This window comes from Oryx dammah, unplaced genomic scaffold (genome assembly GCF_014754425.2).
Source record: "Oryx dammah isolate SB20612 unplaced genomic scaffold, SCBI_Odam_1.1 HiC_scaffold_11209, whole genome shotgun sequence".
NCBI lineage: Eukaryota > Metazoa > Chordata > Mammalia > Artiodactyla > Bovidae > Oryx > Oryx dammah.
The window spans coordinates 1,505,762-1,577,850 of NW_024080602.1; positions in this window are offsets into that span (position 1 = coordinate 1,505,762).

Genomic DNA, 72,089 nt, shown 5'->3' on the forward strand with positions numbered 1-72,089 from the left:
GGTACCTAGGCTAACTTTGTTGGACTTAGGAACAAATTAGACTTACAAATGCACTCTTGGAACAGAACTCGTCTGTAAGTTGGGGACTTACTGGACTGAAGTATGTTCATTAATCATAGTTGTGATAATAGAATTGCTTAAGGACTAGCTACTTTTCATTGTTACACTCCTTTAAACCTTACAGCAACCTTACTCCGTCCGTGTGGACTGGCATAGCCTCCAACTGGGCAGAGCTGCTTGCTCCCTCCTCTGGGTTCTCAGCACCTTTTCTTACCTCTGATCCAGCCCTGGCTGCAATGTGTCACTCATTAAACTTTGGCCATCTTTCTCCTTCAGAATGTAAAGCCCTCTTTCTCTATCCCTGATTTTAACTTATGCCTGGCACCTCGTGGGTGCTCAGAATAGTGTCTTTTTTTTTTTAATGGAGGAAGTAATTAATGAATGGAAATTCACAAATGCTGTCCTCAGGGGGCTTTCCTGGGGATATGAACAAAACAACAGAAGATCAATTAGATTGCTCTGACCCATGTGTCATCAATATGACAGACACCAGCAGTGCTCAGCTTTCCTGATTTACTTCCTAGCAATTTCCCTAGCACAGAAGCCAGGTCCCGTCATGAAAGGAAGCCAGTGCTCAAGAGAGAGGCATTCCTATGCTTAGTAGCCTTTGTGATTACAGGTGTCACCTACAATCAGTTTAAGTCATGAAAAATTAGAGTTGGAATTAATGGAAATACATGGTATATGAAGCTATAGCTTTTAGGCATCCAATGTACACTTTCTCTTAGCACTTAATGTAAGAATTCAAATGATCTCTTTATGGGTCTTCTTCTGCTATTAGACAGTAAGCTTTCCACAGGTTTTTCTTTTTCTAGCAGTGGTTATGAGTGTGTATCTTGGAATCAGATTTCGGAGATTCAAACCCTATCATTTAATAGCTCTCCCACTTAATAATTGTGTGACCTCAGTTTCTTTATTGGTAAATGTAAAAATTGGAATCATAACAGTATTAATATATAGGCTCATTAAGAGAATTAAATGAGTAAATGCTTAATATAAGCCACTGTTCTTATTATTTTCATCATCTTTGTGTCCTAGTATCCAGCCTTTCCAGGCTTCTCTTGTGGCTCAGTAGGTAAAAAATCTGCCTGTAATGCAGGAAAAGGAAATGGCAACCCACTCCAGTGTTCTTGCCTGGAGAATTTCAGGGACAGCGGAGCCTGGTGGGCTCCTGTTTATGGGGTCGCAGAGAGTCGGACACGACTGAAGCGACTCAGCAGCAGCAGCAACACCTCCAATGCAGGAGTTGTTGCCGTTCAGTCACCAAGTTGTGTTCAACTCTTTGCGACTCCATAGACTGCAGTGCTCCAGGAGTGCTGTGTTCAATCACTGGGTTCAATCCCAGGGTCAGGAAGATCCCCTGGAGAAGGAATCCCACTCCAGGATTCTTGCTTGGGAAATCCCATGGATAGAGGAGCCTGGTGGGCTACAGTCCATGGGGTTGTAAGAGATGGACACAACTTAATGACTAAACCACTACAACCACCACCATCGGGCCTTTCACTCAGCAGCTCTTCCAAAGGTGTTTGCTGAGCTGGAAACACAAGCAAAAATGTTCCTTGGAGTTGCACATGATAACAGTGCCATATTTTTGCAAATTCAACAATAGAACACAGAGACAATAAAAACAAAGTTTGTTGTCAAGGAATTGGGAATACACATTATTGTTCAGACTACAATACAAACAAACAAGACTCATAATTCCGGGATCTAAAATGTACCCCAAGAATGGTTATGGCTGCAGATGGCTGACTGGGGAATTCTGAGCGAGGTGCATAATTGCAGTTCTGTTGTATCTGCTTGGATGGCTGCTGCACCACTGGGCTCCAGTGCCTGCTCCTGGCTGTCAGTGGGAAGGAGATCTGGAAGGTGGGAACCCCCGGGGGTGGGGGTGGGGATGAGCAGTGATGGCTTGGCGCTTCCAGAAAGTGAAGTCGCTCAGTCGCAAGGCATAAACCCCAATTGTGGAGTGACCTTAAGGACTTCTGTGACCTTATACACTCTGGTGGCAAGAGCGACAAGGATCTTCGCTCCCAGGAATTACCATTTCCCACACCCACAGCCCAGTCATCTCAAGGGACAACTAATGTCTCTCCTCCCTCAGAAGCAGAGTGGTAAAGTTTTACTCCAAGCTCCACCATTGATGTAACTGCTCCTTTCCCTGGGTCTTCATAACTTTCTTCCAGCCTCACCTGGCATTCTCTCCATTGCGTCCCCATTCAAATTCCAGAGGGGAAAGTCCGAGTGACGCCACCCCCGCACCGTCCTAATTTTACCCCGGGTCTGTGCACTGCCTGCTCCTCAGTCAGTAGTCCTCCAGCCCCCTCCTCCGGTCCCCACCAAGGTTCAGTCAGGGACAGGCCTTTGCTTAAGCCACAGACTGGTCTCTGCTTCCCTCAGGAGGGCGACAGGTGGGGCAGAGTGCCTGAGGCGTGGGGCAGTCCGGAGTTGACATGTCTGGTGTAATTGATAAGCATTGCTGGTGGGTGGTTCTCCAAGGAGAGGGGATGAAGGATGGGAGGGCCATGAGTGGAGGAGGAAGGTTCTGGTGTGAGCATGGTGTTGGTCTTTCTCCAGCTCCCTGCTGTCTGTTGGCCCTCCCAGGCAAAAGCTCTTCATTGCTCTCTAGAGAGGAGTCGGTTGGTGACTCTGCTTCTGGAACCCTGCCTGCGTGTCTCCATCTGAAATTTTGACTGGTGTTTCTAGGGGTGGAGCTGGGGGCTGGGTAGTGCCCTGAGGACTAGGGCACCTCAGCTCTTTCCAATGACATGGGGTGTAAGTGGGCTTCGGTGGGGGAGTTTCCAGCCTCACACAGGAAGGCATGTGTATGTCAGCTGGGCCCTGATAGCAGCCACTCGGAGTGACAGGGGGCCATCACCATCCGTGAAAGGCTCTGGGAAAGAGCCTGCTTAGGGCTCAGCCTGTTTCTTCACTCCCTCCTTCTCCACAAAACATACTCACATTGTATAATCACACCTTCCCTTTCACCTTAAGAAAAAGACGAAAATATCCAGAAATATTTCCACTTTAATTGTCACAGGGATAGCATGGCCTGCTGGTTTTCCTGTCTGCTTGATAACGAGGCTGCAGTCTTCTTCCAGCTCTTCACCAGCACCTGGGGCGTGTGGAGCTGGGCAGGTGGGGGAGGGGGAAGCAATTACAATGACGCTGTCTCACCTGCCGCCTCACCAGGGGCGTGTGGTTACCTGTGCCCCAATTTTGAGAAGGAAGTCTGTAACTGAGGTCGACCTAGGTTTGATCTGTCTCCTGGGAAGGGGATGTTCCTTTGATCTCGGGGTTGGGGAGACCCCTGTGTGATACAGCAGATAGAGGTCCAGGGTACCTGCACCCCACCATCACGGATAAGGCTGTTGGCTGAGAAGCGGCCAGGAAGCAGCTGGAGGCAGAGGAGGAGGTGCCTTCCTTTGGCCCCTCTGTACACAGATCTGTGACTGAGGTCATTCCCAGCTGCCTGAGAAGGGCTGTCGCTGTCTGCTCTCCATACACAGTTTCAGACTGCGATTCCAGCTTCCTTTCCCTTCCAAGCCATTGATCCTCTTCCTGGAAACAAGAAGTCAATGTCATTCATCTCTAAACGTGAGCGTAGGTGTGGGGAACAGATGGACAGGCACTATACTGTCTTCCCAAGTTCACTGTCTCATGGAAAAGGGGGCCGTGCCAACTAGCAAATGCCACATGTGTGGTGGGCCCAGGAAGGAGTTGGGGGTGCTTCAGAAACTGGGACAGGGCATCATTTCAGCCTCGGTGGGGGTCATGGAAGGTTCCATTCAGTACATCTTGTGTGTGGTGAAAGCTGAGGTGTAGACCAGGGCCTTTGAAACCACTGGGCACTGGAGACCCAATGCCACCTTTGCCTGCTTGTCAGAAGCCTGCAGAAGCACTGAGACCCAGGGAGCCAATCACCATGGGCTCCAGAGGAAAAGAAAAATGCAAAGTCAGAAGGAGTAAATGGCCCATTAAATGTCTACAAAATGCGCTATGATGTCACTCAGTCGACTGCATCTCCACTCACCTCTTCCAGGCTTAAATATAACCTATAGTTAATGTGGCATGTGGGTAAATTAAATGGGCTTGATATGATTAGGGGTGAGTGCTGCAAGAGAGCCTGAGGCGGAGGGAAATTCTAAGCCAGTTCTATTGGGAGTAGCACGGAGGGGGTTGAGGACGGCAGATAAAGGCACAACGTGGACACCACGACCGGGTAGGGAGTAGCTCGCCCTGTCGGGTCAGTAGGCCCTAGGGGAACGCTCTGTGTGTTTATCCGGTGTGTGAGAGGAGTTAGGGGGCCTTGGTTGCGCAGACAGGGGCACAAGAAGTAGGGACGATCCGGAAGGGTCCTGCCTATAGCTTCCCAGCTTCCCCAGCACCGGTGCTTCTGACTGCCCCTAATCTTCGCATCCTCCGCATTCAGGGGCCTCGTGCGCGCTCCTCTGCAGCCACAGCCGGCGCCACAGAAGATAAACACGCATCCCACAATTCACCGTGGTTTGTCTTCCCCTCCAACTCCAGATGGCCTATCTGGGGACAGCCGAGGCCCCTGGGTGCGGGCCGTTGCCGTTTTTGATGAGCTGTGCACATATGGATACCCAAACATCTGGAGCGGCCATGTGCTGCTCTGGGCAGGCCAGCCCTGGTGAGCCAATCAGGGGCCCCCGGGCTCCGGGGGGTGCGCGTGGCCCCGCCAAGTGAGCACGGATAAATTATTCATGAGCGAGTTATTTGTGGTGCAAGGGGTCCATCAGCTACTTTGATTAAAAATCCAGTGAGTAATGAATATGCAAACGCCAGCGACTGCTCCGAGCAACAGATTTGTCAAATTGTCTATACTTCACCGAGATAAAGGAAAATCTCCTGGGGTCCCGAAATTGAAAAACCGAACCGTCAAATCACAGCATTATCTTAATTATCAAATCTCCTTGGCCGTGCAAATACCCCGCGTGAAGCTGAGCAGGGTGTTGGAGGAAAAAAAAAAAAAATCAAGAGAAAGAGATATATTTGTCTCCGAAACCCGGGCCTGGCTAGTGAGAAACAGGCTGGTGGAGGAGAAGCGATTTCAATTCACATGGTGACTCCACAGCCATTTAATTATTTTAATTAGGCTTAATTAGTGGTAAATTTACAATGATATGCTTGATACCTGGCATTAAATCTTTCATGCATAAATGTTTTGTTAAAATGAGAAAAAGGCAAGTGGCATTTCGCCAGCAATTACTGCTGAATCTTCTAATGAAGGATTAGGCTCAGCGGTGATTCATGAAGACAGGCGGGCACCAGACTTGTTTACGAGGCATCAGCTCCATAACTCACTCGCTCCTACCCGAATGGTTGTTGTCCTTGTTAGTTTCAGGGAGCACCTGCTTGGGGTGAGGGCCTGGGTGGTGGGGGCAGGGGCTGGATACTCAGCTCAGAGCCCAGGCCCCTCTGTGTATGTGTTTATGAGACCCTCCAACTCTCCCCAAGAGGGGCTTCATCTGTGGTGCATCAAAAGCCACAGTGAGGAGTTGGGGGAAATGGGATCATGTATTACAGAACAGGGTGATTGTCTGTGGCCCTGGCTAAGTTTGCGAGAGCCTGGAATTGCCCGGCATACTCTCTGGGGCTGGAGCTGAGCCGCCCTGCAGGACAAGTTGGCTGGAAGGGAGCCCTTCCTAAGTTGTGGCAGAGCTGTGCTATAGCCCAGCGCGGGAGTAACTAGTTGTGGAAACTACTACTTGTTCACTAAAGAGGCAGGCCATACTAAAGTGTGACATACTCTGGGCTGCAACAGGTGGCAGTTCCTGCGGGGCAAGTCTGGGGATCCTGACAAGATGCCCCCCACCCTTGTCCTGTCCCTGGGTGCAGGGTACTCCTGCGACTCAGTTACCAGGGAACGGGGACTTGTTCCCTGCACTCAGAGACCAGCTGCAGCTGTCCCCTCCCCGCAAGGAGGAAACACAGCAGCTCACACCTGGACCAACAGGAATGGAGAAGAAAATGAAGCAAACTACCCGCCTGCTGGTGGGTAGAACCCTAGTGTCTGGCTGGCTCTGTCCCTGGCCACTGGCTGCTTGGGTCCTGGCCAGAGCTCAGAAGTCCCCAGAGTGACCCCAGGGGCCGTTCGCAGGTCCTCACTTCACTTCCCCACTCGAGGCTCCCCTGGCAGCTGCTCCTGCTCCTCCCACTAGAGAAGGAGGCCGTGCTTAGCATGCCAATGATGGTGGCTGAGGGGACCTGGCCTCCTGCCTCCCTCCTTTCAGTCCGGCATTTGATCCCTAGTCACCTTCCCTCCCCAGGCTCCTCCACTTCCTGCTCCCTTCTCATTAGCTCAAGCTCCTCTTAATTCAGTGCTAATGCCTTTGGCTCCAACTTACCCATTTCCCTGGAGAGTCCTGATGTTGTGTTTCTTAAGCCCATCCTGAGTCTCTAGTCGATGAGGCTGTGTTTCTTGGTTTCAGTCCCTTAATGGGCCTTCAGAATTTTCTGCCTCAGCTTTTCTTTCCCTTTACAGGAAAAAGATATGACTATTAATGAGGAGAGTTTTTTTTTAAATTTCTTGGTTGTTTAATCAGTTTTTCTTTTTACTCGTTCAAAGGAGTGTTTTTGTAGCTGGGTGGGTGTTTCTCTCTTCAGAGTAGCCACTGCTTCTGTCCAGTAGAATGGAAGTCCCACGAGGGCAGGGACCTCATCAGTCTTGTTTCCTGTTTATCTCTAGCTTGTCATAGTGCTTGGTACACACACAGGGCAGGGGATCACTGTTGGTTGGACCCTGACCAGTGTATCTAGCCACTTTAAGGGAAGAGCTATTCAGAGCTTCATCTGTGAAAGTTAGAATCTATCTCCCATTGCATTGTTGGAATACAATACCTATTTGTTGAGTGGGAAAAACTTACCTACATACATTCTCCTTACCCAACAAGGCAGACTCCAAATAATGCCCTATATTTATCCCATGGCCTTGTTCCCGCCTGAAACAATGGCATGTACCCCAAGATGTACTGTGCTTCCCTTTGAGAAATAATGATTTGACGGTCTGACCAGGCCACATCATGCTTTGGTGCCAGGAGGTGGGAGCCCCAGACTAGAGGCCATAGGGAGAGACGGGGACCTTTCAGATGAGGAAGAGGAGCTATGAGAGGGTGGGAGGAGGGGATCAGACCCTACCCACAGTGTGGAAATTTGGAGCTCCCGCGGAGTCATTTCATGGAAGAGCTTCACACACTCCACCCTTCTGGATAGGTCAGGTACTGTGGGCCTGAGAACAGCTCCTCTCCAGGTGGAGGTGACAGGCCAGGTCTAACTACAGGAGAAGGCTCTGCCACAGATGATGTCAGGGCAAGATTTGCAGACCACAGGATGGGAGCTCCTGGAAGTCCAAGGAGGAAGGGTGATGGGAAGAAGGCAGGACTCAGACCACTTGCTGGTTAATAAAACTGCAGTGATGGACATTGCAATGATGGCAGAGTGAACACATGTTTCCTTTCACTCTCTCTCCAATCCCTACTAAAATCACAATGAAGGAATGAGAAAGAGGCAAAAGTCACGCTGGGGAAAGAGTCAGACCAGACGACACCAGGCAAGAGAGTCCGGTGAGACTGCTGAAGCTGGGTAGTAAAAGAACCAGCAGTAGGTGACTCATCAGATGAGAGAAGCCAGGGCCCGTATAAAGGCAGGCGAGTGTGGGGAGCTGTGGAGATGACATGGAGCAAATTGTTTCCCAGTGTAGCCCCCAGAAAGACTCGGGAGCTGATGGCACTTGGCACCTGTGAGGCTGAGGAGTGGGTGAGACCAACAAGAGCAAAGTGGTAGGGAACATGCAGCTCGTGCTGTGCTGCGTCGCCCAGAGCCTCCCTCAGGACTCATGTCCCCTGCTCCAGGACCGCTGTTGCTTGACAGCTCTGGCAGAAGCTCCTCACCAAGTCACCCTCCACTAGGGAAACGCCTTGTGTGCGTGCTCAGTCACGTCCAACTCTTGGTGACCCCATGAACTGTAGCCTTCCAGGCCCCTTTGTTTGTGGGATTTTCCAGAAAGAACACTGCAGTGGGCCGTCATTTCCTCTTCCAGAGGATCTTCCCAACTCAGGGTTGAACCTGTGTCTCCTGCATCGGCAGGCAGATTCTTTACCACTGGGCCACCTGGGAAGCCCAAGATAGTAGACTCTAAACTGGGATTGTGGAGCTGAGTTACCTTTCACAGGTTGGCTAGTGATGACACTTCCATCACTGGTGGAGTATAGGTAACTCCTGGTATGCTGTCGTGGTGCAATTGTTACCACTTTCACAAATAGTGCACTGAAAGGGGATACCAGTGGAAGGCAGGACCCTGGTGGGGGCAGTATTCAAGACAGTTGGGAAATTCTGGGGAGGCAATGGCACCCCACTCCAGGACTCTTGCCTGGAAAATCCCATGGATGGAGGAGCTTGGTAGGCTGCAGTCCATGGGATCTCTAGGAGTCGGACACGACTGAGTGACTTCACTTTCACTTTTCATTTTCATGCATTGGAGAAGGAAATGGCAACCCACTCCAGTGTTCTTGCCTGGAGGATCCCAGGGATGGGGGAGCCTGGTGGGCTGCCGTCTATGGGGTCGCACAGAGTCGGACATGACTGAGGCGACTTAGCAGCAGCAGCAGCAGCAGTGATTATGAAGACTATCAAATTAAATGTCTGTTGCTAAGGACAATCAATGCTTTGGAGAAAGAAGTCAAAGCCCAAGGGTGATTATTCCCCAACTAAAGACCAAGTCTGAAAGCCAATGAGCCCAGTTGGCAGCTTATAAAAGGAACTTTAACTCTTGCAACTGGAGGGCAGGAAAAGCTGAGGATCAGATGCTGGACTTAATTATAGGGGTAGCAGAACTCAAGAAGACATTGGCTTCCCCACCTCAGGAAGTTGGTCATGCCAAGATCAGGGCCGTGACTGGGAAGGAGTGGGAGGCTGAGGACTGGGTGGGGCTGTTTAGGTTGATGCACTCAAACACCTTGAATCTCCAGATCCTTCTAAACCTTGTAGTACCCTCTTCTTTTTCTTGTTAAAATATAGTAACTCTCTCTTTCTTGAAAGTGCTACAGAGGTCTCTCCCCTGTGAGGCAATGCATGCCTTTCTCAGGATTGAATTCCATCTCCCTTCCTGATCACCTGATCAATCATGACACATCTGTTACAGTGAGGGCATATTGGGTAGCTAATGAAATGGAGTCTCGACCCAGGTCAACTTGACCCAGGTCATAATGGATCAGCTAGGTCCACAGACCTACCCATTGTTCATTACCTAGACTTCAAATGAATACTTGTAATGGACATACTTAGTAGTTGGCAGAACTACTCCTAGACACGTAGGGTGAGACTTATTGTAGAGAGGGCCCAGTGAAAGCCTCTGAAACTGTCTCCCCACCCAGAGCCAAAGCAGGAAATAAAAAGCAGTATCATATCTCAGTTTTGCCAAGAGAATGCACTGGTCATAGAAAACACCCTCTTCCAACAATATAAGAGAAGGCTCTACATATGGACATCACCAGATGGTCAATACCGAAATCAGGTTGATTATATTCTTTGCAGCCAAAGATGGAGAAGCTCTGTACAGTCAGCAAAAACAAGACCAGGAGCTGACTGTGGCTCAGATAATGAACTCTTTATTGCCAAATTCAGACTTAAATTGAAGAAAGTAGGGAAAACCACTAGACCATTCAGGTCCTAAATCAACTCCCTTATGATTATACACTGAAAGTGACAAATAGATTTTAGGGATTAGATCTGATAGACCGAGTGCCTGAAGAACTATGGACAGAGGTTCCTGACTTCGTACAGGAGGCAATGATCAAGACCATCCCCAAGAAAAAGAAATACAAAAAGGCAAAATGGTTATCTGAAGAGGCCTTACAAATAGCTGAGAAAAGAGAAGCAAAAGGCAAAGGAGGAAAGGGACGATATACCCATTTGAATGCAGAGTTCCAAACAGAGATAAGTTCCAAGATAGACTTCCTCAGTGATCAATGCAAAGAAATAGAGGAAAACAATAGAATTCGAAACACTAGAGAGCTCTTCAAGAAACTCAGACATACCAAGGGAACAATTCATGCAAAGATGGGCACAATAAAGGACAGAAATGCTATGGGCCTAACAGAAGCAGAAGATATTAAGAAGAGGTGGCAAGGATACACAGAAGAACTATTCAAAACAGATTTTCATAACTCAGATAAATCACAGTGGTGTGATCACTCACCTAGAGCCAGACATACTGGAATGTGAAGTCAAGTGGGCCTTAGGAAGCATCACTATGAACAAAGCTAGTGGAGGTGATGGAATTCCAGTAGAACTATATCAAATCCTGAAAGGTGATACTGTGAAAGTGCTGCACTCGATATGCCAGAAATTTCGGAAAACTCAGCAATGGCCACAGGACTGGAAAAGGTCAATTTTCATTCCAATCCCAAAGAATGCTCAAACTACCACACAATTGCACTCATTTCACAAGCTAGCAAAGTAATGCTCAAAATTCTCCAAGCCAGGTTTCAATAGTACATGAATGGTGAACTTCCAGATGTTCAAGCTACATTTAGAAAAGGCAGAGGAACCAGAGGTCAAATTGCCAATATTCACTGGATCACAGAAAAAGCAAGAGAATTCCAGAAAAACATCTATTTCTTTATTGATTGTGCCAAAGCCTTTGACTGTGTAGATCACAGCAAACTGTGGAAAATTCTTCAAGAGATGGGAACACCAGACCACCTTACGTGCCTCCTGAGAAATGTGTATGCAGGTCAAGAAGCAACAGTTAGAACCGGACATGGAACAACAGACTGGTTCCAAATTGGGAAAGGAGTACGTCAAGGCTGTATGTTGTCACCCTGCTTATTTAACTTGTATGCAGAGTACATGATGAGAAATGCTGGGCTGGATGAAGCACAAGCTGGAATCAAGATTGCCAGGAGAAATATCAATAACCTCAGATACACAGATGACACCACCTTTATGGCAGAAAGTAGAGGAACTAAAGGGCCTCTTGATGAAGGTGAAAGAAGAGAATGAAAAGGCTGGCTTAAAACTCAACATTCAAGAAACTAAGATCATGGCATCTGGTAAATAGATGGGGAAACAATGGAAACAGAGAGAAACTTTATTTTGGGGGGCTCCAAAATCACAGCAAATGGTGATTGCAGCCATGAAATTAAAAGACGCTTGCTCCTTAGAAGAAAAGCATGACCAACCTAGACAGCATATTAAAACGCAGAGACATTACTTTGCCAATGAAGGTCCATCTAGTCAAAGCTACAGTTTTTCCAGTAGTCATGTACAGATGTGAGAGTTAGACTATAAAGTTGAGCGCTGAAGAATTGATGCTTTTGAACTGTGGTGTAGGAGAAGACTCTTCGAGTCCCTTGGACTGCAAGGAGAGCCAACCAGTCAATCCTGAAGGAAATCAGTCCTGAATATTCATCGGAAGGACTGATACTGAAGCTGAACTCCAATGCTTTGGACACCTGATGAGAACTGACTCACTGGAAAGGACCCTGATGCTGGGAAAGATTGAAGGCAGGAGGAGAAGGGAACGACAGAGGATGAGATGGTTGGATGGCATCACTGACTCAGTGTAATGAGTTTGAGCCAGCTCTGGGAGTTGATGATGGGCAGGGAAGCCTAAGAGTCGGACATGACTGAGCGACTGAACTGATCCATCCCAGGAGGAATGGAAGAGATTCATCTAGGTCTTTAGACCTGGAGGATCTGGGGGTAGGGAAGGTGGGCAGTGGTCTGCATCATTCCCCTTTATATTCAATAGTCTGACCCTCCTGTGTAAACCACCCGGGAGAATGACAATGGGCTCCAAGCGGACTCCAACAGATAGTGACCCTAATTGCAGCTGCAGTGCCGGATGTGGCTTTTGTTAGAGGAGGTTCACACAGCCTCAGTTACAGAGTATACAGCCATTGATTTGGTGAATGCCTTCTTTTCCAGCTGTATCAGGAATGAGGATCAGAAACGGTTTGCATTCACTTCGAATGGGTAACAGTGTGGTGCTGGTGGTTTAGCCACTGAGTTGTGTCCGACTCTTGGGACCTCACAGACTGTAGCCCTCCAGGTTCCTCTGTCCTCTGTATTTCCCAGGCAAGAATCCTGGAGTGGGTTTCCATTTCCTTCTGCAGGGAATCTTCCTGACCCAAGGATCAAACCTGGGTCTCTTGCATTGCAGGTGGTCTTATGCATTGTAGACAGATTGTTTACTGAGTCACCAGGGAAGCCTGGATAACAGTGTACATTTATGGTTTTATCCCAGAGCTGTGATAACTTTCCACCCTCCGTCATAATTTAGTCCAAAGGGACCCGAACCATCTGGACATTCTTCTGAATATCACCTTGGCTCATCCTACAGATAATATGGTGCCAATGAGACTGACTGAGCAAGAATTTTGGAGGCTTGGGTTGCATATATGCTTCCGAGGTTGGGAGATAAAACTTACAAAGCTTCAGGGCCTTGCCATGGCAATGTCTAGTGTTCAGTGGTCTGGAACATCCTGGGAGGTGTTCTCCAGATGTTAGTCATCCTGTGTCTCTCATCACTAGGAAAGACGTATGACACCTGTGAGGTCTGTTTGGGTTCTGGAGTCAGCATATTATACACTTGAGAATACTGCTCAAACCCATCTGCCATATGACGTGAGAGGCTGGTATTGTTGAGTAGAGTCCAGGAGAGGATTCTGCAGCAGGGACAGGCTACGGTGTCAGTGGCCCTGTGATTTGGGCCACACCATCCAGAAGTCCCTATGATACTAGAGGTATGGGTGCTGGGGCAAGATGTCACGTGGAATTTATGGAAAGCACCAACAAGGGAATCACATAGTACACATCTAGGGTTCTGACTGCAGTGGAGAAAACCTCAGCTCCTGGTGTGCTCCCAGGCCCTGGAAGAGAGAAAGCACCTAACCCATAAGACAGTGAGCATCCATGTAACCAGCATTGACCTTTGAGAGCTGAGTTTTTCCGGATACGTGCCTCATAATGTCAGGTGGGTCCAGCAACAATCTCCCATAGGAGGGAAATGGTACTTCTGGGATCAGGTAGGGACAGGTCCAAGGAAGCAAGAAGATGTCTGAGCACGTGGTTCGAACCCTGCGTCCTGCCTCACTGTAGCACGGGCCCCTTTTACTGTGCTGGCACTTGTGACCAGCACTAGGATTAGCTGATGGAGAAGGACTAAGCCCCAGTTTGGTTCATGGATGGATGGACTTGGAATAGGGATGCAGGCTGGAAATGGACAGTGGAATTGCAGCCCCACTGCCATTTGGCTGTGAGTATCAGTCCTCCCCTGAGCAGAGTTTCAGGCTGTGCAGCTGGCCATCCACTTTGTGTGGAGAGAGAAGGGACCTGAAGCAAAAACAGGTAAGGACTCATCCACGAGCAGTGGCTTTTTACCTTTCTATACTGTAACAGCCAACTCATTGGAAAAGATCTTGATGCTGAGAAGGACTGAAGGCAAAAGGAGAAGAGGGCAGCAGAGGATGAGATGGTTGGATAGCATCACCAATGCAGTGGAAATGAACATGGGCAAACTCTGGGAGATAGTGAGGGACAGGGAGGGCTGGTGTGCTGCAGTCCACAGGGTCGCAAAGAGTTGGACATGACCTGAACAACAGCAAAGGAGCAGGGGCGATGTGCCTGGCAGGTGGAATTGATGCTTCTGAGGACCCAGAAATGGTGGGAACAGGGGACCTGCAGGGAGTGATGCCTCGTGACCCCCATGGGAGTTTGTGCTTTTTTACCTACAACTTTAGGCTTAGTGGGTCTCAAAGTCCTGGCTTCCTGAGGGAGCCTATTTCTTCTAGAGACATAGTGAGAATTCCATTAAACTTTCATCAATTACTGATGACTGCTTACTTTGAGTTCTTTGTGCCAATAGACCAGCAGAGAAAGGGGACCCCATCCTGGCAGGAGGAGCTGACTCTGATCATCAAGACAAGGTGGGGCTCCTCTTATAAAACAGGGCTGGGGTGGGGCCTGTGGGTGGCACTTGGGCAATACTCTGGGGAGTCTCTTGGCCCTCTGTTGCTCAATGTCTGCAGATAACAGACAAGAGCAATGTCCAGAGCTTGAGAAGGGCTTGAGGATGAGGACTCTGGCCCTTCAGGGATAATGATCTGGGTCACTTCCCTAAGTTACCCATTTGGTCCAGCAATAAACACTCAGTATGGTAAGATATATCTGGAATGGGGAGTGGAAAAAAAAAAAAAGATGAAGGGTATCATTATAACCTGATACCAGCTCCAGTGGTTGTTGGTGTTGGGGTGGGAGCATCCCTTTCTCCTCTGTATCTCCCCAGGGAAAAGGATCAACCGGAATTCTAGATGTTATTCCCTGGTGGCCCAGATCGTAAAGAATCTGCCTGCAATGCAGGAGACCTGGGTTCCATCCCTGGGTTGGGAAAATCCCCTGGAGAAGGAAATGGCAACCCATGCCAGTATTCCAGCCTGGAAAACTCCATGGACAGAGGAACCTGGCAGGCTACAGTCTGTGGGGTTGCAGAGTCGGACACGACTGAGTGACGAACACACTGAGGAGGCAGGTCGCTGCTGTGGCTGTGGTGATGTGCTGCCCCGTGTCCCCTGGGCTCCAGGCACTCATTTCTCCAGTGGCTGGGGGTATTAGTGACTCTCAGTTCCTGTCTCTCTCCAGCAAATTGCTCCTAGTTAAAAAAATATCCTCTTGCCCCCCTCTCTGGAGGAGCCCACTTCCAACGACTGGTCAGTGAAGGAGTAGAAAGGCCCTGCCCTCTTGCCTCAGGGCAAGCCAGCTCTGCTGAACCACTTCAGCTGTGGGGCTCCCTGGCATTGGCTGAGTTTTTCTGCTCCCTCTGTCTAACCTCTCACACCTCCCATCATCACTCATCCTGCAGGCATGCCCCAGTACACTTCCTGCAGGCAAAACTCGGAATCTGTTTTCCAGGAACAGGAAAATTTGACCATGATTTCCTCCCCTCTCAGTGCTACTAGGCTACTATTTCTCTTCCTGCCAGCAGAAAAGAGCTTCACTCTTGGAGAGCCCCAGCCTAGGGAAGCAGGAGCCACTGAAAATGAGGTTGGGTGTCTGTCTGGAGAGTGAAGCGGAGAGACTTTCTACTACTTGGCTTCCAGAGTGCTGGAGGCCAAGCTTAGAGTCTCCTTCTCCCTTTTCCTTCCCAGTGACAGCAGATTGGATGATTTTTCTGGGGAAACCAGCAGGCCCAAGAGATAATTCTGACAGATACTGGCAGATGGGAGGACCACGAGGAAGTGGCTGGTCGCTACCTCATCAGCCTACAGTGAAACCACCCACCCAGGCACGGAGAGCATCTGATGCCTTTTAGCATCTTATGCATAAACGTGTATGTAAAAACAAGGATTATTAGATGTTTGAAGATAATCTCTAACTTGAAAGACAGATGTCAACATGGAACCAACAAAAAAGGAACTCCAGAGAAATAGAAACAGGGTGGGGAGAAAATGAAAGCTTCAGATGAAAAAGTAGAATCTTAGGGACCTAAGAAAAGACATATTGTCTATGCAACAAAACCAAGATGCTATTCAAAAGGAGCAGTCAGAAAGACTTTGGAAATTAAATCTATCATAGCAGAAATAAAAACTGTGATGTAAAGATATGGTGCTGTGCAGAGGAAGTCAAGTGTGTGTAGGGGTATGTGTGAGTACGATTGTGTGGATTTGCATGTGTGTGTGGTGTGTACATGAATGGGGCATAAAAAAAATAAATCCTCATCTTTCATAGAAGGAAGATTTTAGATTACAGTTGACTCTCAATATCCATGGAAGATTGGTTTCAGGACAGTGCCCCTCCCCTCAACCCCCATGGATAGCAAAATCCACGGATGTGTAAATCCCTTATACATAACAGCATGGTATTTGCATATGATCTATGTACATCCTCCCATATACTTTAAATCATCTCAAGATTACTGTGATACCTAATACAATGTAAATGCTATGTAAATAGTTGTAAATACAATGTAAATGCTATGTAAATAGTTGCCACTGCGGCAAATTTAGATTTTACTTTTTGGAACTTTCTGGAGTATTTTTTTTCTGGAATATTTTTTATCACAGTTGGTTGAATCCACAGATGCAGTACCCATAGATACAGAGGGCTCACTCTCTATCTAAATGTTTTAAAATCAAAAACTGGAAGTTTAAACATTTTACTTAGAAATATGACGATAAATATAAGAAATAGCCAAAAAATAGCAAGTGCTTGCTACTAAGTTTTGGGAAATCAGGGTTGGTAGAGTTTTGGGCAGAAGACTGCTGCTTTTCAATAAAAGCCTCATGGAATCATTTGATAACTTAAATTAATACTTATATATTACCTTGTTAAAAATGCAAATCGACTTTAAAAAATTAATCCTGATGAGATTTGAAATCTGAAAAACTTGGGCTGAAGTCTCAGCTCTGCCATCTACTCCCTGGGGAACCACGGGTAAGTGCCTTGGTTTCCCCATTTATAAAATAAAAACCAGACCACTTGCTTTCTCAGACTGTGTTGAGAATTCCTCCAGACAATAAATGTGGAAGCAAGTTTTCACCTGGAAAACTCTGTACAAGTGAAGCTAACATGCTGCTGGTGCTGTCTCTTCAGTCGTGTCCGACTCTGTGTGACCCCGGAGACGGCAGCCCACCAGGCTCCCCCGTCCCTGGGATTCTCCAGGCAAGAACACTGGAGTGGGTTGTCATTTCCTTCTCCAATGCACGAAAGTGAAAAGTGAAAGTGAAGTCGCTCAGTCGTGTCTGACTTTTAGCGACCCACTGGACTCCAGCCTACCAGGCTCCTCCATCCATGGGATTTTCCAGACAAGAGCACTTGAGTGGGGTGCCATTGCCTTCTCCAAACATGCTGCTAAACATTTTAACCACCACTGGATCAGGCCAGCGAAATAGCCTGAGGTGGTTGTGCTTTTTGGATGACAGTGTTCCAAAAGGCAAATCCCTTTCGGTTATAAAGGCTTTAAATGTCTTACTCTGAGACAGATTGTCTCAACAGAAATACTAACATATCTGGATGATTTGCAAACCAATCACCAGCTAAATTTGCTGCCTCCTAAAATAGTTTTGGGATATCTCTAGGGCAGGCCCAGCCCCAAACGCATTTATGCAGGCAGTCAAGCCTGCCTTTGACGCTCAGACCCCCTCCTGTCCTGTGGCGTCTCTAGCCTCCAGCCCAGACACCCAGGACCCTTGTCCCCTCCTCCCATTCCTCAACCCTCCCTCTCCAAACAATACCTACTCTCTGCTAAGGAGATGAGAACCTAACCACACCACAAGGATAAAATCGGCCCACAGTAGCTTATATCAAGGTAGCCCTTTCCCAGGGCAATGTGTGTGTAGACATAGAATAAAGCATTAAACTAAAGAAATAAATCTCTAAAGTGACTCACATAGAAACTAGACATTAAAGAAGTGTCTTTGGGTAAGTGATGACATTCTGTGTGTGCATGTGTGTGTGAGCACATGTGAGTGTGCTCGCAGTCATGTCCGACTCTTGGGGACCCTGTGGATTGTAGCCTGCCAGGCTCCTCTGTCTATGGAATTTTCCTAGGCAAGGATACTGGAGTGGGCTGCCATTTTCTCCTCCAGGGGATCTTCCACACCCAAGGATTGAGCCCATGTTTCTATCGTCTCCTGCACTGGCAGATGGATTCTTTACCAACTGCACCATCTAGGAAGCCCGATGACATTCTAGTCCTTGTAAAATTGTATCACACATCCAAATAAGAGTTGGATTCTCTCTTTGCATGCCCCTCACCACCCTGCAAGCTCCCCAGTCTGATGGGCCTTACTCTGAGGCCCCGGTTGTGGGGGTGGGGGGGTCTATGCACTTCAAACTAATAGAATCCTGGGACTTCACAAGATAGTCCTTGGAAAGAATCTTCTCTAACTGCCTTCCTGGTGCAGGAAGCCACTTTCTACTCTCTAGGTCAAGGGTGACATTCTCCCTTCAAACTCTAGCCTCATGCTACTGGTGGGTTATCTTCATTATTAGAAAAGATCTCTTCTTACTAATTTGAATTCTGTCTCCGCTGATTTTTACTCTTTGGTCCAATTTCCACTCCCTGAAACCAAATAACAAGTTGACCCTCCTCTTCAACGACGGCCCTTTGTTTGTGTGAAGACTCTGTTTGGTTTGGCATTGTCCAAACAGTGTCCCATCAAACGCTCATTCCAAGAGATGCTGCTAAGAGGTGTGTGATGAAAGGGTTGGGTGGTCAAACAGGTTTGGAGAATGCTGAGATAATTGAACTTGCCCAGGTTTCTTTACTATGGGACTTTGGGGGACTTTAATAAATTAATGCACCAAATAGTGCTCCGAGAATAGGATTTAGCTAATGCTGTGTTTTTCGAAATTGTGTAACCTTAGCATGCTCCTTTAGTGGGTGTCTTAGGGATTAGTGTTGGAGAATTACTGGACCTGCAGAACGAGCTCTGTGTTGGGAGTTGCTGGTGTGTGGGACCTGGCTTCTACCAACTCACACCAGCTGAATGTGCACATCTCTCCCAGCTCTGCACTCGATGTTGGCATACAGGGAGCTTGAAATGGGCCACAGTGGGAGTGTTTACGCCACAGAAACCAGCAAACACTATAGATCAGGGCTCTGTATTCCCAGAGAGCTGATTGTTAAACATTTACTGGCATGCCACTCAATCAGAGGCCTTGGGTTAAAGCCACCAGATAGTTGAACTGGGGCAAGTCATGTTACCTTTAGGGTGTCTGCCCTCAACCATCTGAATTTGTGAACTCAGCATCCTATCCTGCTCAAAGGCCCTGCAGCTCCTCTCAGAATGTCCTTCTAGGTTCAGCATCCCCAGCTCATTCTCAGTACATCCTGATTTCCCAATCTCTCACCACCCTGACTGGCTGTTCCAGACCAAATGAACTCTAGGTGGTCAGTTTCCAAATGGAAGCTTCTGGAAGGAGACACCATCCACCACATGTGGCCTGGACGGTGCCTAGAGGCATCTGAAGGGAGAAGACCCTGCACAAGTCAGTCTAACATCTTCAAAGTAGAACATTCCTGCCTCTCACACTAACACCAGGAATCATTAAAGAGTGATATGTTCAGGTTCTGGGGTGCAGTGTGAACCCCGTCTACCATATGACCTTAAGGAATCAGATTTTCTGTTCCTTCCTCAGCTTCCTTAATTACAATCTTGGAAAATAATAATACTTAGCTATCTGTTCGGGCTTCCCTGATGGCTCAATGGGTAAAGAATCCTCCTGCCAATGCAGGTGACATAGAAGATGGGGTTTGATCCTCGGGTTGGGAAAATCCCATGGAGTAGGAAAGTGGCAACACACTCCAGTATTCTTGCCTGAAAAATCCCATAGACAGAGGAGCCTGACAGATGATAGTCCAGAGGGTCACAAAGAGTTGGGCACGACTGAGCATAAACACGCAGCTTATCTGCTCATTGTCAAGATTAAATGAGAGGACAGATGTGAAGCACTTCGGATACAGCTTTCATAACTCATTGTTGTCATTAATCAATGACGACAATCTTTCCTACTGCTGTAGATGCCCTTGGTGCCCTGCCCAGATCCTCATGCTCCCAACCGTGGCTGTTGTGAGAGTTCAGTGATGGAAGCTCACAGCTGCATGCTTCTCTGGAGCATCTTGCTCAGCAGACAGGAGACCCCTCACCAGGAGATACCTGGGAGGTTACAGTCTCCTCCCACCTGCGCTCAGGGCCAGCCCATAGCCAGTGACTGATCGACACAAGGGTGTGAAAGCTTTGGCTCGCTGAGGGACAGCTCTGTGGCCCCGTTCATTTCCTGTAGATCAGACTTCAATTGAAACTACCTCTTCATGTAGTTGCTTCTCCTGCATCCCTCGCTTTTTTTATAGGGATTTCTGGAGACCACTCCCTTCACAAATAAAGTACATGGGAATACCTGTCTCAGGCTCTATTTCTAGGAATCAGACCTAAGATACCCACAGAGCCTGGATACGGGCTTATCACAGAACCTCGTGCAGCCCATGATCAGAGTTGACCTGAGGAGGAAAACCTAAGGGCCACTCCTGCTCCAGGTCCTGCCCTCTTCCTAGCTTGGTTGGAAGACTAAGTGGGGCCATCTCAGGTCTATACCTGTTATGATGGCCTGGATGAAATGCAAAGGTCAGACTGGTGAGCAAGCAGAGAACCAGAGAGAAGTGAAGCCAGACAGATAAAACAGGACTGAGGAATACGAGGCCTTATCTGCTAGGCCAGGGTGTTCAGCCTTCATCATAAATGTCTGATATTGGAGGTGGGTGAACCACAATCCAGTGCCAGTTCTCCCCCTTGGTATCCTTGTGAACTGAAGAGATGATTATAGATCTCACTTTAAAGGGTAAGGATTACATGGGATAACACTTTGTGTGTTTTAAATTGGCTGTGGTTGACCCTTGTTGTTTTTGCTTGTTGAGCACCTGTTTTCCTCTTTTTGATCTTGGTGTTCCTGTGGTTCTAGTGGGCCTTATACCAGTCTCTCCTTGGAAGGGCGACAGAGTAATTATGACTGGCTCACAGATAGGCATGTGACCAAGTCAGGTCAATGATAGTTATTCCTATTTCAGGAATGATCCACTCTGTCCTCTGGTCTCTCTGTCTTTAAGGCCCAGGTAAGCCTGGAATTGCTAGGGACCATTAACATCGTCACATAGAGCAGGCAACTCAGGCAATCAAGCTAGCATAGAGAAGAGCAGAGTTCTCTGTTCCTGGTAACATTTGCCTAAATAACCCAGAAACTCCCTCAGAAAATTTCTCAAAAAATTTAAATTATAACAAATGTGCTATAAAGATTATGTATAAGATATCTATAAAACATCTGACTGAACTCACAAAATATATGGGGAATCACACGGAGTCCCAAATGAAGATAAAACAAAAATCAGAGCAAAAATTGAAGTTGTAGCTGCCCTTGGACTTATGGTTGGATTCTTGAATGGAGCAGGAAATAAGGCTTTGAGCCTGTGCTGAGTTTGAAATGAGAAGCCTGCATAAAGGTGGGATCTTTTAAGTATTGTGCTCAGAGCAAGAGGGTAAACTGGAAAAACATTTTATACAGGAGACAACAGGAAAGCTGTGTGTGTATTAAAAAATTATTTTAAATTATTTATTTATATCAAATGTGTGTCTTGGCCTGAGCTCTGGAGAGGGAACATCTCCCCTGATAATTTACAATGCAAGTCTACGTTTTATGAGGGTTTGAGGTATATCATGGTACTACCTGCATGGTCTTGGAATCCCCAAATCTATAAATTAACATAAAAATTATGCTAGGATAGATAGAGAAGACCCTGGGGGAATCTCAGAAGCAAACTCAGATTTCTTGGCAATGTGCTATCAACCCAAAGTATTCTCCATAGATAAATCTCCATTGGAATATCCTTAAAAAAAAATGAAGAAAGTACCCTTATAGTCCTATATAAAAAAGCACACAAAGAATCTATCCACGTTGAATGAGACTCAGATGACTAAACAAAGAGTAGTAATAGATCTTAATATCCTCCACCCACAGAAGTTCCAGGTAGCAGAACTACTCATCTATAAAAAAAAAAAATGAGTGTGCTTAAAGTGAATGAATATGTAAAAAGAGGAGTTAATAACATAGACAAGAACATGAGAATATGAGAAAATAACTTTTACACTGCAAAAAGAACCTGATAGAATTATTCGAAATGAAAAAATATATAGCCATTGAGATTTTAAAAAGCAGGTTAGTTAAAAAGCAGACTAAACACAATTGGAGAGAGGATTAATGAATTTGAAAGTGTATTTGAGGAAAATACTTAGCATGTGGAGTGTTAAAAAGAAGTATGAGAGAGTGGCTAAGAGATAAGGGGGATGGGATAAGAAGGCCCCACGTACATGAAATGGGAGTTACAGAGAAGGAGGGAGAGGCAGTATTAGACAGTCTAATGGGGATCTTGGAAATCACAGACAATCCCAATCAAGACAAATAAAAATAAGTCCATTGCTTGAATACTACACATTGTACTGAAGCTATAGAGCACCAAAGACCCCCCCCCCCCAAAAAAAGTGTCTTAAGAGAGATAGCAGAGAAAAGAGATTATTGTAAAGGCATGACAATTAGCAACTTTCAATACAAGTAGAGATAAGGAGGAAATGCTATGTCTTTAAAGAGTTGAGGAAAAAACCCAGCCAAATTAGAATTCTAATTAAGAGCCAGGATAAAAAGTAAAGACAGTTCAGACAAAGACTAACAGGGTTTCCTATTAAGAGGTGAAGTGAAATGAAAGTCGCTCAGTTGTGTCTGACTCTTTGTGACCCCATGGACTATACAGTCCGTGGAATTGTCTAGGCCAGAATACTGGATTGGGTAGCCTTTCTCTTCGCCACGGGATCTTCCCAACCCAGGGATCAAACCCAGGTCTCCCGCATTGCAGGCGATTCTTTACCAGCTGAGCCACTAGGGAAGCCCTCCTGTAAACAGATCCTCCTCAAAAGATCTACAGCACGATTATTTAAAGAATAAGAAAATTCTCTCTGGAAGCAAAGACTGAGATGCAAGAAGAACTAGTAGGGAAAGAAAATGGTTAAAATGTGAATGAATAAAATAATCTATTTCCTTTCTAAAATATAGAGATACTATAAAATAATTATGAGATATAAAACACTGTGAATCTAAAGTACTAGGTAAGAATAACATGTAAGATGGGAAGGGACTGAGAGTTATTATTCTATGGTCTTATATTGTTGGGTGACTTGGATTTTTATTAACTTCAGACTTCATTAAGTCAATTATACACATTAAAAAATTGAGGAAACCACTAAAATGATGTTATTAGCCACAAACCAGTACAAGGAAAAGAAGAAAATAGAGAAAAAAAGATCACTCAATCAAAGAGGAGGAGGTAAAAGAAGCATAGAAAAGGCAGAGTAAAAGGAATGCAAAATGGAAATGCTATAAATGAATCCAAACAGGTTGGTAATCACAATATTTTTCAATAAATTTCTGGTTGAAATACAGAGAGTTTCAGATTGGATTAAAAAAATTCATCTCTATATTATTTAAACAACATGCAAAAATCTTAAGGACACTGAAAAGTTGAAAGCAAAAAAGCTTGTAGAAAAAGCTGCTACAAAAGAAAACAGAGAGATAGAGAAAAGAAACATTCCTGATGGCATCAAATAAAACTTAAAATCCAGGCTTTATGCCTTAAATATCCAGTTACGTGGACCTGTAAGTATTCCATCCCGCAAGTTTATAAAGTTGTTTGAGTTGGATATTTTCACTTGCAGCCAGAAGATGTCTGACCAGTGCAGAAGTGGATGGAGGTTATTCTAAGAAGGACAAGTAAGAGGCATATTTCACAAAAATTAACCCAGTGAGAGGAAGAGAGGTTTGAGGAGGGGAGAGCTTGGAAATAGGCAGTGGACAAGAAGCTGTCCAGGAGGGCTGGATTAAGGAAGTGCCAATTGACTGAAACGACTTAACATACACACACAATGAAACTAGAGAAGAAATGGGAGGGTTCCCAGAAACCTGAGTTGGAAGTCTCACTTGTCTAAGCTTTAAAGTCTCTAATCACATAGCCCCTGAGTGCACACTAGAGTTTGTAAGACATTAATTGTGGGACTTCTCTGTTCTGAAGAGAACCTTTTGAAAACACTTTCAGCTGCTCAGCCAAACTAATAAAAGGTAATTAAAAAATAAAACAAAAAATCATCAGCAACACTATTTCAATCACATCTCTGATCAAAATGATAATGTCTGAAAATCATTAACTCAGGAGCAAGGGCTCAATTATCATACATAAAGATATGCTTTGGGCCTTCCCTGGTGGTCCAGTGTATAAGAATCTGTCAGTTTAGGGGACACAGATTCAGTCCCTCGTCCAGGAAGATACCACATGCTGTGGACCAGCTAAGCTCAGGCACTGCAACAACACAGCCTGAGCGCTGGAGCCTGAGAGCCACAACTACTGAACCCAAGTGCTATTCCGACTAAAGCCCAGGAGCCTAGAGACGGTTCCGCACAAGAGAAGCCACTGCGGTGAAGTCCACACATCACAAGGAAGGCCCAGCATAGCCAAAAATAAATTTTTAAAAAGATATGCTTTGCATCTCAGATGAGTCTATATATTTCTAGGCTGAGTTGGCAACTGGACGGAGAAGGCAATGGCACCCTACTCCAGTACTCTTGCCGAGAAGGTCCCATGGATGGAGGAGCCTGGTGGACTGCAGTCCATGGGGTCACTAGAAGTCGGACACGACTGAGCGACTTCACTTTCACTTTTCACTTTCATGCACCCACTCCAGTGTTCTTGCCTGGAGAATCCCAGGGACGGGAGAGCCAGGTGGGCTGCCGTCTATGGCGTTGCACATGTTGGGCACGACTGAAGTGACGCAGCAGCAGCAGCAGCAGCAGCAGCAGGCAAAACCCCAGGAACATGGGTGTCTGTAAATGGGACGTGTAGGGGTATTGGTTATCTTTCTGAGTTTTATTTTTCTTACAGGTTAAATAAGGCAGTTGTACCAGCTCACCAACATCCCTTCTCATTTTGAAATACTGTGAGTTTATTTATTTTTCTTTTCTTTTCCTCAAAGGTGAGATACCTGAGTAGAGAAGTGTGTGTGGTTCTTTCTGTGCCTCCAAGGGGTGTTTGTGTGATCGACCACCTCGTACAGGTCTGTGTTTCCCTCAAGGCTCTGGACGCCTGCCCATCTGCATGTGGGCACACAACCATTTGTTTGTTCCTCCTTCCTTCTTCTCCTCCTCCAATCACTGCCCCCTTTCCCTCTCCCCACAACTCTGGGAGACGCATCAACATTTCTCAGTTATGTGATGTTCTCAGCAGGAGGATGGAGCCAAATAATGGTGTTTCTAGTTATTACTCTGATGAATCACAGGGGAACAGCCTTCACCAAGGTAGAACGGCTTGCATAAAATATGTTCATTCAATTAAAAAAAAAAGAAATTGAAAAATAAGATACTGCCAACATGGGGCTCTGAGTTATGTAGGGTTTATGCAGTGATTCCATTTGCAATTCAAGCAAGAAACACAGCAGAGAGGCACCTGGGAGCAAGCTCCTTGGAATGGGGGAAGGGTTCCACTGCCAACAAAAAATCCTTTGCCTCAGACGAAGTTTCTGGAACAGGGAAGGGGGAGGTGTAGATAGACCTTGGCCTCTGTCAACCTAGTTTGAACAAGAAATTCTATGCTAGAAATACTGCCGGCCCTGACAGGGAGGACTGGCTGACCTGTGACCTCTGCTGCCCAGATGGCCATGTTTTATACCATGAGACTAGCTGCCCCATTGCCCCAGCTGATTAGCTCAGGCATGGACACCCGACTCAGAGACATCAGACTGACCTAGGAGATGGCCTGGCACAAAAAGCTGGGTTGAGCCACTAGCATTCTGTTTTTCTTTGGTCCTAGAATTGCACTTGGACTGGGTACCAAGGAACATGGAGAGAAAGAAGCAGTTAACAGTAAAGGCTGTGAAGGAGAGTTGGGCCACGGAGACTACATACAAACTGAAGTTAGGAGGGAGCAGACAATCAAAAAGACAGGGGATGGAAGTCAGGAGACAGCAAATGTAGTGTGTGAGAGGCAAGACCATGCAGCCCACAAAAGAGGTATTAAGAGGAGCTAGGTGCCAGGCATTGCTCTGGAAGCTGGAGAAGAGACCAAAGTCCTCTTCGTGCAGCTCGTATTTCAGTGGGCTGTCCCTGACGGGCTGCACTGTCACAGTTAGTTCCGTTCCCTATCGAGTTCATCCTTCCCAAGCCCCAGACAGTTGTACTATGGGAATCTCAGCTCCCACTACTGGACAGGAATTTGCTTGCAAGCAACAGAAATGAACTTCTATTAATTGAAGCAGATGAGGTGTTTTAAGGCTCACGGAGCTAGGAAAGCTATGAGCGTAACTCAAAAGAATTGAAGAAGGAGATTTGGGCATCAGACCTCTCACTCTGTCCATCTCTCATTTCTGCTTGTTGTGCTAACTACTTTCTGCAGACAGACCACGTGGGGCAGGAAAAGTGGCCACCATCAACACACATTCCCACTCTCTCTGCCCAGGCTTCTCTGTAAAAGGACAGCAATCCCAGGGAAGATTCTGATTGGCTCAGCCTGGGTCAGGTGTTCCCCCAGATCCACTGCAGTTTCCAGGGAGCAAGGTGAGGTGGGCTTCCCTGGTGGCTCAGACGATGAAGCGTCTGTCTGCAATGCAGGAGACCCAGGTTTGATCCCTGGGTTGGGAAGATCCCCTGGAGAAGAGAATGGCAACCCACCCCCGTATTCTTGCCCTGAGAATCCCACGGACAGAGGAGCCTGGCAGGCTACAGTCCTTGGGGTCACAAAGAGTGGGACACAGCTGAGCTACCAACACACACAAGCTAAGGTGATTAGTTAGGCCTACATACATAGCCACCTGTGATCAGAGGTGTGAGCATCGTTACAAGACCACGGGAGACAGAGGAAGACAGGTGAAGGAAATAACAACAATGATTACCATAATCTAACCGAGGATCAAAAACTTAAACCCCAAATGGCTGTAGCTAGATTGGCCCCAGGCCCCCTGGCCTTTCCAGGTCTGGAGCAGCCCTTGGAGAAAGCATTTTGTAGCTGGAACTTTGAGTCTGTTTACCAGTCGCCTTTGAGAAGGTGGCTGCTGGAATACATTAGGATAACTCGATTGTAAGATTTTAATGACATAACACTGAGACCTCAGGAGGCCTGAGCCCTGCAGTCGATCAATTCACATACCTTTCACTCAGACCTAAGTGACTGAAAATCATTTTGCTCCCCAAGCTCTTAAAGGTCAGGAGTTGAATGCTTCAAGAAAATCTCTTTCTCTATCACAGGAAACCTCTTGCATTTAGCATCCTGTCGATCAGGGGTACCCCAGGAGGCCAAAGAAGAGGAGTGCAGAGAAAATGTGGCCTGTGCTCTTTTCTTCCCTCTTTTTTTTTTTTTCTTTTCCCACTAGTCTGGTGTGTGTTTATGTGGCATGGGGATGCTGGCTGGGAAAAACCCAGATAAGCCGGGGTTGTTAGAATTTACTTGTCTTCTCCCAAGTTGTTTGTTGCCAAGTTTGGACGCTTAGAGCAATAAAGCTCTGTCCCTTCCAAAAAGGTCTGTCCCAGCTGTCACAGTTTTTGGAAGGAGACTGGGACAAGTTGGGTCACCATCGAGGTGGGTGCTCCAACCCAGACCCCTAATCTCTTTGAAGAAAACTCTTTCAAATCCACTCCTGTGGCTCAGGGCAGGTGTCCAGCATGAAAATGGAGACCAGCGCCTCTGTGCCTCCGCTTGGCAGGGAATCTGAAGCTATGTGTCCCCCTCTGCTCACTGGCCTGCTGTTTAATGACATGCAAATGGGAAGGACACTGTCTGTCAAATGAGGCCTAATCCCTTTGTTCCTACCTGCCAGCCGGGCAGCCTTTTCTTCACCAGTTTTGGCCGCGAGGACAGCTGTGAGGTGCTGATGGGAGCGCTGAGCAACGGTGCTGGTTGCCTGGTAACCGCGGAAGCTCTCAGGGGCCTCAGGTGGTGGATGGGACCCTTCGGGCCAAGCCACGAAAGTGGAGATTCTTCTCCCACCCAGGGAGCTAAGAGCCTTCCAAAGACTTGGGGTTCTGTGACCTTGATCAAGGGCCTTCTCTGGGTTTCAGTTCCCTCACCTTTAAAATGAGGCAGGTGTTCTTCAAACAATGTTTCACCAGGAAGGAGGAAGCCTAAAAGCCAGCCGTGCTCTTCAACACAGCCTAAGCAGCTCTGTCTTATAAACTGGGGTTCTGAATTAAAAAAAAAAAACTAACTAAAAGATTCATCTGCTAAAATAAATATTTGAAGGCATTAGACTCAATGATCTGCCACACCTTTCCCATCTCCCGTGGGCTGTGGTTTGCCTCACAGAGACTGTGTCAGATAGACAAACATGGGTAGTGCCATCTCTCCCTTTCATAGGTGGTTAAATGGAAGCCCAGAGAGGTGCAGTAAGTTTCTCAGACTCACATAGCTAGTTCATGTGATGCTAAGATCAAACAGCATTCTAGGTGGGGGTTCTGTCTGCTGAAGCTCTCTGCAAAAGAGGCAGGATAGGGTTGGGAGAAAGACCTGGTCCCTCAGTGGATTCCTACCTGACACTTCATAGATGTAAGAGGGTCAGAAAATATTTGGTGCTCAGATTTGGTGGGCCATGGGACGAAGACTACGAGGCCAATAATGACCTTGGCTCTTGGCCATTTGTGTGTGTGTGTGCATGCTATTCCATACCCAGTTGTTCTTTTAACAGCATCTTGTGGACCCAAAGGCTGTCTTTGCCACGTTAACCACACTGCCTCATGCATGTGCTTTCAGCCAAGGTTTACTGGGGACATGCTTGTAGCTCAGCACCCTTGGGGGGAACCCCAGGAAGTTTATAGTCCCATCCATGCCACCAGCAACCGTCCCCCTCCCCCTGCCCCGCAGTCGAATGAGGGAATCAGCATATGTCTGACACCCTGCCCAGGGCATGGTCCTTGCCGGATGTCAATTTCAGCTGACCTGTAAGTCAGTCATTCCTGACTCAGTCTCAGCAGACCAGGTGTCAGTTGACTAGTCCTGAACCTCATTCACACTCAGGGAGGTTCTCACTGATTTTGTGCAGGCTCAGGGTGAGGACTTCTACTCACCCATTCATTTAACTCTCATGATAATCATGTAGGCAGGGACAATTACCATCCCCATTATGCAGCTGAGAAAACTGAGGCTCAGCAGGGAAAGTGCCACGACCAAGGTCAACTGGCTGTTAAGAGGCAGAGGAAGGGGAAGAAGGGAAATAGCTTCTATCATTGCAAATCTGTTATTTCCTCTACTACATCCAAGCCTTCTTTTAAGAAGATCTCTGGGGACAGGTTAACCAAATGACCCCAACTCCCTTGTTCTATTAATAAGCTAATGGAGGAAGCTTGGAGGAGTAGAAAGAGCCCAGGAGGCTGGATTGGAGTTCTTACCCCTTGGTGGCCGCTGTGGACCTCTCTTGTCCTGGATCCTTCCACCTGGACAAGGAGAGATTGGGTCAGCAACTCTGAGTTCCCTCTCAGTCCTGGCCCTCTGGATCACCACGAATTTCTCAGACCCCAATCTGGTCCTTGGCTGAATTATAGTTCATCGGGTCCTGCAGAAAGCTGAAATTTGCAGAAAGCCATGAATTTGACTGTTTTCTAACTAAAGCTGAGGATGCCAGAGGGGATATTAACTATCTCTGGGATTTATTGATCTCTCAGTCCCAGGCCACTTGGGAAACAATTAGAGGTCAGCGCGTAACACAAAATGAAATTTGCAGCTGTCAGATCAACCATTTGGAACTATTCCCTTGCCCCTTTAGCTCCATTTTCTGTCAAGAGAAAGCCTTCTTGGGAACAGAATCGACATGGGGCCAGGGAGTCAGGCATTGTGTGTGTGGGGAGGGCAGCCACGGACACCGGTTAGCTTGGCCCTTCCCAGAGAACACTGACCTGGGATCCTGGGGGCCTGTCCTCCCTGCTGGTTACTCTCCGTGAGATCTGGGGCAGGTCTCACCATTATCTGGACTTCGCGGGGATTTTTCCTCATCTGAAACGTCTTACCTGGGGGTAAAAGTCTCAGCTTCTTCCAAAAGAGAGTTTGGCTGCAGCACAATGCGAAATCTCCCTCCCTGGAAACACTCTGAGTTGCTAAATGACAAATATAGGTTTTTGCTGTTTCCTCTACCCTTTTGAACCCATCTCCTATCCCTTGGCACCCTATCCTGCCCTTCACCCCAGGCTTAGCTTGTGTTCTGCCTACTCTTAGTTCAGTCCCAGCCAAAATGTCAAATTCATAATGGCTTAATGTTACTCTATCTAAAAGTACTCGTGTTTTAGAAGCAGACTCACAGACTTAAGAGAACGAATCTATGGTTATCAGTGGGGAAGGATGGGAAAAAGAGATAGGCAGTTTGGCATGGACAAGTACACACTGCAATATTAATATGCTGAAAGGCCCTACTGTATGGCACAGGGAACTCTGCTCAGCATTATGTGGCAGCCTGGATGGGAGAGGATTTGCGGGGAGAATGGATACCTGTATATGTATGGCCGAGTCCCTTTGTTGTCCTTATTTTAATGGGAAACTGGGAGACCAAATGACATAATGAACCCATGAAGGTAGGGTTCACCTGGAAGAAGGAAGTTCTTTTAAGTGGAGTTAGAAAGTAATATTTTAAGTTGCCTACTCTGGCCCTATCCATCAGATACTTGGGGAAATTCCAAACTGAGAAAAGGTCAACAGTTTTCCTGACTGTATAACTCAGGGCCTTTCTATCTCTAGGAGGCTAACAGAGTATTCGGCATGCCCCTAACTTTTCCCTCTGGGACACCCAGAGGACCTTGTGTTCAGAGAAAGCTTTTCGGGGCAATTCTGAATTAGTCTCACCCATTCACTTTAGGGCTGAATAATCTAAGGTCCAGGCAGCTCATAAGAGCCAGAGATGGGTCCTGGGCTGGGTCTCTGCTCTCTTGCCCAGGTGTTTACACCACTTTCCTGCTTTGTACTGAAAAATGCTGCTTAGTCAGTCCTTGCCGGGGACCACATTGCTGACAGCTTCCAGAAAACCACTCTCTTGGAATCCTTGCCTGCCTTGCTAGATGGGGCTGGATATCTGCTCCCGCAACCCCAACCCCAGGCACAGATACAGGAACTTCTAGAGCTCTTGAGGAGACCCGCACCCCTGGGGTGAAACATAAATTCATTTTTGCTTTCTCTTGACTGGATCAGCTCCATCCTTGAAATATTGCTTATGAGAGGCTGAGCTCAGGAGCTTGTGGCAAGAAGGGTGGCACCCGGCGTGCTGTTTTCCCAGTGTTGTGGGCAGGTCGTGCCGGCCCTGCATCTCTGTGTGGCCTGCACCTGGGGACCCATGTTCCCAGCATTACTGATCCAGGCAGGAAAAATGGATAGACACTACCGCTCTGGGCTGCAGCCTGCCTGCAACTGTGCAGCCTGGCTCGAGCTATAGACAGCCGATGGCTTGGAAACGAGGGGCATCTTTGTCCTGCAGTGATTCTGTCTACCAGTGGACCCTAAACTTATATTTTCAAGCTTTGAAATCTGACATGAGCCCTCTCTTCTATCTTGCTATTATCACCCCAAAACCAAGGTTTCCACCCCTTCCACTTTACTATCTCTATAGCTTTCTAGTGGTTCTCTCTGCTTTCTCCAGATACACTTCCTTTAGTCAGGCCCCCATCCGCCCCAAGCCCCTCACACCCCTGCGCCTCACTCTTTATGAGTGTGAACCTCCCCATGCCTGGCTCTAAAACTCCCCGGGAGCGGGTCATGGTCAAATAGCACAGTAAGTACACTGAACACCACTGACCTGTACTTCCCTTTAAAGGGGCGGGTTTTATAGTCTATGAATTATATCTCAATAAGGCTGCTATTAAAAAGAAAAGAAAAACAGCTCCCTTGGCATCCCCTCTGTTTATCACAATGTGTCTCAAACATTTCTGCCAAAGCACCCCAATAGAAAAGGAGAGGGGATCATCCCCCCCAGGGCTGTCAGGAGCCTGAAATTTCCTGGCTCAATCACTTGTTCATTCAAGTACTCTTCCAGCAAGTATTTTTTTTTGGTGCACTTTCCATGTGTTAGAAATGCAGTAATAATCCAAACCAGTATAAGCTGACCTCCTTGCAGCTTGATTAAGCAGAAAATGTCTTCAAAGACTCAAGCTTTAATTTAAAGCTGCAGGTACATTTTGCATGCTAGTCACTCCTAAATCTGTGTTCATTTTAATGTAACATGTTTTGCTACTCTGGGAAGATGCTCCTTGCTGGCCCAGGGTTTCTGCCCCATCCGCATATTCTCTTGGGGGGAACTTAAGCTGCAGAGGATGTTGTGGTTGACTTTTTGTGTGTGTGTGTGTGGTTGACTCTTCAACATCTCATCCACTCTGCCTCCTTGAGCAGCCTGTGTTTGAGAAGCTTTCCCTCAGCCCAGAGGGAGCGCCTGTTTGGTGTAAAGGGATTCCTTTAATCTTTGCCAGTGATTGATTCAGGGAAGGCATGTGATCCAATTCTGGCCAATGAGACATGAGACTAGACATTTCTCAGGAAGCCCCCTCCTGTTCTCAAGAGAGAACTGTGGGAACCTGTGTACTCTCACTCTTATAGGAGATGAACAAGAAGGTCCTTTGCCCTAACTGCTGTTTGCAGAGCTGTTTTACCCATGATGACCAAGCAGACATGCAGACAGAAATGTTGTCTGTTTGAGAAAATCACCGGAAATGATGGAGCCCTGATATAACTGAATCTGTAGCTCTTCAGCATGTGCTTCAGCATAAAGTAAGTTTGTGTTATAGCACTTCTGAGCACTTTAGTGACTGGAAGGAACTTAGATCAAGGCAAAACTTCTTCACCAAGTTTTTAAGCCTTCCACAATGTGTAATCAGTTCCCTACACACCTCCTCAAAAATACATGGGTTCATCACCTCCTTCAGCAGCTGCTTGTCATGTGGTTCCTTCAGATTAAACAGTTCCCTGGACCTCCCATACTTTTTCATATCTGCCTTCCTTTGCTTGCCCCTTCTATATCTCAGAGGCATATCTGGGGATGGTGGGATCCTCAAGGCACAGGCAGTTGCTTAGACTAGAGCCTGCTTATTAGGTCTGGGTTTGGATCTGCCACTCTCCAAAGAGAAGCCTGGGACCTTCTAGTGGGTCTCATTGAGCTGAACTGGCCCTAAATGTGCAGACACTGGGAGACAGGGAGAGTGGTGGGAGCAGGAGGGAGAGAAAGGGGAGAGAGGCAGAGGTAGGGAAGGGGAGCAGAAGGGAGAAATGCAAAGGATGCTAGAGGGAAAGTAGCATGAAAGAGAGAGTGGAAGGAAAGAGGCAAGGGTGGGGAGAGAGAAGGGGCCAGAAGGAGAGGAGGGAGGAGGAGTGGAGGCAGAAGGAGGGACTAGCCAGGGGATGAGACAGGCTTGGGAAGGAGCAGGGAGGGGTGGGGATGAGCAGGCTGCGGGAGCAGAGCGGGGAAGGAGCCAATAGAGCAGCATGAGCGCATAGCTAAGTTCCGGTGGGAGCAATTTTATCAATAGCACTTTACCATACAAGTGATTCTCATCACAGCTGGTGCTAGGTGGGTTGGGAACAGCAATAAAAAAAAAACAGTTTTATTAAAAAAAATCATTCAGGTTATTTGAAAACACTGTGCACATACGCCCCTTCAGGCCCTAGTGGGAGAGGCCAGGGCATGCAGACAGCCCTCCAGGGACTGGCCCCGGCGTGGCGGTGAGGATGGGCACCCCCCACCACACACACACGCACCTCACAGGGGGCACACAGCTATTACAGTCTTCACAGAAAGGGGCTGATCTGGACTCTTGACGGAGCCGTCACTTGAGTTGGCGCCCCTGGCAAGGCTGGGGGCCAGAAAGAGAGGAGACTCTTCCAGGGCTCCTGCCGGACACCAGGCCCCGTGCAAGGCATGTCCACTTGTGTGACTCTCTGTGTCATAAGAGGTGCTTTCCAGACTAGACAGGACTTGTCGGGCACACACAGCCTCAGGAAGCAAGGCCACGTGTCATAGAGGACCAAAGAGGGCTCGAAGAGTCAAAAATCGCCCAGAGAACTATAAAACCACAGAAAGTCATGTTAAAGGGTCTCCAAAGGTCACCAGAAGAGTGGGTTTGGAACCATATTGTTTGGAGCCCTGGGGTTCTAGGGAAGGCAGGGGGAGCAGGTAGTCATGGCTCCCATTTAATGGTGGTCAGAGCAATTCTGGTTTTCTTTTCTGTGTTGTTTAATATTGGTGTTTTACTAGTTTGCTTTTAACCATATGTAAAGTGAATCAACACCAAGGAGAAATAAATCCTTCTCTCATTCAACCCTTTTTGCAGGTGGAGAGACTGAGGCCCTGAAATTTTCCCTCTGCTTGCTGGTGATAGAGTCAGGATGGGTACCCCACTTCAAGAGGCTCTTCGCACCAGTAGTTTTTTTTTTCCATTTGTTTCATGAGAACCCACAGTTCCAGGGGGCTGGTGGGAGATGGGGTTGAGAGGTTTAGCAGTCACATTGAGATGGTGTTGACACAAGAATCAGGTTTCAGGATTTTCTTTCTCTGACTGCGCTATCTTCAGCTATCAAATCTTGACCTATCAGGAGTCTTGGCAGATAGGCAGTCCTTGCATGGCTAATGTATTATTTCCATAGCATATTTATTGATTTGGAATATTTGAGAGGGGAGGTTTTATTGTCTCCTGGTCTTTTTTTTTTTAAGAAAACCATGTGCCTCTTCGTGGCGGTGGTTTACTTAGAGCTATAGTATTTCATCAAGCAGAGTGGATTTAAACTTTATCGCCCCCAGTTTTATGACTTCTGCTGGGTAGTAATGTAAATATTCCTGGGGTTGTTAATGCTTCCTATTGTGAACAGGGAGTAGAGGTCTGTGAATAAATGGTTTCTTGCTAGTGGGCTGGAAAATGCAATTTTTAGATCTTTCATCGAAACTAAATAGCACCTTGTATTTGGATAGTGGGTGATGTTTCTCGAAGCTTAATTTACCAGGCATCACCTTATTGACCCTCACAACAGCTCCGCAAAGTAGGAAGAGTAGGAATCCCTACCTTAGAGAGAGGAAGCGAAGACCCGATTAGGACCAGTTTCACACACAAGGTTGGAGCATAATAAATGCTGTGATTTTAGGTAAGCTGTTCTGAGAAGCCAGCTTGCACACATCCCAGCTTTGAGCTTCACATGCCTTAGTTTGTTCTCTTCAGCCTGTGAGGAATTGCTGTCTTTGGGATACAGATAAAGAAATTGCCACGTGAAAACCATAATTCAAAAATATATATCCATCCCATTGTTCCTTATAGCACTACTCGTAATAGTCAGGACATGGATGCAAAGTGTCCATCAACAGAGCAATGGATAAAGAAGCTGTGGTACACATATATACAATGGAATATTACTCAGCCCTGAAAAAGAATGAAGTTGTGTCATATGCAGAGACATGGACAGACCCAGAGATGATTATACTGAGTGAAGTAACTCATAAGTAGAAAAGCAAATACTGTTTATTAATGCATATATGTGGCATCTAGAATAATGGTATAGATGAACTTATTTGCAAAGCAGAAATAAAGACACAGAGCCAGAGAACAAACATCTGGATACCAAGAGGGGAAGGGGACATGGGATGGACTGGGAGATTGGGACTGACGTATATACACTACTATGTATAAAGTAGATAACGTGAGAACCGGAGAACGTGAGATGTTAAAAGAGGAAGTTAAAAGTAAAGTATTTTTATAAAGAATAACTTGCCACTCATGGAGACTGAGTGACTTCTAGAAGGTTGAAGGTCGAAAGTCACTGGGCTGAAGAGTGAAGAGGCCAAATGGAACCCGGGGATTGCCAGACTCCCCAGTCCCGAGCACTATGCGTGGGCCATCTGCCGCCTGTCAGGCGCTCGGGAACTCCCTGGAGGACAAGCCCACGCCCCAGTCCTCCTCCTACCCAAATGAAAGGACGCGGGCAAAGGCGAGTTGCTGCTTCTCCATCTGCTCTGAGAAAAGCGCTTCCCCACCTCTCTGGTGATTGTGTGAAGAGATGTGACTCAAGATGGGTGGCCCAGCCCAGCCACCGCGGACCCACGGGATACAGCAGCGGGGTCACCGGGGGCCTCCCAGCTCAGCCAGGGGCAGACCAGCACTTTCGTGTGTGTCCTGTTTGTCACGCTCTGAGGGTCCGGCTAACACACATGAAGCATCTCTGCGTGCCCCCACGTGCCAGTGTCCCATCTCCCCTGTTATAGCTCCGCTTCTGAGGGCGCTCGTATCCTTGACTCTTCTGACCTCTGAATACCACCCAAACTTATCTGTGTCCCGTGTCCTTGTGCCCCTACCAGCAAATCTGGCAAATGAATTTAAACTAAACCTTCACTCAAAGGCTGGTAATAATACATATGCTCCCTCTTCCAGAAAAGAAGTAGAAGTTTCCTGAATCGATCCAGAAAGACCTGGATTGAGTCCTACTCCATGATTTATTTCCTGTGTGATCTTAGGCAAGTCACTTAACTTCTCTTCGACTTAACTTTCTTCCCTGCAAAAATAAGAAAGGAAAGGACTTTCTGGTGATCCAGTACCTGGGACTCCATGCTCCCTATGCAGGAGGCCCAGGTTCCTTCCTTCGTCAGGGAACTAGATCCCACATGCCACAACTAGGAGTTCACAGCTAAAAGGTCCTGGTGCTGCAACTGAGACCCAACATGGCCAAGTAAATAATTAAGTATTAAAAATACAAAAGAAAGAAAGGTAGGTAGGTAGGTGGGGGTTCTACTGCGCATTGTCATAAGGAAAGATCTCTTTTTTCACTCTTTCAATGCCCTTGTAAGAAAGACAGGCTAATCGTGGGGCTCCCCATCCTTCAGACCCATGGCCTGACCCCCTCCAGAAGTGTTCCTTTCCTGCCGCAGAAACGAGGGCTGTCTCCTGCTTCACACTCTAGAAGCATTTACTACCAGTGTCTCTGGATTGTCAATTTATCCAGGGCAGGAACCATCACCCACAAAATATTGGAGGGAAAAATTGTGGGTATTTTTACTTTCCCTGGGCTTTTTGCAAAGTTAGTCATGTTAACTGTTGGCTGATTTGACTGACTAAATTTGAGCCCTATCTGGACACCAGGAGGAGGACTCTACTCACAGGCACAGACCCCATCAGGTGACCTTTCAGTTTTATATTTTGACAACCATCAATTTGGGCTACTAATCCTCAAAGGCCAGCTCGTACCCCATGCCTTCCAAAATCTTCCCCAAAGTTCACTTTTGTTTCAAAGCATATCTCATTGTTTCAGATGGATTTGTTCTCTTATTTTTACCCATTCATTTCTCTCACTCATCCCCTGACTAAGCCAAGGTCTGGCACTCAGCAGAGGTCTGTTGGTGAAGTAATGGTAGGCTTTGATTGTAAGCAGAGAGAGAAATGCCAGACCCTGAAGTTAAGGTCTAAGCAGAAGTTAAGGTCTAAGCTGAAGCAGAATTGGTGATGAGCTCAGTCAACAGGTAAGAATCCCCTGGGGTGACCACATCTGTTTTTGCGCAGTTGCACAGCAGGAGAGGAGTCAAAAGTTCTTGGTTTGGAGCAAATTATTAGAGAATACTTGGTTTTCTTCCAACGGTGACATGTGCCCTTGGCAATCCTATGTACCCTTGAATGAATGAACGACTGAATTTCAGAGGATGGTGCCCGTGAGATGTTGCTTGGCCTGGCAGCCCTAACAGAAGTAACCGCAGTGAGCGGTAGAAACAGAAGGGCAGCGGTGTTCCTGAGCTGGGGGCCAGCCTTTTCTGGTGAGGGCTATACGGGCTACTGGGTCTCCACAGTCGGGGACAGGGATGTTCTCGAAAGAGATGAAGAGGAGCAGCATTTTACAGACGCCACCTTGTACAGCGTTGGAGAGACAAAGGCAGAGACCGGAGATAAACGAAGCAGTGCAGCAGTGAGAATCAAGCAGCAGCAGTGAGAACCCTGTGTGGGACAACTGATTGGTTTGAGATTGAGAAAGGAGTACGACAGGGCTGTCTGCTGTCACCCTGTTTGTTTAACCTGTACCCTGAGCACATCATGAGAAATGCTGGGTTGGATGAGTTGCAAGCTGGAATCAAGATAGGTGGGAGAAACATCAACAACCTCAGATATGCAGATGATACCACTCTAACGGCAGAAAGTGAAGAGGAACTAAAGAGCCTCTTGATGAGGGTTAAGGAGGAGAGTGAAAGAGCCAGCTTAAGACTAAATATTAATAAAAACTAAGATCATGGCATCTGGCCCCACTACTGCATGGAAAATAGAAGGAGAAAATGTGGAGGTAGTGACAGATTCCTCTCTTGGGCCCTACTATCACTGCGGATTATGACTACAGCCATGAAATCAGAAGACAATTAATTGCTTCTTGGCAGGGAAGCGATGACAAACCTAGACAGTGTGTTGAAGAGCAGAGACATGACTGTGCTGACAAAGGCCTATGGTCAAGGCTATGGTCTTTCCAGTGGTCACGTAAGGTTGTGAGAGCTGGACTGTAAAGAAGGCAGAATGCCGAAGAACAGCTGCCTTTGAACTGTGGTGCTGGAGAAGACTCCTGAAAGTTCCTTGGATAGCAAGATCAAACCAGTCAATCTTAAGGGAGATCAACCTTGAATATTCACTGGAAGGACTGATGCTGAAGCTGAAACTCCAGTATTTTGGTCCTCATCCCAACCATTACCACACACACAACATAGACACACAACTGGCAGAGAAAAGGCTTGATGTCGTGGTGTGAACAGACGTCTTGTTGGAAAAGTCTCTGATGCTGGGAAAGATTGAGGGCAGAAGGAGAAGAGGGTGTCAGAGGATGAGACGGCTGGATGGCATCACCAATGCAATGGGCATGAACTTGGGCAAACTCCAGGAGATGGTGAGGGACAGGGAGGCCTGGAGTGCTGCAGTCCGTGGGGTCTCAAAGAATCGGATACAACTGAGCAACAAAACAACAACAACAACATGAGGAAAGACTCCAAAAAGTAGGCTTGGCCTCAAATGATCAAGAACAAGGTGCACCTTGAGAGGTCTTATTTACACTGGAAGGAATTAACAGTTCTCCTTTGAATATCACAATGGAGCCGGGTTGCTTGCATTTGTGAAGACACAATCCCCACCCCTACCACTACCATATACACAACATGTAAAGACACAACTGGTATAAAGAGAAGGCTTGGTGGCGTGAAGCAGACCTCTCTGCCCCTTCAAATGTGCCCAAGTGTCCAATCTGATTTCCGACCCTTCCTTCATCAGAGCTTTCTGCAACTCCTTGACTTCCCTTTCTCTGACCATACAACCCAGTGGTTAATTATTTTCATGACAGATTGTTGTAGGTCACCTTCTCTTCCTGGCAAGCCCCATGGTTTAGTAGCCAATCACCTCCTGCAGTTCTCTGAAAAAGGGTTGATGCCTTGAAGGTGCTCAGTATAGAATACAGATGGATTAAAGAGTGGTAAAAAAGAAATGCCTGGAATAGGAGCCAGCCTTGGAAGAGAAAGATATGAGGAGATAACCCACATTTCACTTCCCTCTGGTGATGTGTGCTTGGGAGGAAGGAAGGCAGGGGGGAGGAGAAACACAGGCAGTGGGGAGGACATGTTTTGTCTGCCTACCCTCTCTTTGGGGAAACCAGGCTCCTCCTTCTCTCTGCAGTTCAGGCAGGCAAGTGACACACCTGAGAGGGCATGTGACCAGCCCTGGCCAATGAGAGTTCTCTATCCAGTAACTGGCTCAGAGTTTGGCAGCTGGGCCAATCAGAGCCCTCTCAGGGTTTTTCTGGGATTCTGGAAAAAGAAGCTCCTCTGTTCCCAGGAATAGCCAGTGATGATGATGATTCAGGGCTGTTGGTGACTGATTTTTCCAGTATGTGGAGGGCTTGCTTGAGAACAAAGTCAGCAGAGAAAAGTAGAGTCAGGAGACAAGGAAAAGAGGCTAGTTCCTGGTGTCTGATGGAACCTGTGATTTAGCAGTATTGGAAGTGAACTTGCTATCTTCCCAGACGGCACAGTGGTAAAGAATCTGCCTGCCAGTGCAAGAGGCATGGACCCGATCTCTGGGCTGGGAAGATCCGTGGGAGTAAGACATGGCAACCCACTCCAGTGCTCTTGCCTGGAAAATTCTGTGGACAGGAGCCTGGTGGGTTACGTCTATGGAGTCACAGAGTCGGACGTGACTGAGCGTGCACGTTCAGCAACACAAGGGAGTCCATTTGGGGCTTTTTCTTCCTGGGGGGCTTCCCAGGTGGAGCTAGTGGTAAAGAGCACTGCCAGTGCAGGAGAAGAGAGGTAGGTTCGATCCCTGGGTCGGGAAGACCCCCTGGAGGAGGGCATGGCCACTCACTCTAGTATTCTTGCTTAGAGAATCCTACAGACAGAGGAGCCTGGTGACTACAGTCCATAGAGTTGCAGAGTCAGGCACAACTGCAGAGCCTTGGCATGCACAGAGTGAACTTGCTTCTTGAACCTCCTGATTTTATCAGCCAATGAATCCCATCCTCACCTCATCCTTTAGATTAAGACCAATAATTCTGTAATAGAAAGAGTCCTGACTAATTAGGAAATGAATAGTCAATGTAATTTACTCAGACTCTGGTTTCAGAAAAATAGCTAATACCAGAGTGAAAATAGGTGATAACATTAGCAACTGGGAAACAGGGGGCTTCCTTAAACTGTGAGCCAAGAAGGCCTCTCTTAGTGGCAGAAAGGAGGCAGCCATGGGGAGACCAGAGAGATGGCTTTCCTGGCTGAAGCATCAGCAAGGACAAAGCCTCTGAGAACAGAAGGAGCGTCAGCTCTTGAGGCCTAGAACAAAGGCCATCGAGGCTGTACCCATGTGAGCAATGGGGAGGTTGCCAGAACCAGACAGAGATGCAGACCCAGAGGGCCTTAAGGATGAAGATGGGGAGTACAGGTTTCATTCAGGGATAGAAAATCATTGGGAAGCAAAGTAACCTGAGCAGCTCTAGCTGCTGTGAGGATAGGGGAACAGAGGTAGAAGCAGGAAGATCAGAGAGGAGGCTGATGTAATAGTCCTCGTGAGTGGTAAATGGTGGCTTGAACTGTGGTGGAAGGAGATGGAAGCAAGAGGGTGGGGTCTGCATGAACCTTGGAAGGAGGGCTCACATGAGTTACTGTACACTTGGACGCAGGAGAGGGAGGAGCAAGAAATCAGACATTTCCTGAGATGATGAAGACTGGGGAGCAAGAAGTTTTGGGCACATATGTGTGACCTGCCAGTATAAGTAGGATTTGGAAAGTTCAACACGCCAACAGGTATGCTCTAGGCTGTCGTCTGGAACTGAAGATCAGCTTGGCCGGGAGACTGCCTGAGAGAGGCTTGATGACTTGGTGGGTGGCTGGGTGATGGAGGTTTGGATGGAGGAGTGCAAAGATAGATGGATGGATGGGTGGAGGCAGAGATAGATGGGTGGGTGCATGGATGGGGTGATAGATGGGTGGGTAGAGAAATGGGTGGATGGGGATGAGTGGCTGAGTGTTGCTGTGGGCGTTTGCATGGATGACATGCTACATTCACTTTGGATGTCAAGGCCACATCAAAATCGTACACTGTAGGATGTTCTCACATTTCACTTGGCTGACAGCTTGTCTTAGGTAAACACCGACTCCCCAGAAGACTTAGTGGGGACTGATTTAAGAGGCAGTTGGATTTTGGCATCCTTTGTCTGGAAAGAGGTGAGGTGCAGACTGGGGCAATACGTACCTATGGGCCTGGAAACCAGAAGTACCAGCTTCCTACCTACACCTGCCACCACTTGGGGACAAGAAGGGTGTAGAGTCTTGTTCAGCCCACTTCTTGCTTCCTCCTAGCTCTTCTTTATAATGTTACCTGGGAGGGCTGCCCGGGCTCTATTCATAGGCCCAGGGAGAGAGCAGCTGATATCCACATTGAGAGTATTTATGAGCAAGCAAAGGAAAACACCCCTCCAATGAGACATCCCAAGCAAACTCTGTGAGGACCAGGAGGATGGTTCTACCTGGGCGTCTAGAGGTCTGGACTTCAGCCTCATCTAATTCTTCACTTTTTTCTGTAAGCCTTTATCAACCACAGCATTTCTGTGGGCTTTATGTAAAGCTGGATTCAGTCATCTCCAAGCTCTCTTACATGGAGACTTTATGAAATATCAATTTCTTGGTTATTTTATTTATTTTTTAATTTTAATTTTTACTTTATTTTACTTTACAATACTGTATTGGTTTTGCCATACGTTGACATGAATTTCTTGGTTATTTTAAAGATTCTTGATGAAAAAAAAAACTTTATTGAGCTATGATTTACATAGCATAATATGCATCCATTTTATGTGTATAATTAAGTGATTTTTAGTAAATTTACAGAATTGTGTCGTCATCACCCAATCCAGTTTTAGAACATTTTCATCATCCCCAAAAGATCTTTGTGTCTCTTTATAGCCAATCCTCATTTCCACCCTCAGCCCCAGGCCATCATTAACTTACTTTCTCTCTCTAGATTTGCTGTTTCTGGACAGTTCATATAAATGGAATCATGCAATATGTGATCTTTTGCACCTGACCTCTTTTATTTAACTTAATGTTTGTAAGAGTCATCCTTGTTGTGGTACTTTTTTTTTTTTTTTTTGGACAATGGAAGTAATAATGAAAGTTTAAATAAGGACTTACTCTTACTTTTCCATGTACTCTTTATATACTCTCCCAACAAATCCCATCATTTGTTTTATACACATTGGATTTGAGTGAGTTTCATTCCAACTTTCAAAGCTTGAATGTTCAATGTGAATTTTGGAAAAGTCTGGATTCTAAGTGATAGATAGCATGCGTCTGGTTGGCTTGTTGGTTGGTTGGCTGGGTCTTCTCGGGCCAGTTCATTGGCTACTTCTGCTTATTATTCCTTTAAAAATGGTTTGTGCACCACTTTATCTCTGAAAGCATCCATTGTCCTCCCTTCAACTAAATTGGCGATGGATTGCTTCAGCAGCCACGGGATTTTTGTTTGTTTGTTTAACAAAAAATAAAAAAGTTCCATTGCATTTTGTCTGGGGCCAGGTCTAGGAGGGGAGGCCATTTCTGAGCAAAGGGTGAGCCAAGATAAAATGTTTACAGGGATCCACAGGCTAGCCCTGACACATTTGCCTGGGAACACCAGGCTGTATTTGTCCATGTGTCCCGTCACCCACTGGACCATGGCAACTCGTTGTGTTCCAAGTGTGCCCTGGGCATTGAAGATACAGAGATGAACAAAATCAACAGGTTTTCTCATGCTTCAGTGTGTCACCTTGGGCAAATTATTATGTAATTTCTCTGGTCCTTGATTTTCTCATCTGTAAAATGGGGATAATAGTGGTACCTGCCTCCCAGGACATCTATAAAGAGAAAACGCCTGCTAAATACATAGGACTGTGTCTGGCACTTAGAAAGTGTTCAGTTAGGTGGCAGCTAAATTATTGTTAAAATTGACATTATTGTGACACACATTATTGTGTCATTATTCATGACATTGTACAGGAGGTAGAGATCAAGACCATCCCCAAGAACAAGAAATGCAAAAAGGCAAAATGGCTGTCTGAGGAGGCCTTATAAATAGCTGAGAAAAGAACAGAAGCAGAAGGCAAAGGAGAAAAGGAAAGATACACCCATTTGAATGCAGAGTTACAAAGATTAGCAAGGAGAGATAAGAAAACCTTCCTCAGTGATTAATGCAAAGAAATAGAGGAAAGCAATAGAATGGGAAAGACTAGAGATCTCTTCAGGAAAATTAGAGATACCAAGGGTACATTTCATGCAAATATGGGCACAATAAAGGACAAAAATGGTATGGACCTAACAGAAGAGAAGATATTAAGAAGAGGTGGCAAGAATATGCAGAAGAACTATACAAAAAAGATTTTCATGACCCAGATAACCACAGTGGTGTGATCACTCACCTAGAGCCAGACATCCTGGAATGTGAAGTCAAGTGGGCCTTAGGAAGCATCACTACGAACAAAGCTAGTGGAGGTGATGGAATTCCAGTAGAACTATTTCAAATCCTAAAAGATGATGCTGTGAAAGTGCTACACTCAAGATGCCAGGAAATTTGGAAAACTCAGCAGTGGCCACAGGACTGGAAAAGGTCAGTTTTCATTCCAATCCCAAAGAAATGCAATGCCAAAGAATGTCCAAACTACTGCACAATTGCACTCATTTCACAAGCTAGCAAAGTAATGCTCAAAATTCTCCAAGCCAGGCTTCAACAGTACATGAACCATGAACTTCCAAATGTTCAAGCTGAACTTAGAAAGGGAAGAGGAACCAGAGATCAAATTACCAACAGCTGTTGGATCAGCAAAAAAGCAAGAGAGTTCCAGAAAAATATCTCCTTCTGCTTCATTGACTACGCCAAAGCCTTTGACTGTGTTGATCACAACAAACTGTGGAAAATTCTTCAAGAGATGGGAACACCAGACCACCTTACCTGCCTCCTGAGAAATCTGTATGCAGATCAAGAAGCAAGAGTTAGAACTGGACATGGAACAACAGACTGGTTCTAAATTGGGAAAGGAGTACATCAAGGCTGTATATTGTCACCCTGCTTATTTAACTTATATGCAGAGTACATCATGCAAAATGCCGGGCTGGATGAAGTGCAAGCTGGAATCAAGACTGCTGGGAGAAAGATTAATAACCTCAGATATGCAGATGATAACCACCTTTATGGCAGAAAGCGAAGAAGAACTAAAGAGCCTCTTGATGAAAGTGAAAGAGGAGAGTGGAAAAGTTGGCTTAAAGCTCAACATTCAGAAAACTAAGATCATGGCATCTGGTCCCATCACTTCATGGCAAATAGATGGGAAAACAATGGAAGCAATGAGAGACTTTTTTTTTAGGCTCCAAAATCAGAGCAGATGGTGACTGCAGTTATGAAATCAAAAGACGCTTGCTCCTTGGAAGAAAAACTGTGACCAACCTAGACAGCATATTGAAAAGCAGAGACATTACTTTGCCACCAACAAAGGTCTGTCTAGTCAAAGCTATGGTTTTTTCAGTAATCATGTATGGATGTGAGAGTTGGACCATAAAGAAAGCTGCACAACAAAGAATTGATGCTTTTGAACTGCAGTGTTGGAGAAGACTCTTGAGAGTCCCTTGGACTGCAAGGAGATCAAATCAAGTCAATCCTAAAGGAAATCAGTCCTGAATATTCATTGGAAGGACTCATGCTGAAGCTGAAACTTGAATACTTTGGCCACTGATGCAAAGAAGTGACTCACTGGAATAGACCCTGATGCTGGGAAAGACTGAAGGCAGGAGGGGAAGGGGATGACAGAGGATGAGATGGTTGGATGGCATCACCGACTCGATGGACATGAATTTGAACAAGCTCTGGGATTTGGTGATGGACAGGGAAACCTGGTGTGCTGCAGTCCATGGGGTCACAAAGAGTTGAACATGACTGAGCAACTGAACTGTGACATACCCCTGTCCTCAGACAATTAACTTTCTTCATAGGGACACAAGTGTGTAGTTGAACAACCATAACACAATCTGATGAGTGTCAATGGAAGTTTGCTAGGGGTACTCTGGGCACAGAGAAGATAGTGAGGTGTGGGAGATGGTTAGTCATGGGCACTATTCCAAACACTGCCATGTCAGATATAATTCTTGACCAGCTCTCACTACCTCCCATCCACCTAGAGAGATCAGCATCCAGCCCTCAGCACGACCCTCATGTCCTGCATGAAGAGTCTCATTTGTTGTTGTTTATTCTCTAAGTCGTGTCCAACTCTTTGCGACTCCATGGACTGTAGCCTTCCAGGCTCCTTTGTCCATAGGGTTTTCCAGGCAAGAATATTGGAGTGGGTTGCCACTTCCTACTCCAGGGGATCGTCCCAACCCAGGGATCAATCCTGGATCTCCTGTATTGGCAGGTGAATTCTTTACCACTGAGCTACGCAGGAAGCTCAGTGAGTCTCCTGGTTGGTCTTAAATCTTGCCGTCACCTCACCTGGGTGTGTGCTATGGCCCTGACTCTTCTTTTCTCCCTGGTCCCATCTGTCCATCTGAATCCTTCTTCCCAGGGTGCTGCTCATATCTGACCTGTTCCCAAAGTTCTTTGACTCCTCTAGCTCACCTGGGCCCTTCTTTCACAACTTTAGAGGCTTTGGGGTATCAGGAAGTAATGTGAAGGACCTGGAGAACCCAAGTCCTCTGTTTTATAGAAATGAATGTCCAGGGAGAAGTAACCTGATAAAGGGTAGCAAGGACACCTCCCTGACTTAGATGTTCAACCTGGGAGTCACCTGGGCTCCTCTCTCTGACCAGCTTCAACCCATCGCCATGGCTTGTTATATCCAGGTCCTAAATAGCTCTCCTGTCCACCCACCTTGGGCTCCTCAGCCACCATCTAGGTCTGAGTCACCGTCATTTCTCAGACCCCTACTCCCCACCATCCCCAGGCTCCCCCAGGTATGGTGTCCCCAGCAGCACAAGAATAACCCTTATAAATTGTGGATGTGACCATCCCACTTCCCCACTGAGAATTTCAGTGGCATCCCTCACTCTATTCCCACTCCAGAATAAAGTCCACCCTCTTTAGCAATACTTTCCAGGCCAGCAATAATGAAGCCTTGACACCAGTGCAACCTCTGACCCTCCACATTTGAGAGGTGCACCCTAGGGAGTCTCCCTTATGACTCTGAACCCACTGTACCCCTCACTCCGAGTGTTAGCACAGACCCTTGCTCCCTGCCAGAATTCTTCCTCCCCTTCTCCCTATCCCAGCCACACTCCCCTTTACCTAGGTGACACCTACTCTGTCGTCAGCGAGGCCTTCCAGGGCGGGGCTGGGCCTCCTGCTCTGGGCTCCTGTAGTCCTCTGTGCCTTGGTGCATGCTGTCATAGTGCCACCTTTCCCACGCGTATTCTCAGCTGATTCACCAGCCAGCCTGCGGCCCTTAGCACAGCGTCCCACAGGCAGGGCAGCCAGTGCAAGGGTATACTGTGCTGCTCTTGTTTCCTCTTATGTCATTGTGAAAGCTCCATGATACCTAGTGCTCTGCAACTTGCCTTTGCTACTTGACAGTGTTAGGGGTTGAAGGGACCTAGAAAGAACTCCCCTCTCTCTTCCAAGCAGTCAGCCTTATTACTGGTGGAAGCTAGGCTAGAGGATGTGGCTTCAGTGCTGACCCTCCCAGCCCCATTCTGGATCTGGAGAGGGACACACTTCCCCAGGATTACTGTCTCCTTCTGGGAGAAAGGGGAGGAAAGGAAAGGGCCAGGTCTCTGATTGGATCAGAAGGATCTAGGCCCAGCTCTGGCCCAATCACCTGTGGGTGATGGGCAGAACCTCTGATACAGTTCTCCATCTCCCAACTCTTGAATGGACCAAGGGAAGGTGCATTTCTCAGAAGAAGGGGAAGATGCTGGGCAGAGTGGAGTGTCCACTTCCCAGGATATCAGACCTCCCCAGGTTTGTTCTTTCTCCTCTGGGTGATGCTCCCCCACTTTTTAACTTATTCACTTGGCTGCACCAGGTCTTAATTGTAGCACTGGAGATCTTCCATCTTCACTGTGGCATGATCTTTTAGTTGCGGCATGCAGGATCTAGTTCCCTGACCAGGGATCGAGCCTGAGGCCCCTGTATTGGGAACATGGAGTCTTAGCCCCTGGACCACCAGGGAAGCCCCTGGGTGATGCCCTTTAAGAGAAATATTTTAACATGACATCATGGTTCTCAACCTTGTGGGGAAGGCCTCTTTATGACATAAAAAGATGTTCCTGCCTCCCTCTCTCCCACTTCCCTGTGATAAAGGCCCCAAGTTAATAAATGCTTGGGGGTTATGGCAGAGATTTTTTAAATTGATTACCACACATCCATTCTCCCCACCTTCCTTAGTTAACAGAATCCCTAGCTTTGGCTAAACATGTTCCAGCCAGGATAAAAGACTGTTTCTCAACCTCCCTTGCAGCTTGGGTGTGGACCATGTGATCAAATTCTGCCAATGAAAGCTTTGTGTGGCACTTCTGAAAAATCACCTCAGAAGAGAAGGATATATACCTTTCTTTCCTCTTTTCCTTTTGCTTGGAACAGAGGTCTGATGGCTGGAAGTTCAGCAGCCATCTTGGACCATAAAGATAGAAACCACATTCTGAAGATGGCAAAGAAGAAAGATAGGGGTTTTAGCTCCTGATATAATCATAGAAATTCTGCTTCAGCTCCAAACTGTCTCCTCTCAGACTTCTTTTATATGAGAGAGTAAAAAATGTTGATCTTGTTTTAAGCTGCTGCTGTTTTTCCATTGTATGCACTTGAATCTAAACCTAAACCTAAGGAATGCCGAACCAAAAGATTCACAGAACCTTTGAAATCAGGCTCCCAGAAGTTTGGGCTCTAGAGTTTGGAACAACTGAATTAGAGAGTGTATTGCAAAGGGAATCATGAGGGAGGTACGGTAGGGGCCTAGAAACTATATCCACTGGGGTATGGTGGGTAAACTGGGAAAGCTCAGTCAAAAGATGAGTAGATCCAGGATCACAGTTCTTAGGGTCAGTTTCAAAGAAGATTGATAAAACTTCTGGAGGGTGTAGAGCATAGAAATTATCCTAAGACAGAATTCATCACTAACTTTCTAATAGATAGAGTCACTTCGAAATGGCATAGGTGTGTAAGCATGATTGGTATATTAGGGTTCTCCAGAAGCAGATCCAGTAGGATATATATTTGTTGTTGTTTAGTTGCTAAGTCATATCCACCTCTCTTGCAACCCTATAGACTGTAGCCCACTGTCCACCAGGCTCCTCTGTCCACAGGGTTCTCCAGGCAAGAATACTGGAGTGGGTTGCCATCCCCTCCTCCAGGGGATCTTCCTGACCCAGGGACTGAACCTGTGTCTTCTGCATTGGCAGGTGAATTCTTTACCACTGAGTTACCTGGGAAGCCCTAGGATATATATAGAAAGAGATTTACTGTAAGAGATTGGATCACATTACTATGGAGGCTGAGAAGCCCCACGATCTGCTGTCTGCAAGCTGGAAGTCCAAGAAAGCCAGTGGTAAGTTCCAGTCCAAACTTCAAGGCCTGGAAACTTGGAGACAAGGGGAGTCAAGGGTATAAGTCCCAGTTCATGTGCAAAGGCCTGAGAACCAGGCACTGATGTCCAAGGGAAGGAGGAGATGTATGTCCTAGCTCAAGTAGAGAGAGTGAATCTGTTCATCTGCCACCATTTGGCTCTGTTCAGACCCTCCATGGATTGGATGGTAGCTACCCACATTGGTGACAGTGATCTTCACTCAGACTACTGATTCCAATGCTAATTCCTTCCAGAAATACCCTCACAGACACACCTAGAGAGAATGTTTTAGCAGCTGTCTGGGCATCCTTTAGCCCAGTCAAGTTGACACATAAAAATAATCCTCACAGGTGCCCATCAATTTTTTAAATTGGCTAAAATTTGATTAAATCATGTGATTCCAAGAAAATTACAGAAGGCTTTGCCAAAAGTTGGGACCTTGGGCTAGGATTTCCAATGTCCAATATATCTTACCATATCTAGAAACTGAGAACAGTGGAAGGCTGTTTTAAGTGCTCAGTACACCTTTGTTCAGTGAATGAATGCATGCATGAATGAGAACCTTGCCTATAGACCAATTTCTACATGGGTCCAAGCAAAGAAAGAGCAGAGATTTCTTTTTGCAGTCTTTTTATAATTTTTTAAAAAAATTTTATGTAATTTTAAAGGTTACTTTCCATTTACAGTTTTTACAAAATATTGGATATATTGCCCATGTTATACAATACATGCTTATAGCCTATCTTATACACAATTGTTTGTACCTCTTAACTCTCCACCCCTGTGTGGGCCCGGCTTCCCCTCTCCCTATTGGCAACCACTAGTTTTTCTCTGTACATGTGAGTCTAAGAGCAGAGAATTTTCACTGAAAGAAAAATCTGAAGACTTGTCTCTATACTTGGGACAAAATGCCATTTACATAGCTATGCTCTGGAAACCCTATGGAGGCATCATTTAAAGACATCTTTGTGGAAAGTGGTAGCGGGTGAGAGGGAGGTTCAAGAGGGAGGGGACATATGTATAGCTATAGCTGATTCATGTTGGTGTATGTCAGAAACCAATGCCACATTGTAAAGCAATTATCCTCCAATCACAATTTTTTTTTTTAAATTCAATAAATTTCTCAGCATGTGCAAAAAAAAAAAAAAGACATCTTGTTCCCTGGAGGACTTCCTTCCTGTGGTATACTTGGGGAAAAGCATCACCCTCAGAGCTGCTTATGGGCTATCTGTAGGGAGGCTGCTTCCTCCATGCCCTTGGGAGTCACTTCTGACCACACCGGAACTTCTGTCCTCCATGTGGTCCTGCCACGGTCACCGTTACCTCCATGGAGGGGTGAGGCAGAGAGCCACACTTCCGGGCACCCTTCCACCTCCTAAATGAGCCAAGGCAGAGACGAGGGGTTGTGGACATCTCAAAGGAATCCTAACACAGGGAAAGACATTGCAGGCACAGGTAAGCAGGATACTTTCCATGGAGAGAAAACAGCAGGAGCAGTGAGCTCTCTGTGGGGGGGGGGCGCCCCTCAGTCTCCTTCTGTTCACCTGGGCCCCAGGATGCTCCTTCCCCTCCAGCAGTGTTGCTGGCTTCTGAGAAATCTCCATGAGGTGACCCTCCAGTTAGTGGAACTCCATCTCTTGCCTGGGCTTCCCAGGTGGGACTAGTGGTAAAGAATCCACCTGCAATGTAAGAGACCTGTGTTCGATCCCTGGGTTGGGAAGATCCCCTGGAGGAGGGCATGGCAACCCACTCCAGTACTCTTGCCTAGAGAATCCCATGGACAGAGGAGCCAGGCCGTCTATGGTCCATCAAGTCATGAAGAATCGGACATGACTAAAGTGACCTCACACGGACCTTTCTTGCCTGTAGGGGCTGCACTTGCTTCCATATGAACCCCTCTTCCCGCCAGACAGAGGGAGGGACAGTATGATTCCCCAGCATCCGCTTCTCAATGCCAGAGAGATCTAGGTTAAAATGACACTGACTGGGGACTTCCCTGGTGGTCTAGTGGTTAAGAATCCACTTTTCAATGCATGAGATGGGTTTGATCCCTGGAACTAAGATCCCACGTGCTGTGTGGGTCGACTAAGTCTGAGCACTGCAACTGCTGAAGTCTACACATTCTAGAGCCTGTGCTCTGCAACAAGAGAACCCACTGAAATGAGAAGCCCTCACACCACAGGCAGAGAGTAGCCTCCCTGCTCGCTGCAACTAGAGAAAAGCCTCTGGGCAGTGATGAAGAGCTTATGTGCCACAATGGAGACCCAGCACAGCCAAAACTAAAAAAAAAGAAATGACTCTGCATTGACCTTGGGTGGAGAGGTAGGGAACAGCAGGAGAGTCTAAGGAGGCCCTGGCACTTCCGAGCTGGCTCTGCTCTAGGCATCCTGCCTCCCCATTCACACACACACACACACACACCCCCAGATACCACTCCCAGGGACCAACAGTCATCTCCAGGGACTCAGAGTCCAGACCCATACATAGAAAGGCAGGGACACTCTTGCCTAAATCATTACCTGTCATATGAGGAGACAGAACAGTGTTGTCCATTTCCCTTTATTCCTCCTTGTATTTCCAAAGCATCCCTGGAGGACAGCCACAGTGCAGGAGACAGGCCATTACCTGGGCTGCCTTCACACCGCACAGGTGCTGTCCACAGCGAGCCCTTTGATTCCATGAAAGGTAGTGAAAGCTTTGAAACCTGATTTTTCCCCCTGGAGAGCAGAAGGGAGGCAGGATGAGGATTTACGGCCTCTCTGCACATGGCAAGCTCCCCCACCCCGGGGGGAGGGGAGTGTGAGAGTGTTGGCCCTTCCTGTTACAGATGCAGGAAGTATATTAGGGGTCATGATTTATGGGACCACAGCGAGATTTCATCTGGAATAAAGTTTCCTTGTATTCAGAGGCGGAGAAGTAGCTGACCTTCCCTAATGCCGCACTATTGCTCTGGGAGAAAATGATCAATTTCCTCACAAAGACTCTTTGTGGAGGCAGAGCCCTAACGGGCTGGGAGCATCGCAAGAAGCATCTGGTTTTTCCTTTTCCATTATTCAGACACTTTCGGTATCATGGAGGGTTGAGTAAGGCGCAGTCATAACGCACACGCTTTTATCTCAAAGGGTTGGTATTTTTAGTATGGAAGCCAGGCTAAATGAAATTAAAGTTAAAAAAAAATGAAAAGAAAGGGAACATATATTGAGGCTTAGATCACTGGCCAAGATTACATGCGCATTCTTCAGCTCTGAATCTCCTTGGAATGATTCTTCTGGGTTTGGGGGCGGGGGTGGTGGTGTGAGGGTTGGGGGCTGGGCTCATTTCAGGGCAGAGGGAGCCATGGTGATGGAGCCATCTCCACATCCTCAGCTGCCAGGGCTGGCCTTATCCCTGGGAAGGAGGGCAGGCAGTCCCAGTTCCCGAGCCCCCAGCCCTGTGGCCAGCCCTATCCTGAGCAGGCTCGCTCCTCTGCTGAGTCTCATTGACCCTTGGGAGGACCCTGTGAGGCAGGTCCCAGCACTCCCATTTTGCAGGCGGCAAGACTGAAGCCCAGAAGCTCAGCTCTACTTGCCCAGGTTGCTCTGCTGGGAGCAGCAAAGCCGGGAGCCCAGCTCTAGTCTGTCCGGTGCCACCCTTGTTCCTGCCTGGCCCCTGCCACCACCAAGAGGGAGACTTTGCCTCAGGAATGTGGACAGTGGAAATATTCGCCTCCTCCCTCCAAACCAAAAACTCTGTTTTTCTGGATTAATAGGAAGCCTTAGTCCCGTCAGGCCCTAAAAAATAATTAAAGAGTCTGACAACACCCACCCCCCATGCCCCCCGCACCCCTCCCCCCCCGACCCCACAGATGAGACAGCCTGGAGCTGGGTCAGCACAGTCTGGGACTGGCTGAGGGGCAGCAAGCTGGGGGCCCTAAACTCAGACCTCCAGACAACACTGAGAGAGCCTGCAGGGACCCCGCAGGCAGCCTCCTCACAGCCCACTCAGTCCTAGTTTCAGGCCGTCCTGGAGGGGAACCCATTGACGGTGACTCCAGCCTGCGGCGGGGAGCACAGCTACTGCCCCTCTGGCCCATATTGAGGTGGCCTTGGAGACAGGGCCCTGGGCTGGGAAGCAGGCCAGGAAGTTCAGGCCAACAGTGGCCAGTCTCTGACGGCTGGAGAGGGCAGGTCTGTGACCTGGCAGCATCTGTCCTCTGAGCCATCTCCCTGCCAAGAGTCAAGGTGAAATTTCTTGGAGATGCAGCATAGAGCAGGAGAAGGATTCTTTGATTTTAGAGGCAGACGGGCCTGTGTCCGATCTCTGTGGTGCCTCCTCCTGGCTGGGAGACCTGGGGCAAGTTACTTAACCTCTCTGGACCTCCATTTGCCCCCGTGATGAAGATGACTGTGATGACCTCATGAGATTATTGCTAAATGAAAGGAGTACTGAAAGTACTTAGCCTAGTGCTCTTCTTGAGGCCAAGGCCCTGCTTTATCCTCACATCCGGCTGGGGGGACTGGGCAGACCTGTTTGAAATTCTCTTCCTACTAGGGCACAACAGAGGGAGCCTGAGCAGCAGTTCCCGTGAGGCCTGAGCTCTTGTGCAAGCTCTACCTCATTACCTTCCATGACAAGTGGCTACTGTGACTAGGCTCACTTCACGGTGAAGGAGGGACGTGTGTGCGTGTGTGTGCATGTGTACAAGTGTGCGTGTGCTTCTTCCATGTCGACAGCAAGGGCTGGGGTGCTGGGTAGGCCTCTGGAGGCGCACGAGGCACAAGCACTGTCCTGTCCGATCTTCCAGCTTTTGCCTGTTGATCCTCAGGCCAATCACTGAATTCTTCAGGGCTGCCCTTTCCCCGGCTTTCAAATGGGCAGGAGGGTGGCTGCCAGGTTCTCACCTGTTCTCAGACAACCCTGAGGCCGTGGCCATCTCCTCCCAGCCCAGGTGACAGCTGGCTCTGGAGCTGTCCTCGCCCTCTGGGAGGACGTTCTTCTGCTCTTCTGACAAGACCGGGTTCTTCCATGGAGGGGAAGCCAGGACTGAGATTTGTTTCCTTAGTGCTATCCTGGGAACACAATTGCGTGTTTAAAGAATCCCCACTAGATCCTAAAACAAAACTGTGTGTGCGTGTGTGCACGCGTGCGAGCGTGGGTGCATTTCCATATTCTTCTTTGAGAAAGAGCAAGCTTGCTATTTACAGCAACGTGCTTTCCCAAGTACCTTCTGAATGGCTTACCTCCCATGACCCTTGTGTGTCCCCTCCCCGGTGAGCCAGAGCAGGCCATAGACCTCACCTTGCAGGGGACGTGCAGGCTCAGAGAGGTGGGGAGACTCACCAGAAGTCGTGGACCCTCATTCCAGACCAGCCCCCTCTCACCGACAAACCTTTGTGAGAGAACAGGCACGGCCACGCGGCACCAAGGCCTACCTTTCACAACAAGGTGGGCGTGGTCCGATGGAACCTGCCACTCCCCCGCCTCCCACACTGTCTCACCCTCTGCACAGAGCCTGAGAGGCTGCCAGGTGAGGATGCGGCAAGTGGGCGTTGGTCTCTCGTCTGTGTCCTTCCGGCAGTTCCCCCCACTCCTGAGATGAGCAGCCTCCTTCCCCATGGGGCAGACCAGGGCATGGTGGGTGCGGCTCTGGACAGGCCAGGAGGAGGCCTCCACGCAGGGTATATGCGGATGGGCGACCCTGTGGTGAGGGGAGAGTGGGAGGCGTATGTGTGGTGAGGGGGTGCACGCTGCCCGGGGCTACATTGTAGGGTCCTCCTCTAATCCAGACCCTCCCGGGGAAGGGGCCTGAGAGTGGGGATGGTGGGGTGTGTTTGTGTATATATGAGAATGAGAGACAGAGAGACTGAGGGGCCTCTGAGAGTTGGAAGAGCCACAGGGACAGAACAGCAGAAGTGGTTCCATGGGCCAGACAGCTCCAGGATGTCTGTCTTGGGCACCATCTTCCTCTGTTTCCACGCTCCCGGCCTCCAGATCCCACTGGTGCCTTAGAAAATGCCCGGTGGACCGTGGGAAACTCACTCCCAGCGCAGGGCATTTGAGCAGGCCCCCTTCTGAGCGCAGCAAGTGAGTTAAATCTGAGGGTCTGGGCATCCTCACGTCGGACATAGGGCGAGGGCCCAGTGCTGTGCAAGGCTGTATGGCTTCAGAGAGATGGCGTGGGTAGTAACACTGCCCATAGGAGTGCATGAGCCTGGCCCTGCCAAGAGGGTTCTGGCGCGGAGAGTCACGGGAAGGAGGAGTCTGCACTTTCAAGTTGATCTTTATTTTCACTCTGACTCGTGTGTCTGGAGGCCTGCCTGTAAAGGGAACCTCAAGGGCAGGAGAAGCTAGGCAGCTGGCTGAGGAAGGCCCACCTGCTGTCTTCCTCAGCAGTGCAGGCGCGGCTGGACTTCCCGGGCAGAGGGCACAGGCAGACAGCCAGGTCTTGTGGAGGCCAGACTGAACAACTCCCCACTGGCCAGCCCATACTTGGACCTACTGAAACATCCCACCTAGAGTTGCCCAGCGGTCCTGAGGTGTGGGATGCTTGACCTGGGCCCGTGTGTGCCCAGACCTGAGGAACCTGATTCCATGAAGCAAACACTGGCCTTGGAGGTAGGGGACCTGATTTGAATTCAGCTCCATTCCTGGACAAGTAAGTCCCTTCCCAAAGCTCAGTTTCATCATCAGTAAAATGGGAATAAGAAAAGTGCCAACCTCACAGTGTTGCTGGGATGATTGAATGTGAAAAAATATATAACATCATATACTATAAGAATACTGAAGTGGGTTGCCATTTCCTTCTCCAGGGTTCTCCCGACCCAAGAATCGAACCTGGGTCTCCTGCATGGCAGGCAGATTTCTAACTGACTGAGCTACGAGGGAATTCCCATGTAAAACATGACAAGGTACATTACATCTGCTAGTTACTGTCAGCCACCATTTGTTATTGTTTATATAATTGTCTCTTCCACAGGAGACTAAATTCTTTGAGGACAGTGATCATTTTCAATTCATCTCTGTATTATACAATACTGTTACAGAAATTCAACTTCTTTTGGTGGACTGTCAGAAAGTGTGTGTTTATTTTTTTCCTTTTTTTTTTTATCAGAGTATAATTGCTTTACAGTGTTGGGCTAGTTTCAACCACTGTGGAGAACAGTATGGTGGTTCTTTAAAAAACTAAAAATAGAACCACCATATGACCCAGCAATTCCACTACTGGGCATATATCCTGAGAAAACCACGATTCAAAATGATACATATATCCCAATATTCATTGCAGCACTATTTACAATAGCCAGGATGTGGAGACAACCCAAATGTCCAATGGCAGATGAATGGATCAAGAAGATGTGTGTATATGCAATGGAATACTACTCCGCCATAAAAAGGAATGAAACTGGGCCATTTGAAGAGATGTGGGTGGACCTAGAGTCTGTCATACAGCGTGAAGTAAGTAATAAAGAGAAAAACAAATATTGCATATTAATGCATATATGTGAAATCTAGAAAATTCAACATTTTTGTGCATTAAGCAGCTATTATGTGTTTACATCATGTCAGATTGTCATCAGAATCTTGCTTATGATGAACCATGCAGTATAGGAAAAACTGGTCCCCTGAACCACTCTATGGTACCCAAGTATCTTCATGGCCCGGATGTCCTCTCTTCCTCAGTCTCTTCTCCCCCTGCCTCCCCAGCCTCTGAGATCCTTAGGACACTCACCTCCTCCTCTTGGTCCAAACCAGATGCACAATGTTCCAGACGATGTCTGATAAAGTCACATACACTCAAGTAGAGAAAACTGATAACCACTTGATGTGTTATTTCTCCAAGGGATTATTTCAATTCTAAGAAAAATTTAAACTCAGAGCAAACAGTCTCAACCTGGGTTCATTGGATAGGGATATACTTCATGTACTCACACTCCTTTTTTTCTTGAGGAAGAAAAGCCATATCTTTGATCAGATTTGTTATTGGTCTGTGAACCAAAAAAGATTTAAGATATGGTTCCCTTGAGCAGTGCTATCCAGTAGAACTCTTTGTGATAAAGGAGATGTTTCAGATCTGTGCTGCTCACTATGGAATCACTAACCACTCATGGCTGCTGAGCACTTGCAATATAAGACAGAACAAGCGAGAAACTGAATTTTTAAGTTTATTTACATTAGTTAATTGAGATTTAAATTTAAATCACCACATGGGGCTGGTGGCTACTATATTGGATCATGCAGCCTAAGATGATAAAAATTCAGTAGTAGAATTTTATTATTATTTTTTGGCTGCTCTGTGGTATGTGGGATCTTCGTTCCCCAACCAGGGATCGAACTTGTGCCACATGCAGTGGAAGCACAGAGACCTAACCACTGGACCACAAGGGAAGTCCCCCATAGCAGAATTTTAGACATATCGGAGAGGTGGCATTTCAGGGATTCTTATGGGCAGGAATTTCTCAAGGCCTCTGAAATCTGACAAACTCACCCATCCATCTACCCATCTATCCCTCTATTCATCCATTCATCCATCCTTCCATCCATCCATTCACTTATATGCATGAATCAGCACTAGGATCTGCTGAACAAATACCATGCCTGCAGCACTGAGGGAAGAGAAGACAATGATGATGAAGAGAGGTGCTTCCAGTTCACTGGGACCAGCAGGTCCACCTGAAATGTTCAGGTGGGTCTTTTGGGGGGCAGCTCATATTTAAGAACCATACTGTAGTCTGAGCCCCGTGACACTTGGCAATCTTGTGAACAAGAAAACGTTTCTTCCCCTATGGAGGCTGTTTGGTTCCAGGATCTGGAGAAGGAGTAGGATGGGAGGGATCTGCAAAGTGGAAGAGACTGGGGGTGTCTCGCAGGTGCTCAGGTTGAGTTTGTAAATGGAAATTTCCTCGTTAACTTTTTACAGCTGTCGAGGCACCCTCTGGGAAACCATGGAACTTAGCATCTGGCTTTCATTGATTTTCAGACTTCTCCTCTTACATGTTATCACTAGCTCATCTACTCCCGGGGTTGTGGTAAGGATTAATTAGCTTTTGTGGATAAAGCTCTTATAGCAGCGCCTGTTGCACAGTGAATGCTCTGGAAGCATCAGTTATTATTACTGGTAGAGTGCCCAGTAAATATAGGCGCCGTTAGTGTTCAATACCTGTCTGTGGAATGAAGGACTGAGGTTGCCAAGTACACAACCCTGAAAAGCATACAACAGAACCAGACAGGAACAGAAATGTCAAGGGCTGTAAGGGCCTCTGCTGCCTACAAAATGGCCCATCACGGTTTCTGTAGGGACAAAAAAAAAAAAGAAAGCTTCAATGATGGGTTCATCAATGAGCCCATAAAGTTTTCCCATCATGGCACCATGCCCCCATCTGAGGGCCATGGCTTCACAGGTGGGCATGGACCAGACATTGCCTAAGACCTGCTCCAGCTAAGAGGACCTGAGAACTTGTCACTTGTCTTTAGCAGGGCCTTTTCGATCCTGGAGGCATAATGATGAAATCCATGGCTCCTCCAGCCAAAAGAGCTTCAACAACCCACCATATGAACATACTCAGAGACTGGAATTTGGGTCCAAATGGCCCATTTTGAAACAACTAAAGAATTCCCAGTTGTGTCTGTTAGTGAGCGTAAAGTCCAGGGGTGGGATGGCACCGAGGGACATCTGTGAATGAGCTGTGAAGGCACTGTTGGCTCTGTAGAAGGGGCGGGCCGGCACCCACAGAAATAGACAAAACAACCCCCACAAGGGCCAGATGGCACACTGAGTCTTTAAAACTTAGTTTGGGTGAATAACCTCTTTTGTGTCTGGCTGCCATGAAGCTAGACCGAGTCATAACTCTTTTCTGCTGGCTGCCCACAGCCTTCCATGTGGCCTTTGTCTGATCCGCACAGAGCCCTTTGGCCTCCATTTCTGTTGTTCCAATTAAAATGCCAGAATAGATCTCCAGATCGCCACTAATTCTGTATCCTCTTAAGAGGAGGGAAGAAAGGAGATTGAGCAAGTCCCTAGCCCATGTGTGAGGAAAGGATGCTGTTTCCAGGTGGGAATGGGGAGGAGGAGGTTGCCAGAAGACTCTGGGGAATGAGGTCTTCATGCTCAAGTGGGAAGCTCAGCTGTGCAGAGAAATGTATGTTGGCATCTCTTGGAATGACCTCAGTCTCTGAAAGAATCTTTCCAAGCTGGACATTTCTAAAGAGTGATGAGCCCAGATCCATCTGCTCAACCAGCAGTGAGGCATTCCTCATTTGCTCCTTCTCTGGCTGCCATAGCAACGAGTGAGGAAACTTGAGACTGGGAGATGGCCAGACCTGACTGGCTTAGCTACTTCTTGGGTAGGGAATACCAGGCAGGTTTGTTCATCTCTTTGAGTCTTGGTTTCCTTAACTATAAAATAGGATTCCTGAATCTATCCTGTAGAATCATTGGTGAGAGAAATGACTCTTTAGGAAAGAAGTTATATTAAGAAAAGTAGAGTTTTCATTATCATTATTTAATGTCTTTATTCAGCATTAAGACTTTGAGATCTCCAGTGGATTCCACTCATCTTGGTTGTCCTCAAAGAACCTTCTTTTCACCTTTTAAACTGGACCTTCAAACAACTGGTGTGTTTGACTCCAAGAACTGCTGGTTTTAAACCATTGTTTATGCATCCATCTTTTGCAGCGCACCTTCCTTTGCTCTCTGATACATGCTACCAAACTCTCCATTCATTGTTTAACATTCAACATTTGTTGAGTGCCTGCTCCTACATTATCTGTATGGCAGGCACATCAGTGAACAAAACAAAGATTTATACCCCGGTGGAACTACATTCTCATAGAGGGAGAGATATAGTAACTATAGTACCTAAGTAAATTATACAGTTGTTAAAAGCAGCTGTTAAAAGTGCTAAGAGGAAGTGAAATGTAGAGCTGGGAAAGGGGGATGGAGGATGTAGTGGGAGGTGTGGCTAGTAACCCCACAGACAGGGTGACATTTTAGCAAAGAAGAGATGCAGGTGAGGGAGTTGGCCAAGCAGAGGTGAGAGAGAGGGCTTCCTAGGCAGAAGGGATGATTGAACAGAATTGCAAAGCTGTTGTGTAGTGTTCAAGAACAAGAAGGAGGCTGGTGTGACTGGGACCAGAATAATGGGGTGGAGGGAGCAGAAAAAGTCACTGAGAGGGAGGTGGGAAAGAGCAGATCCCACACGGCTTCAGTGGCCACCGTAAGGATTTGAGGTTTGACTCTGAAGGATGTGGAAGGATATTGCAGGGTTTTGAGCAGAGGAGAGATGAGATTTCATTTTTCAAAGGAATCTTCTGGTTAAGAAGAGATGGTAGGGAGGGAAGGATGGGAGCAGGGAGACCCTTTAGGAAAGCTTTGCTAGGATGTAGAGAAGAGGTGGGGCTTCCCGGGTGCTGCCAGTGGTAAAGAACCCACCTGCTAATGTGGAAAACATAAGGAATGCGGGTTCGGTCACTGGGTTGGGAATATTCCCTGGAGGAAGTCAAAGCAATCCATTCTAGTGTTCTTGACCGGAGAATCCCATGGACAGAGGAGCCTGATGGGTCCATAGGGTCACAAAGAGTTGAATGTGACTGAAGCGACTTAGCACTCACACACACAGAGGAGAGGCAATGGTGGCTTTGAGCAGCGTGGTCGGGGAACTGGCGAGGAGTGGTCAGAATCTGGATCTGCTTGAAGGCAGAGGACTTCCAGGTCAGCTTCTCTCTTGGGTGTGGGGTGTAAGAGAAAGATGTGGAAGGTGCTTCCCAGGCTTTGGGCTAAGCGAGGGGAAAGATGGAGGTGCAACAGCTCAGTTGGGGAGAGTTGTTGGTGGAGAAAGTTTTGAGGAGGAGAGATTAGCAATTTGGGATATGTTGAGTTTGAAATGCCTGTTAGAATTCTAAGTCAAGATGTTGAGTGGGTTTTAGGCTATATAAGACTGAAATCCAGATAAAAGGTATGAGCTAGAAACATTGGTTTGGCCAAAAGAATTTGTAAGATTTTATGGAAAAACCTGAATGAACATTTTTGGTCAACCAAATATAAATGTGGGTATCATCAGTATACAGTTGGTATTTAAAACCATGAGACTAGATTGCCCGAGCCTTTCTCCTATAATGCTTCTGCTAAGTCTGCAAACCAAACATTACCAGGAGACAAATAAGATTGCACTGATAGTAATTCCCCAGACCTCTCTAATTCTTTGCCCCCAGCTGATGATGAAGGACCCCCAGCTTCTGAAAATGTTCCACTCTCATCTGGTATTTCTGGGAGTTCTCAGGCAATGCCTCATTCCTGCTCAGAAATAAGTCCAACATTCCCAGCCATATTGCTATTCCATTGCCTTGTCCAAAGACATCAGCTAGGGAGGGAGCCTTGTCCAGTTCATGGGTACCACTGCCTTCTCATCCATAGGCCCGATATTCCAGGTATCACAGCCCTCCCTGGGGCTTCATCTCTGCTCCATAGGTTGCCACCATGCTTGTACCACTCCTCTCAGGGGCCCAGAGCCTAGGTGATGGTGGGGATGCTCATCTCTACTCTCTGCTGACTTCTGTTTCCTGGAGATCTTGCTGCGCTATTAGTGTAGGGCCAGGCTTCTTACCCTGGGATGGGGTTCCCTGATGATATGTCAGGGGAGCACGAACACCACAAAATAAATACATGCATCGTAGTGGAGCATCCGTGTCCTTCACTGGTAGCTAATTGAAAAAAATATATATTTATTTAAATATTAAAAGAATAATTATATGGAAGGGTAGGATACAAAACTACCCTACAATTTTAAGTCACACCCAAGATGCATCCATAATAGTTGTTATTTGTGGCTGTCACAGATCTCCCCAGGAACCTCTCCCTCATCTTTCAGTGGATGGTTAATTATAAAATTATGGAAAGTCCTGGGACACTGTCGGGGGTGGAAGGGGAGTGGGAGAAATAAGCTTAAAGTATTTTTAAGCTTTTAAGTCCCTCGCTTGAGCTGAATTAAACTAGCCAGGCACATACCAGAGCCCAAGGTGGCTGCCGGCTAGTAACCTCTTCTCTTTTTTCTTAATCTCTGTAGCCAGGTTTCTGGAGTCATATAGACTTGAAACCAAAGCCAGGTCAACCATAGATGATTCGAGGCTCCAGGATAATATCTCCAATTAGCCAAAGCTGGCATCTCTCAAGGCCAGGAAGGCAGCGGTGGCACTGAGGTACCCAAGGAGACCTCACAATGGAATTTGATGGAAGTGTCAGTCAGGTGGAGGATGTTGAAATAGGAACCTTGGGGGAGGAGATGTCCAGGGGTCTCTAGGGGGACATAGCTGGGAAGAGAGTCCATACGCATCCCACTCCAACCAAGTGACCCACACAGCCTTCACCTAGCAGCAGTCAGGTGAGCTAGGAGCAGGTGCTATGTTCTAAGTCAGTGGTTCTAAAGGATGGTACCGATCAGAATTGTGATGCTTATTAAATATATTTATCTTTAGGCAGCTTTGCTGGTGGTTCAGACAGCAAAGAATCTGCGTGCAATACAGGAGACCCAGGTTTGACCTCTGGGTAGGGAAGATTCTCTGGAGAAGGGACTGGCAACCCACCCAGTATTCTTACCTGGAGAATCCCATGGACAGAGGAGCCTGGCAGGCTACAGTCCTGGGGCTTGCAAAGAGTTGGACATGATTGAGCGACTAACACTTTCACTTTTCTCAGGCACCTCTCCAAGACCTTCTAAATCAGAATCTTAAAAAATACAGTTTTATAAGGGCCTTTGGGGACTTCCAGATTGTCCTCTTATTCCAAGCGTCCCGTGTTGACTCTGGTTCACTCCTTGATAACCACTGAGCATCTCTACCGGGGGATGGGCCACAGGCTATGAGAGAGCGCAAAACTATTTAAGACACAGGCTCTGTCCTCAAGAAACTCAAAGACACGACAAGAAAAAAGACAAATTACAATTCATGAGTGAACTGAAGGCAATGGAATGACGGACCTCGCCAGGCCATGCTGTTGAGAAGCCAGGGAAAGCTACATGGTGGAAGGGCTATGAGATCACAGAAAGGCTTGTGCCAGCCTTTGTCAAGGACTAGCCGAGAGAACCGCAGAATATGACACAGACCTTGAGCAGGGATTCCAGCTGGGCTTAAAGGGAGTCAGTGTCTCACTGTCTGCTGAGATGGTGAGCTGGCAGGAGCCTGCGGAAAGGTTGCTGCCCTGGGGGAGAGAGTGATGGCGGGAGGTCTGTACATAGATGGCAAGAGCAGATATGACGGGTTCTAGAGGACAAAGTGGCCTGGAAGCAGGCGTTTCTCCCCTGCAGGGGTCCTGGGAGGACCCCAGGCAGCGTGATGGCCATCTGTGTACAGTGAGTGAGAGCAGGGAAACTTGATATTAGGTTGTGGATGTGATTCTCAGCAGGAACTTGGTGGGAGAGCTGATGCCTGGTGGTCACGGATGATCCTTTCAACTGGGAATAGGATGGACTCCTGGGGCATTCATTTGAGACCTTCCTTGTGGATTCCCATACTTAACGAAATTATGAAAAGTCCCGGGGGTAGAAGGGGGGTGGGAGAAATAAGCTTAAACCGGGGAGGAGATGTCTTTGGAGTTGGGGCTGGGGTGCATCCTATATCAGCAGGTGAATGCAATGACCCAGAACAATCTGAATTAAGGCTGTTAAGTACTGAGGTCTTTCGGTACCAATAAACTGATGGCATCACCAGCTCAATGGACATGAGTTTGGGCAAACTCCGGGAGACGATGAAGGACAGGGAAGCCTGGCATGCTGCAGTCCCATGGGACTGCAGAGTTGGGCATAACTGAGTGACTGGTCAACAACAGACTGAGGAAGCTGGGAAAACTGTGCAACACAAAAGAACTAGAGTATGGGGGGCAGGGTATGAGAGGCAGGGTTAAGAGAGAGTGAAGACATTTGTGTTTGTAGATATGGGAGTTGCCAAGGATGGCAGAAACAGCAGTCTTAACCCAGTGGTTCCTAGAGCAACATTCTTTGGTTAATTGAGAGTCTGAAAGTCCTTCTGAAAGGAAACACTTGATGGCACCCACAGTGAGTGGGGCCTGTGTGGAAACCACTGGCCCTAATCATACTGCCTGTCCAAGGCACTGGGAGAGGTCGAATCCTCCTGGGAAGGCCACCATGGACCGAGGCCATCTGGAGGTGAACAGGGAACTCAGGCCAAGACCTCAGAGACTTCCCTGTGGAGGGCTCTCTAAGAAGGTGGATCCAGCAGCCCGATGGCCTTCTGTCTCCAATGGGCATTTCGGGTGCTCACCCTAGTCAGTGTTTCTTTCGCCCAGGTTACAAATCTGCACATAACTGTATCCTTTATTCCAGATCCTCTTTCTCCCGTCTCAGGTGAGTCCCCCATCCTCTCAGGGAAGGTCTTGCGTGCCAAGGTAGCCACTCACCCAGGAGGTAGGAAGCAACCTGGGCTTCAGAGAAACATTTCAGTGCCCTTAGCGATTCCATTTCCTATTCATCTTGCAACTGAGAGCCCAACTGGCAGCCAACCTCAAACCCCTCGCCCCCGCCCCCGCCTCACTGAATCCTGACATAAGCTGGAGGGCTCTGCAGTCGGTGGGTGAGATTATAAGACACTGCCTAATTTGCTCTTAGCTCCCTAAAACCTGCAGGGAAGACATTCCAGTCGGAGCTTCCTCTGAAATACAAAAAAAAAAAAAAAAAAAAAGGCATAAAATAAAAGGTTGTGACAGAGATTTAAATGAGAATAAAATGCCAATTAACTCAGAGGTATTGGACAAGAATCCGTGTCTCAGAAGAGTCCCAGGTCGTACTTGGTGGATCAGTTTCAATTTCCCCCAGAGCACCGAACGGCCGCACCAGGGAAGCAGACCTCAGAACAATCCAGAACTCAGTGCCAGACCCACTACTTATCACTTTAATTGACACTTACTCCATATGACGCTCATACATTCACCGAATGGGTTCAATTTAATTTGAAATGGGAATTTTTTTCTTTCTCCTATTGAAATATTTAATGCGGCAGTCTTGAAAGCTGAATAGCTTCAGCCTAGCATTCCATCACTCTTCTGCTTGGCTTTAAAGAGTGCAAAAGACCCCTCTAACCATGATTTATTTTGAAAATATTTTTTTTACCAACTCTATAATTACAAAGCCTATTGATCTATACCTTTTCTTTTAGTAAGGCGATGGGATAGGTGGCGAAAAAACAAATCCTTCTTTGCTATCTGTTCTGTAGACCTCAAAATTACATTAACAAGCACAGATCTGTTGGAAAGAAGCCACCCTCAGAATTAGGGTAGAGATCAGGAGAGTGCATAGGTTCCTACCACCAGGGAGCGTGTGTGTTTCTGCACCCCTCCCCCACATGGGGCTGCGCTAAGCTGAGCTAGGGAGGTGGCATCTCTGCCGAAGAGAAGGGTGAGATGCTCCAGATCTCAGCTGATCACAGGAAAGCAGGTGGGTTCTCCCCGGCCCGGTGTTTATTAGTGCTGACAGACGGAGTGCAAAAGCAGCGTTCACCCTGAGGTGCTACATACTGATACACTGACAGGCAATTATCTTTGGAGATAGTGTTAAAACACAATAATTAATTGGAAGAGCAAGCGAAAGAGTGGTGGCCCCAGGCCGAGGCAGAATGGCATTTCTAAAAAATGCTCTGTGAGGCTGGTAATTTAGGCTCCGTGGGTCATTTGATTTCACCACCTCCCTCTGTCCCGAAACCTTCCCAGTGCTTTGTTTTTCAAAAGCATCAGCCCTGAATGTGTCTCAGGCGTCATTAAAGTGCAGCCCAACCTCCCCTAGCAACTTTCCAAAATGGTGCCTGGCAATAGAGAAGAATCACTGTCTTAGCAAAGGCGTCTCACACAGCCCTGCTTTTGTGATGGCCCGTGCTGGCAGAGGGTCTTTGTTTCAAACGGAGGCTGACACATGTCTGCCTAAATAAAACATTCCCACTTCAGCTGATTTGGTGGGAACAAAAAGTTCACATGCCAAAGCATATGCTGACCTTCACGACCCCCCAGCAACAGGGGGGAGGACCGCATTGCTGTATCCTTTTGCTAAGAAGCATGGAGAAGGGTGAGCTTTTCTTTTGCTTGTTTTACCATGGTGACATCCATTGACCTATATTTGATATTCTGCATAATGTACATGTGTCAGCAATCACACTTTTGATTGGGAAGGGGGAAGGAGACAAGGAAGGAAGAGAAGGATGGAGGAAGCCTTTTACAGTTTAGCAAGAACCTGAATGTATTATCAAGGATTCTTCCATTACAAGGGGGTAGAAACCATCTGGATTTAACTTAGGGGAAAGGGGAGCTTTATTTCTAGGACACTGGATTTCTAACAGAATCCAAGGGAAAGCAGGCTTCCTGACCTCAGAAACAGGCCAGAACAAAAAGCCGTTTGCTCTTCTTCTATCTCTGGTCCCTAATAAGAGCTTTATTTGCTTCTTGCTATTCAAGCTGGACCCCTTCCTTGGCCCACATGGTGATGGACAATCCCAAGCCTCAGGAATCAGGCTGCATGTTGAAGGTACAACCCCACAACACAAAGAGTATCTATCTCACTTATACCGTCTTGTGGATGAAATTCCTAAGTCCTGGACAGTGGTATTGATTGGTCTGCCTGAAGTTAGGTACCCTGTCTACCCTGACGTTCCTACCCTGCCTAAGCAACCTCATCTCCAAAAATATATCAGAAGCTGGAGGGCCTGGTGATTCATGGGTGAGATAATATGACACCATCAGATTTGCTGCAGAGAAGGTCATGGAATTGTAAAAATAAGAAAAATAAAATAGAAGGTTGTGGTTTACTCTAGAGCAGGGTTCCCCAACCCCCAGGCCATGGACAATTACCTGTCCATGGCCTGTTAAGAACCAGGCCGTGCAGCAGGAGGCGAGCAGCAGGTGAAACCAAAACTATTCCCCCAACTTTCTATGCCCTAGTCCATGGGAAAATTGTCCTCCATGAAACCAGTCCCTGGTGCCAAAATGGTTTGGGACTGCTGCTCTAGATGGTAAATGACTTTTAACAAAATGGATATTTGGGGGCAGTTAGGGGTTCAATACCATGGATGGAGGAGCCTGGTAGGCTATAGTCCATGGGGTCACGAAGAGTTGGACACTTACTGAGCGACTTCAGTTTCACTTTTCACTTTCATGCATTGGAGGAGGAAATGGCAACTCACTCCAGTGTTCTTGCCTGGAGAATCCCAGGGACAGGGGGGTCGCACAAAGTCGGACACAACTGAAGCGACTTAGCAGCAGCAGCAGCAGGGGTTCAATGGTCACAAAGAGTCGGACACAGCTTAGCCACTAAACCACAACAAGGGCTTGCCTGGTGACTTAGAGGTAAAGACTCTGCCTGCCAAAGCAGGAGACGCAGGGTCAATCCCTAGAGAAGGAAATGGCAATCCACTCCAGGATTCTTGCCTGGGAAATCCCATGGACAGAGGAGCCTGTGGGCTGCAGAGAGTCGGAAATGACTAATGAACTAAATAACAATAAGGGATTCAGTGGCACGGAAGATTATCCAAAAAAGTTGTACTACAAAGAGAATACCTTATTTTTTTAACTTTTTATTTTGTATTGGCGTATAGCCAATTAACAATATCGTGATAGTTTCAGGTGAACAGCAAAGGGACCCAGCCATGCATAAACATATAACCATTCTCCCTCAACTCCCCTCCCATCCAGGTTGCCACATAACATTGAACAGAGTTTCCTGCGCTACACAGTAGGACATTGTTGGGGAATAACTTATTTTTTAGCTAAAGAAAATATTGAGGGAGATTTAGTGATAACTGTGCTGAGTTCTGTAGAGGAAGCTTAAAGAGCAGAAATCAGAATTTCGCAGTTCTTTGCAACCTTCCCTAGACTGTATCACCCTTTCCTTCATTTCCCGGGAGAGGCATTTTATGGTTCTTTAACATCCTGCTTTTCCCTTTCTGGACAATCTACATAACCCTTTGGCATAAAAGGTTTAGGAGTCCTGAATTCTTTTGCCTTTCTTTTATTGCTATGAAGGAATTATCTAATTAGGGTATTGTAGAAGTCCTAACTCTTGAGTTATGTGTGACAGAAATCAAGTCAAACTTTCTTGTTAAAAGGGGGGACATCTCACTGCTACACTGTAACTGACAAGTGTTTGGAGGGTCAGGGCAGACATGGCCGTGTCTAGAGGAAATCAAGTGTCTTAATCAGGCTCTCTTTTACCCTCCTTATCTCAGCTGATGTCCTCTTGTGTTGGCTCCATTCTCTCCTGCTGAGGCTGATCTTTACCCCTGTGGTCAAGGAAGATGACTGCTGGCAGCCTCAGCATCAAACCTCCCTGGCACCAAGACTCAGGCAAAAAGCAGATCCAGCGGAAGCATCCTTGCAAGATTCTGATTGGCTGAGCTTGAGTCATGTGTACATCCCTGAACCAATCACTGCAATGAGGACTAGCCTGGGTCAGCTTATACCTCTATGGAGTGGGAGAGTCTAGGGCACCACGTTGTGGTACTTCCTGGACCACGTGGTGTGTGAAAGGGATAGTCCCCCTCAAAGAAAGGGCTAGTCCCCCTCAAAGAAAGGGCTATGTGCACACAATATCCGACCACTGTGGGTGCTCATCTTGCCTATTGGACATTGAAGAGGCACATTTTGGGAGTGCCAAGATACTGGGACTCCAAGAATCCATCTGGCAATGTTTCCAGTGCTCATGGGCTCTTGGCATCCTGCCAGAAGATGCTAAGCGCTTAGAAGCACGTGGAATTACTAAATGGGTCTCTGATAATAAACCTCCAAGGTTAAGGTTAATAGTGGCTTTATAGGCTCTTTCCTCTGATCTCGCCTGAAAATATCCTCAGTTTTTGTCATGGGATATGGTTTGTTAAGATAATGGAAAACAGAAAAGAGGGGACTAATAGGCAACTGTGAGGGGGAATGTTTCTGTGGCAAAGATGTTTTGTTTGCTTGTGTGTGTTTCTTTTTAATTCTTTGAGATAATTGTGGATTCATGGGCCACTGTAAGAAATAATAGAGATCTTTATACCCTTTGCCCAGTTTCCCCAAGGATAGGGGAGGCAGAGGATGAGATAAGGATTAAATAGCATCACTGACTCAATGGACATGAATTTGAGTGAACTTGGGAAATAGTGGAGGACAGAGAAGCCTGCATGCTGCAGTCTGTGGGGTCACAGGGAGTCAGGCATGACTTAGAGAGTGAACGGCAACAGCATAACACCCTGAGTAACTACAGTATGGTGTCACTACTAGGAAACTGACACCAATACAACCCATGATCTCACTCTGATTTCACCAGTTTTACCTGCACTTATTTGAAGACTGGCTTATAATCTGCATACATTTTTCTCTACAGTTACTTCTTTGAGCTGAGCTTGATGTTGATGCTCATTATGAGAGCAATATCTCCTATGTTACCACATCCAGATACCTTCCTATAATCCTCTGGGATCCGATTAGATCACACCTTGAAGGGAGAGTGGAGACGATCTCTGTGACCAAATATAAATAGGCTGTTTGTGTCTGTAAATTACGCCAAGTTGTAGGTTCCCAACTGGAACTAATTTGGATGTACCCAGCAGGTACAGCAACCCTGAATACTCTTTGGAAGGACTGATGCTGAAGCTGAAGCTCCAATACTTTGGCTACCTGATGCTGGGAAAGACGGAAGGCAGAAAGAGAAGAGAGCAACAGAGGATGAGATAGTTGAACAGCATTACTGATTCAGTGGACATGAACTTGGGCAAACTCTGGGAGATGGTGAGGGACAGGGAAGCCTGGCGTGCTGTAGTCCATGGGGTCACGAAGAGCTGGACATGACTTGGTGACTGAACAACAAGAGCAGGTACAGCAGAGATACAAGGGCAGTGTTTTACACTTTGCAACAGAGTTTAGGGTGGCTTCAGAGGGAGGGGGGCTGGAGGAAGGAAGACACCTAGCAAGCAAAACTGTTGCTTAAGATGAGAGGCAACCAAGGACTGAGGCAAAGTTGTGGAAATCGAGAGAAGGGGATACACTGGGGAGGTGCAGACGAGTCAGAGAATGGGCAGGCCTTTGCACTTGGCTGTGTGTGGGGGTGTGTGTGTGTGTTCATACCCTCTACTGATCTTTATCTGTGTCAGGACACATCCAGGAAACCTACATTGCACATATATGAGCTTTATTTCTGCACCCTTCATTTTGAGGAACTGATGGAATAGGCTGAGTGGCATGGTCTCTTCAGAGCGTGAATGATTTTTTCTCCAGGTTTGGCTATACTTGGCAGAAGGTGGGGGTGGATTGGAGAGAATCAACTCGCCAAAGTTTCAGTTTTGGTTTACTAGGTTTTATAGATGTTACCTCTCTTAAACTCTGGAGAGATTTTCAGAGGATCCTGCCTGAGGTCACGTGATGCTCATGTGATTCTCCAAGCTCCCTTCCACTGCTAAGGGGCAGAAGAGAGGCTCAGAGAAGCTGCACTGAGGCTAAGGACACATAACTGCCAAGGACTGGCAGGGGGATTCTGCCCAGGTCTGCTGGTCTCCATCGTGGGCGGGACAGGCTTCAGTCCTGCTTATCCTCCCAACCACAGAAATGTGGTTGTTTTGGATAAGAACTGTGATTGTCTTCAGGTCACTAAATGCGCCTGCACAGTGGTTGACATAATGAAGCTGCATCTTACATAGTTGTGGAAGGAAGGGAGGGAGGGAGGAGCAAAAAATCTTCTGAATCCATATACTCAGATCCTGAGCGTTAGGGGACTAAATTAATTACTTGAGTTAGGATTTAATTAGGGCTTTAAACAGCTGTGTTATCTTGAGCACCAACTGCAGATGACAGCTCGTGATCCACAGTTACCTATCTGAGACGTTGCACCCATTTAAGATAAGCTTCCAGAAACTGAAGACGCACAATAAACTATATTTAAATGGCAGGAGCAATCTCTCCAAACTCTTAGCGAAAGATTGCTAATATCTCACACCTTTGGATGAGGCTGGAGATGGAAAACAGAGCAGAAGCAAAACATGCTAAGACTGGGAGTCTGGAGACCGGGGATCAGGTCTTGCTGGTTTATTAGCTGTGTGACATTGAGTGAGTTCCCCATCCAAGTTCTGCATGGCCTCATCTGAGAAGTGGTGACTGAGGTCTCTTCTAGCTGGAAAGTGGTGCCAATGCCCAGTCATACCGAGCTCTCAGCGTTTTGCCTGAGTTTCAAAAGGAATAAATACCGTCCAAATTCCTTTTGTTTAAAGCCATGTAAGCTCCCCAAAGCAGCCTCTCCCACGTTCTCTTGGCCCTTTCTGGTCTCTCGCCGGCCGCTCTGGGTTTTATGGCTCGAGGAGGGAGAGGCCAATGCTGGCTCCCGTGTCTGTGTCTGCCTCGTGCTCACAGCTCCATGAGAACAGACCCACGTGGGGCTGAGTCCTCTGTGACCAGCGTCTACCCGAGGGCAGGCAGGGAGTGGGCGTCTCAGGGAAGGGAGGGTAAAGGAGTGGATGAAATAAAAAATAGGCAAGGAACTAATGAGAGATCAGAACTCTCAGGGAAAGAAGCCCAACACCCCAGGGAGCCCAGAAGCTCTGCCTTTTCCTGAGAACGAGTGCCCACATGCCTGAGGTCCTGTTTGCCGAGAGGCAGCACTGTGTGCAGCCTTCTCCCCCATCACCATCCGCCCTTCTCTGGAGCAGGCGCAGTCGTTCCATCCCATTCCACTGAGCCAGGAACACAAATGCCAAGTGCCCAGGGCCACATAGCCGGGGTCAGATCCTGACCCACCCCAGCCAGCACCTTGATCTGTGCCCCACCCCCTCCCCCCCGCCGCTGAGGGAGACGGGGCTGCGCCTTCACTGCCTCTGAACCCCTTGTCTGCATCAACAGCGTCCTTTCTGCCGATGTGGCCTGGAGAGCCCCTGCCCATACCAACAACTGAGCAGAAATGATTGGAGGTTGCCTGGAGAGCCCCTGCCCATACCAACAACTGAGCAGAAATGATTGGAGGTTGCCCCGCACCCTTAGGGAAGAGGGAGGGGTACTTGCTTTGGAATGAGATACAACTGGGTTTTAATTCCAGCTCTTCCACTTGTCAGCTGTGTGATCTTGGCCAAGTCCCTTACCCTCTGAGTCTCTGTTTCCTCCAGTGTAAACAGAGAGAAGGCTGTCCACTGCTTGATTAGAAATCAGCCATAGAGAGTGTTTTGGGCTTCCCTCATAGCTCAGTTGGTAAAGAATCTGCCTGCAATGCAGGACACTTGGGTTCAATCCCTGGGTTGGGAAGATACCCTGGAGAAGGAAGTGGCAACCCACTCTGGTATTCTGGCCTGGAGAATTCCATGGACAGAGGAGCCTGGTGGGCTACAGTCCATGGGGTCACAAGAGTCAGTCATGACTTAGCGGCTAAACCTCCTAAACCACCATGGAGAGTGTTTTATACGGGGTGTGACCCACGGCTGCTAATAAATTAAGCAGTAATGGGAA